This window comes from Microcaecilia unicolor, unplaced genomic scaffold (assembly GCF_901765095.1).
Source record: "Microcaecilia unicolor unplaced genomic scaffold, aMicUni1.1, whole genome shotgun sequence".
NCBI classification, from domain to species: domain Eukaryota; kingdom Metazoa; phylum Chordata; class Amphibia; order Gymnophiona; family Siphonopidae; genus Microcaecilia; species Microcaecilia unicolor.
Window position 1 is genome coordinate 172,142 of NW_021963013.1, and position 72,089 is coordinate 244,230.

The 72,089-nt window shown below is 44.0% G+C and overlaps 2 protein-coding genes across 3 annotated transcripts in view; one reads left to right on the top strand and one right to left on the bottom strand.

The window, feature by feature from the left end:
• Window positions 1–15,417: 15,417 nt before the first annotated feature.
• On the bottom strand, window positions 15,418–35,053 carry LOC115458733 (vimentin-like). The gene is made up of 9 exons (XM_030188557.1): window positions 34,413–35,053; window positions 33,590–33,650; window positions 26,479–26,574; window positions 25,987–26,148; window positions 25,608–25,733; window positions 22,492–22,712; window positions 19,371–19,414; window positions 17,174–17,256; window positions 15,418–15,762 (listed from the first exon to the last, which is right to left on the bottom strand). The coding sequence occupies exons 1-9, from the start codon at window positions 34,955–34,957 to the stop codon at window positions 15,715–15,717; spliced, it is 1,386 nt and encodes a 461-aa protein (XP_030044417.1). The 5' UTR covers window positions 34,958–35,053; the 3' UTR covers window positions 15,418–15,714.
• A 23,789-nt stretch (window positions 35,054–58,842) lies between these two features.
• LOC115458734 (tRNA (cytosine(38)-C(5))-methyltransferase-like) overlaps window positions 58,843–72,089 on the top strand; it is a 144,393-nt gene continuing 131,146 nt past the window's right edge. The window contains exon 1 of one of the 2 annotated variants that reach the window (XM_030188558.1): window positions 58,843–58,960. In XM_030188558.1, the coding sequence (XP_030044418.1) occupies window positions 58,894–58,960 (67 nt within the window). In that variant the 5' untranslated portion in view covers window positions 58,843–58,893. The remainder of the gene's footprint in view (window positions 58,961–72,089) is intronic. The other variant, XM_030188560.1, reaches the window with a different exon arrangement.

Consider the following 72,089-nt stretch of genomic DNA (forward strand, 5'->3'; position numbering starts at 1 on the left):
GTACCCTGCACTTTTCCCCACTCATGGCAGGCTCAATGCAGCTTACATGGGGCAATGGAGCTGCCTGTGCCTGAAGTGGGAATTGAACTCAGTTCCTCAGGACCAAAGTCCACCACCCTAGCCACTCCTCCACCCTTCCCTACCAAAGCACCCAAAAGAGAGATAGTCACCAAAGTGTAATCAGGGGCACTTTTTGCTTCAGTGATACTTTTTTTTATTGGATTAATGTAATACATTCCTTGACTAGGTTTTTAGTGAGCTAACACCCCTTTCCCTTTTTATTTGTGTGTGTGTGTGTGGGGGGGGGGGGGGGGGGTGCATTTAGCTCACACCTTTTTCAGTAGTAGCTCAAGGAGAGTTGCATTCAGGGACACTAGATATTTCCTGTCTCCAGAGGGATTACAATTTACTTTTGTACCTGAGGCAGTGGAGGGTTATGATTTTCTGAACACCATCTCCTGAGTTGGTTTTATCTGTGGTCAGCCTTTACTCCCTTTGTACTGGGTGAATTTACCTTAGAGGCTTTTCTTGTTTGGTACTTTTGATCCTGGTTAAGTGACTTGCTCAAGATCACAAAGAGCAGCAGTGGAATTTAAACCAGGGTCCCCTTGTTGTCAGCCCAGTGCTCTAACTACTTGGGTGATTCCCAAACCTGTTCTAGGGAAAACTCCAGCCACCCAACAGCCAGTCAGGTTTTCAGAATATTTTATTTATTTATTTATTTGGATTTTGCTCACACCTTTTTCAGTAGTAGCTCAAGGTGAGTTACATTCAGGTACATTGGATATTTCTCTGTCCCAGGAGGGCTCACAATCTAAGTTTGTACCTGAGGCAATGGAGGGTTAAGTGACTTGCCCAAGATCACAAGGAGCAGCAGTGGGATTTGAGCTGGCCACCTCTGGATTGCAAGACCGGTGCTCTAACCAGTAGGCCACTCCTCCTAATGTCCACAATGAATATTCATTAAAATAAATCTGCATACACTGCTTGTTTTGTATTCAAATCTAATTCATGCATATTCATTGTGACTGGCAGGGGTTCCCCCAGGACAAGTTTGGGAACCTCCAACATAGGGCTACTCCTGCACTAGAAAATATAAGTGAATTATACATTTTTAAAATCTTTTCCCTCTATCCAGTTCATCCATCCTCCCAGATTTTTTTTCTTTATTTTCTTCCTGCTGTCTCCACCCCTTTTCATGGACTGTTCCCTAATATCTTCATGCTCAGATTAGGGAATTCTACAGCTGAAGAACTCCATTAATCTGATGCTGCCATCAAAAGCTGAGGTATGGAAGAGAAGCTTAGTAAACTCTGGGATATTAGTGCCTCTCACCTTTCCACATTCTCAACTATGGAAACACAACCGCCCTGTAATTGAGATTGTTCACAGGCACTATTCCCTCTAAGCTGAAAAGGAGTGTCCTCCAATTGCATTACTGATGGGGCGGGGGGGGGGGGGGGCAGGCCTACTTCAATACTGTGTTTTCAATTACAAAGAGTCCTGCAGAGCTTGCCTGTCCCTCACTATTGAGAATGTGATAGTGAAACAGCAGCACTCCCCCCCCCCCCCCCCCCCCCCACACTGCCTGGGCTGATGTAGCAGTGTTTTCCATTGCCCAGATTGGGCAGATCAGAGCAAGATAATATGAGAAAACCACAGGACTTATCTCTGTAAAATCTGTGGAACCGATATTCAGTCTGTGGTGATATAAGAAACATAGAAACATGACGGCAGATAAAGGCCATATGACCCATCCAGTCTGCCCATCCTCTGTAACCCCTAATTCTTCCTGTTCCTAAGCGATCCCACATGCTTATCCCATGCCTTTTTAAATTCTCCAACAGAAAACGAGTTCACAATATCAATGTCTCTGGTAACATTCAACTGCTAATAAACACAAACCAGGACTCAAAAGCCACCTACTGCGAGTAAGTGTAGTAACAAACAGTTATTTCACCCGTATGTGATCAATAATTTTTATGTGTAGAGTACCCTCAGATATAAACCACCGTGACTGCAGTCAATAATGCTGCTACAACGTGGCATAGCACTTCTTTCATTGGGTAACTCCTACTGTATTTTTTTGGGTAAAGAGCAACCTCTGCTCATATTTTTTTGCATCCCAATCACCACAGTGCTATAAAATCACTTATTCATTTGTTTAAAAGATTACATATACTAGGTGAAAAAAACTCTGGAACAGTCCTCGACTCCACCACCTCCACCGGGAGGCTATTCCACGCCTCCACCACCCTTTCTGTGAAATAATACTTCCTTAGGTTACTCCAAAGCCTATTCCCTCTTAACTTTGTCATATGCCCCCTTATTCCAGAGCTCTCCTTCATTTGAAAAAGGCTCTCTTCCTGTACATAAATGCCCTTGAGATATTTAAACATTTCTATCATGTCTCCTCTCTCCCTCCTCTCTTCCAGCGTATACATGTTGAGGTTTATAAGCTTGTCCCTATAATTTTTGCATTCAAGACCGCTTACTAATTTCGTAGCCGCCCTCTGGACCGACTCCATCCTGTTTATATCTTTCCTTAGGTGCGGTCTCCAGAACTGCACGCAGTACTCCAAATGAGGCCTCACCAGAGACTTATACAGTGGCATTATCACCTCCTTTTTCCTGCTGGTCATGCCTCTCTTTATGCACCCAAGCATCCTTCTGGCTTTTGCCATCGCTTTTTCTACCTGTTTGGAAGCTTTAAGGTCATCAGATACAATCACCCCCAAGTCCTGCTCTTCCTTTGCACACTGAAGCACTACACCCCCCTATACTGTACCATTCCCTCGGATTTTTGCAACCCAAGTGCATGACCCTGCATAAGAAGAGCAGGAAACACATCTAATATGATAAAAGTATCTTATAAACCGTTCACAGCTGCAGGCTGTGTTAACCACAGAAATTCAATACTGGGGTATGTCCAACTTTTGACACTGAATATCCGGGTATGTGCGGCACCAGCCAATATTCAGATTGGTGCCCGGTAAACTTGATACAAAAGATCAGGACAGCCTTTCAGCTGTCCTAACTTTATTTGCTCACGTTAAGTGGACTGAAAATCACAGCCAACCAGTTAAGTGTTGGTTCTGCTTCCGATACACCCCTAACTTAGCCAGTCAGTGTTTTTGCTGTCAGAGGGGATATCCAGTGGCACTTTGGTTAAGTGCTGCTGAAGATCTGGGCATAGCCATCTTAGCAGGGTTTAACTGGGCAGGAGCCTGCATAAGCATCTCACCATCCCATTAACCTGTAGTTCCCCAACCTTCACCATTCATAAGGTCATCATTCTCACACTCTGTTGGGATCTCTTTGATACATATTTATTTTATTTATTTAGATTTTGCTCACACCTTTTTCAGGAACAGCAGCGGGATTTGAACCAGCCACCTCTGGATAGCAAGACCAGTGCTCTAACCACTAGGCCACTCCTCCACTCACATTTGTACTCCTGAACCCATACCCATCATTTATGCACATACACAGGCAAACCTGAGAGAAACACAAGGCACACCAAAGGGCATGTTTCTTAAGCATTTTCCCCACAAACGCAAAATGAGAGGGGAGAGGAACACTATGTACATCTGGGTCCAAATTTTAACCAAGGAGAAGAAAATTGGTTTACTACAAAAAACACATTTTGCGATTTTGAATTATCTGAATTGCTTGCAATATGCGTGAGCACTTTTTACCAAATAGATGACAGCCAGTTTTCAAAGGCAAGCAAAGGTTTGATTCTCCTTCAAAAACTACAAACAAAGTACATATGCTGAAAACATCCCTATACTTTGCACCCACAATGGGTCAGACTTTTAAAAATGGTGCCCAAAGTTAGGTGTCGGGATGATCCTTGCTAATCTTAGTATTCCCTAAAAGGCACTCTGCAGACAGCATCTTTTACAGAATACTAGCCTAGCTTAGCATTTTGGGTTAGATTCTATTTATCATGCCCAAAAAAATCACCCCCCCCCCCCCCAAAGAAAAATATGCCTAGGTGTATTCTATAAACAATGCCTAAAGTTAGGTGCTTATAGAATATGCCCAATGCCCATTTTCTGCAACTATATTTAGTCACAGCCATTTACACCAATGAAAACCTGGTCTAAATGCCAAAGCCAGTTACACGAGGAATGGGCGTATTCTATAACACTGTGTGTAAATGCTAGAATGCCCATGACCTGCCAATGGCCATGCCCCCTTTTCAGATCTGCGAGTTAGAATTTACGTGCATCACTTTATAGAATACGCTTAGACTGTTGTGCATGTAAATTCTAATTAAAGCCAGTGTCAATAATTGCTTGTTAAGTGGCAATTATTGGCACTGATTGGCTTGTTAAGCCAATTAAGTTGCATGCGCAAATCCAGAATACTACCTGGCAAGTTCCCAAAAGAGTAAAAGCAGATTTTATGTTGCTTATTCCAGGAACAAGCAGTGGATTTTCCCAAGTCCATCTTAATAATAGCTTATAGACTTTTCTTTTAGGAACTTGTCTAAACCTTTTTAAAACCCTGCTAAGCTAATTGCTTTTGCCGCATTCTCTGGCAACAAATTTAATTACACCTTGAGCGAAGAAATTTGTTTTAAATTTACTACTTAGTAGCTTCATTATGTAAATATAGAAAAAAAGAAGCCTTTACCTTGTCTCCCCCCACCTTTTTTTCCTGGGAGGGGGGCATCCTGCAGAGGACAGGGAGGTACAGAGGTCTCAGGGCAGCACAGCACTGACACCTTTTAGTTAAAATGTTTAGTGTTTAAAATGCTCCAGCACTGTTGTACAAAGGAATCAGATGTCCATGGCTGCTAGATGTGTGTGTGTTTTTAAAGTTTCACGAGTTTGAATCTGTGTGGAAGGGACACAGGGTTGCCATATAAAAAAAAATTCCCACCCAAAACAGCCCAAAACCCGCCCAAAAACCGCACACACCCCACCCCCGATGTCATCACCCCGCCCCTTCCGTCATCACCCCCACCCCCGCCGTCATCAACCCCTCCCCTTCCGTCATCACCCCCGCCGTCATCAGCCCCACCCCCACTGTCATCGCCCTGCCCAATACGTCATCAAACCCCACCCAAAATGTCACAAACCCCGCCTCTGTCACCATTAGCCCCACCCCCGCCGGCCGAAAAACCGCCCCAAAACCCGCCCAAAAAATCCAAAACCAGCCCAAAAAAACGCAACCCGCCGCGGGCAAAAGTTTCCCACGGCGGGTTGCGGAAAACCGCCCAATTGGGCGGGAAAACTGCCCATCTGGCAACCTTGATTAGGGACAGGGAAACTTGTTACAAGCCTTCCGATTGGCTGTCTGCAAGCCCAGGGTAAGCTGAGGGCTAGAGGAGGGACAGTGTGGAAGACAGCCAATAGGAGCCAGGATCTGCTAAAGGGCACGAATTTGGACCAATGGGATAGCAGGAGGCAGTCTGATCCTTAGATTGGCGAGAATTTCAAGCCAATCCAGGGGACAGGCAAGGTGGGACAAAGAAAAGTTTAGTAGCCTAGAGGCACACTGGGAAGAAGAAGTCCGAGTAGACTAGAGACGATGGAAGCTGCAAGCATGGCCTGAGAGAAGAAATCGGACTCAGGCAGCGGGGCATGCTCGGGCAGGCTAGATGAGGATAAGATCCAATCAAGACAAGGAGAGGCAGCCGCAGGCTGTTAGAGGACCCACTGATGAGCCCCAGATGAAGAGAGAGCGAGCTGGTGAGTCCTGAAAGAAATACGGGCACCCAGGCAGAGGGAGAAGCAGAGGGGAAGGAGAAAGGGGGGTCTGAGTGAGCTGTGGGCAGAAGAGGAGCTGTAACCGTAGTCACAAGAGGCCGTTCTTTGGGCAGAGAGGAGCAGAGGAAGAAGAGGGGAAGCTGAAACGTGTTGGGAGCAGTGCAGTGCTGAAGAGAGAGAGAGACTTGGTGAGGTCCCTGAATCCCAGCATCCCTCCGTATGTGTGCTTGCCTGTCCAGAGCAGAGGAGAAAGCCAGCCTTGTGAGTGTCTGTCTTGGAGAGAGAAGAAGCCCCACAAAGGAAGAGAAACATCCCTCCCTTTTTTTGCATTGAGTGCCCAGATTAAAAAGGAACTTTCTCTTTGAATGCCTGCCTCAGGAAAATATCAGAAGCCTGTCCTGGGGAGAAAACTGTCCAGCCTAAGCCTGCCCTTGAGCCCTGGGAGCATCTGCATTTAAGAGTCTGCCTGTCTTTGTGAGGTTTAGTTTAGCAGCCCATCAGTGTGATTAGGGGTGGTTGTATAGCAGAACAAAACAAAAAGGGGTCATGTTTTAGGCGGTTGAGATAGGAATTTTCCCTGCTTATCTTTTTATTTGAATCTAGTTAGTCTACAAGTTCCACAGAAAGTCAGGGTTTTCCTTTTTTGAGTTTTTTTGAGTCAGAGCAGTAGGTACCCTGCAGTTCCTGAACCAGTGAGCTGACCTTGCCAGCCGAGGAGACATGGATGTGGAGAAGACCAAGGTACCCAACGCAAGAAAGCAGCGATGCTAGCGAAGATTCTGATATACCGGTAACATTATTGTGTGCACACAAACGGGGGAATATATATATATTAAAGGTTTTATTAAAGGGTAAAGTAAATAGAAACATTGGGATATGTTTCTTAAAGTTGGTACCAATTGTTAAGCTTTGATGGTATTAAATAAAGCTAGTGCAAGATGTTAAATACTTTGTGGTAATTTACAAAGAGAATAAAAATACGAACATGTTCAAAATTACAATCACAGTTACCAAGACCCCAACCCCACTGCTGCTGCAACAACATAAAACATCCCAAACATATATATATATATATATATATATATATATATATATATATATATATATATATATATAAATGTTTGGGATGTTTTATGTTGTTGCAGCAGTGGGGTTGGGATCTTGGTAACTGTGACTGTAATTTTGAACATGTTTGTATTTTTATTCTCTTTGTAAATTACCACAAAGTATTTAACATCTTGCACTAGCTTTATTTAATACCATCAAAGCTTAACAATTGGTACCAACTTTAAGAAACATATCCCAATGTTTCTATTTACTTTACCCTTTAATAAAACCTTTAATATTTCTTTTCTTGCTAAATCCCTTGGTTGTGTGGAGTTTATTTGGGAACCCTATTTCAAACTGTGACATTCATATATTTATTTCTTTAATTATTGTTGTAATTCACCTGCTCCACGACTAGGGGGTTTACAATTATATGCCCCCTATTCCTTGTATTTTTGGAAAGAGTAAACAAGTGATTCATCTCTACCCATTCCATTGCATTCATTATTTTACATACCTCTATCATATCTCCCCTCAGCTTTCTCTTCTCAAAGCTGAAGAGCCCTAGCTGCTTTAATCTTTCCTCATAGGGAAGTTGTCCCATCCCCTTTATCATTTTTGTAGCCCTTCTCTGTGCCTTTTCTAATTCCACAATATCTTTTTTGCAGGGGCGTAGCCACGGGTGGGCCTGGACGGGCCCAGGCCCACCCATTTTCCCTCCAGGCCCGCCCATCCACATCTTTCGCGCGCTGTGTCTATCCCTTTTGTCCCATGGAGGCAGCGCATCCTTCCTGCCCTGTCTTCTCCCCAAGCTCCGCTGCATCGGTCCCTCCCTGTAAGTGGAATCCTCCTTCGCCGGTCGCGCTGCGCTGCCATGCACACGCGCTGCCTCCGTGGGACAAAAGGGATAGAGACAGCGCGCGAAGGATGCGGATGGGCGGACCTGGAGGAAAAATGGCTGAGCTGCTGGGACATGGGAGGGAGAGGAGGAAGGGGCTGGAGGGAAGGGAGAGAGCTACTGGACATGGGAGGGAGAGGAAGAAGGGACTGGAAGGAAGGGAGAGAGCTACTGGATGTGGGAGGGAGAGGAAGAAGGGACTGGAGGGAAGGGAGAGAGCTGCTGGGACATGGGAGGGAGAGGAAGAAGGGACTGGAGGGAAGGGAGAGCTGCTGGACATGGGAGGATAGGGAGAGAAAGAGGGGAGATGGATGGAAGGATGCAGAGAGAAGGGAGAGACTGGAAGGATGTGGAGAGAGAGAGAGAGGAGGCTGAACAGAAAAGGGTAGAGAGATAGAAACACTAGATGGAAGGATCAGGAGAGAGGGTAGATGGGTGGAAGGATGAGGAGAGAAAGAGGGAAGACACTGGATGGAAGGGTAGGGAAAAAAAGGAGACGCTGGATGCAAAAGAAAGAGGGGAGCTGCTGGATGGAAAGAGGGAGAGGACAGAGTAGGGAAAGACTGGAGAATAAGAGGAAGGGGCATGTGGAGAACAAGGGTGAGGAAAAGATGAAAAGCCATAGGTGGTGAATGGACAGGAAACCCTGGCAAGAGAAAGACGAAGGAAAGCAGAATCTAGAGACTGGGAGCAACACAATGAGAAAAAGTAAATGGCCATACAACAAAGGTAAAGAAAATAATTTTATTTTAATTTAGGATAAAGTAATATGGTACCTGTGTTAATAAAGTTTCAGAGACCAATACTTCCTTCCTTAGGTCAGGAGAGGATACCATAACAGCCTTATGCTGACCTGAGGCAGGAGGTTTTGGCCTCTGAAAGCTCATTGAAAAGGGTGTTAGGTTTTAAATAAATTTTCTGAAACCTGATGCACTGAAAAGCAGCACTTTACCCCTATGTGACAAATGCATCTGATTAGTGTGACTAAATTTTGTTGGGGAAGGGGGATAGAGAGAAAATTTTGTGCCCACCCACTTTAGGTTCAGGCCCATCCAAAATTGGCAGTCTGGCTACGCCACTGCTTTTTTGAGATGCGGAGACCAGAATTGAACACAATATTCGAGGTCCAGTCGCACCATGGAGCGATACAAAGGCATTATAATATTGTTTTTGTTTTCCATTCCTTTCTTAATAATACCTAACATTCTACTTGCTTTCTCATCCGCCACCACACACTGAGCAGAAGGTTTCAACATATCATCAACGATGCACACAATATTTGAGGTGCAGTTGCACCTTGGAGCAATACAAAGACATTCTAGTATTCTCAGTTTTGTTCTCCATTGCTTTCCTAATAATTCCTAATATTCTATTTGCTTTCTTAGCTGCTGCTGCACACTGAGCAGAGGGTTTCAATGAATCATTGATGATGGCACCTAAATCCTTATCCAGGACGGTGACTCCTATTGTGGAACCATGCATCACGTAACTATAGTTTGGGTTCAATAGCCTAATGGTTAAAGCAGCCAGCTGATAGGCAATATAGTTTGGGCTCCTCTTTCCTACTTGCATCACTTTGCTGTTGTTCACATTATTGGGCTCATTTTCAAAAGAGAAGGACTCCCATTTTTCGACACAAATCGGAAGATGGATGTCCTTCTCACAGAAACGTCCAAATCGGTATAATTGAAAGCCGATTTTGGACGTCCCCAACTGTACTCCATCGCAGGGATGGCCAAAGTTCATGGGGTCGGAGGCATAGCGAAGGCGGGACTTGGGTGTGCCTAACACTTGGACTTCCTTGACCCATAATCGAAACAAAAAGGACGCCCCTGACAAGCACTTGGACATTTTCACCTGGACCTGTTTTTCTTACAACTAAGACACATAAAGGTGCCCGAACTTACCAGACGACCACCAGAGAGAATCGGGGATGACCTCCCGTTACTCCCCCAGTGGTCACTAACCCCCTCCCACCCTCAAAAAACATCTTTCAACATATTTTGTGCCAGCCTCTATGCCAGCCTCAGATGTCATACTCAGGTCCGTGACAGCAGTATGCAGGTCCCTGGAGCAGTTTCAGTGGGAGCAGTGCACTTCAGACAGGCGAACCCAGCCCCATCCCCCCCTACCTGTTATGTTTGTGGAGGAAACAGCAAGCCCTCCAAAACCCACCACAAACCCACTGTACTCACATCTAGGTGCCCCCTTCACCCGTAAGGGCTATGGTAGTGGTGTACAATTGTGGGTAATGGGTTTTGGGGGGCTCAGCACACAAGGTAAGGGAGCTATGTACCTGGGAGCAATTTAGGAAGTCCACTGCTGTGCCCCCTAGGGTACCCGGTTGTTGTCCTGGCATGTCAGGGGGACCAGTGCACTAGAAATGCTGGCTCCTCCCATGACCAAATGGCTTGCATTTGGTTGTTTCTGAGATGGACGTCCTTGGTTTCAATTATCGCTGAAAATCAGAAACATCCACATCTAGGGATGACCAAATCTAGGGACCACCAAATTTAAGGATTTGGACGTCCCTGACTGTATTTTCAAAACAAAAGATGGACATCCATCTTGTTTCAAAAATATGGGTTTCCCCGCCCCTGGATCGGGACGTTTTGCGAGGACGTCCAAATCAAAACTTGGACATCCCTTTCTAAAATGCCCCTCCACATGCCATCTGCCATTTGGATGCCCAGGCTCCCAGTCTCATAAGATCCTCTTGCGATTTAACATCTCATCAGCAATCTTGTTCACCTTATTTGTTATTCCCATTTCCAGATCATCTCTATATATAAAAGGCACCACCAATGTTCTAAATGAAGCCTCCAGCCGGAAGTGTGAAGGGGGAGAGATATCCGGTTTCCCCGTGAGTGTCTGCCCTGCCCTCGCTCTCTCTGTAACACAAACAGTGAAGGAAAACACAGCAAAGCACGAAATCAAATCGCTCTCTCTGTAACAGTGAAGGACTCAGAGGGGGGAGGGAAGAGAGGGCAGAAGCCCTCACTATCTCTGTAACACAAACACAGCACAGCAGGAAACTTAACACTGAAGGACTCGACTCCGAGGGGGGAGGGGACAGAGAGCAGAGGGGACAGACAGCACAGGGGAAGGGAGAGAGGGCAGAGGGCAGGGACACACACACTCCCACATGCACAGAGAAGAAAACCTTACTAGCCCCCGTTTCATTTGCATCAGAAACGGGGCTTTTTTACTAGTTTATAAATATGTTAAAGCAGGTCCCTGGGGAACCCTGCTATTTACCCTTCTCCATTGAGAATATTAATCATTCAACCCTTTTAACCAGTTCTTAATTTACAATAGGACACTACGTCTTATCCCATGACTTTCTAATTTCCTCAGCAGTCATTCATGAGGTACTTTGTCAAAAGTCTTTTGAAAATCTAGATATACAATATCAAACAGCTCATCTTTTATCCACATGTTTATCCCCCCTTCAAAGAAATGTAGCAGATTGGTGTGGCAAGATTGCTCTTGGCTAAATCCATGATGGCTTTGTCCTATTAATCCATGTCTATATATATGCTCAGTAATTTTGTTTTTTATAATAGTCTCTACCATTTTGCCTGGCACCAACATCAGGCTTACCAGTTTATAATTTCCCGGGTCACCTCTGGAACCCATTATAAGAACCTTCAGGAACCATACCCATTTGCACAAGCTCAAAGCCTGCTGGCTTGCACACACCTGACATAGGAAGTTTGGAGGAGGTGAAAGTCAGCAAGCCAAGAGCCTGCATAGATGCTTAAGCTCCCATGTTGGCTGGCCATGATGTTTCGGTAATGCCACCACACCATTGTAGGGAGGTAACTTAACAGCTGGTGGGGGGCAGGGGGAGGAAGAAGACAGATGCTGGAGACAATGGGGGGAGGAGAGGGATGAAGGAGAGAAACACTGGACACCATGAGGCAATAAGGAAGGAAAAAAATGCTGGACACCATGGGGGTGGGGGGGGGGGGGTTGAGATGCTGAAGAGGCAGGGAGGGGAAGAAAGGAAGGAGAGAAGGAATGGACATTACATGGGGAGGGGGGGCTGAGAGATAGGGAAGAAAAGAAATGTTGGATACCAGGTGGGGGGGGGGGGGGGGTTGTGAGGTTTAACAGGGAAGAAATGTTGGACACTGTGGGGGTGGGGTTGAGCAGTAGAGAAAGAGAAAGATGTTGGACATCATGATTGGGGGGAGTTAGGGAAGGAAAGAAATGTTGGAAGCTACAGGTGGGTTGAGAAGTGGAAGGAGAGAAAAGATGGACATCTGGGGGGGGGGGGGGAGGAAGGAAGGAGATAAATGTTGGACACTCTGGGAGAGAAGAGGTGCCAAAGAGTTAGGGGAAGGGAACGAAGGACAGAAATGGACACCACAAGGAAAGGGTTAGGAGGTACAGAAGTAGATTGATGCTGGATGCCAAGCGGGTGGGGCTATGGGGTGGTAGATAAGGAAAAAGGGGGATGCTAGGAGTAAATGGATTTGGGATTGAGGGTTTCTGGTGGTGTGTTTTGCATGTTTAGGAGTAAGTCTGTGTGCAGAGTTGAAGGCTTGGATGACATCTGTATGGTAGTTTGTTGCCCTGAGAAATATCTTCTTTTCTTTCTAGATGTCATGTTATTGTCTTCTTTATGAGAGTTATTGTTCAGCAAAACCAGATGGCCTGCTTTTGTCCTCCAGGGGTGAAAAAGGAAGTGAGCCCAAAGTGAACAAAGCAACGTGAAATCTGATCCTTGACATTTTCCATCATTCAGTCCTCTTATGAAAAAGGTTAGGACTCTGAACAAGTGGATTTTGAGAAGTAGAGCGCCATCCCTTCCACCTTGCCTGATTTCTCCAGAAATTATCCCCCACCATTTACAAAGCTGCACTAGCAGCTGGCAGTGCTCTAATGCTGACACAGCCCATTCATTTTGATTGGGCTGTGTCGGCCTTGCCGCACAGCTTAGTAAACAGGGGGATATGCTTGCTCAAATACAGAAAATGAGTTTTGCTCCAAATTAATGGGATCAAATAGGACAGCAATTTCTATTCACAGCAATGAAATGACAGGGATTAGAAGCATGAATCTTTAAGTGTAATAGAAGAAAAAATTCAGAGCTGTTACTTCCTGTATCATTCAAAGAAGAAAACAGAATTATGGAATTACTGAAATGAATTAATGCAATAAATAGTGGAAACATAAAAATCTGGTGCACTTATGTCCTTTAATAAATTTCTTCAAAACAATCCGACTCGACACAGGCCATGTTTCAGCTAAAAAGCCTGCCTCAGGAGTCTCAAAGAAGGGCCATGATAACTGTGTGTACACTGAGACTCCTGAAGTAGCCGGACCGTGTAGAGTCGTTTGATTGTTTTGAAGAAATTTATTAATGGACATAAGTGCACCAGATTCCTTTGTCGTCTTCAGTGTTTCTTGGATTGCTTTGTGAAGTGTGGAGGTTTATTCTTTTGTTGATTTTTGGTCCATTGCTGAAACTAAGGGGGTCTTTTACTAAAGATTAGCTTGAGTTATCTGCAGCAGGGCACATAGAAATAAAATGGACCTGCTGCACATAACTCAAGCTAACCTTCAGTAAAAGACCCCCTAAGTCTCAGCAAAAAAAAAAAAAGGTTTGCTCTCCAATGGTCTCTTTTACTAAAGGGTGTTAGAATCTGGGTCTCTTGTGCACTAACCCCACATTTAACACAGCAGTAATTAGGAATGTACTTTTTTTAATTTTACTTTGCAGGCCCCGTGCCAATTTTTCCATTAGCGTGTGGGACTTGCAAAAAATTAATGTGGGAGCCCTAGTTACAGGTGGTCTACAAATTTTTTAAATAAATAGTGAGCAGAAATTCAAACGCACTAATTGGTTAATGCTTCCGTGCCCAATCCCTACCCATGAAACGTCCCCTCCAAAAAAAGTTTTTTAAAAAAAGGTGTGGTTAGCATATGGGAAAGGGGATATTAATAACACATTTTGCAGTAACCTGTTTATCACGTACTTAACACCCTTTAGAAAAAAGGTTCTTAAATTTGGAAAATCATAATTCATGGCATAAAACATGCACATTTTATATTCAGAGTCCTTTCTAGCAAGCAAAAATAAGTGAAGCAAGAGCACTTTCTAGGTTTGCAATGAAAAATGTTTCTAGCCAGAGTTTCTAATTATTCTGAGCCAGCTTGATACAGTTAGTGTAACTGGGTTTAAAAAAAAGGTTTGGGAGGAAAAATCTTAGGGGTATGTTTACTAAGGTGCGTTAGCATTTCTAACACACCTTTACAGTTAAGGCGCGTTAAACAATAATGCGCCTATACATTTCTATGGTACCAAATACTGGGAGGCAGTTTTATTTAAAAACAAAAACTAATTGTAACTCCAGTAATGTAGTTTATGGCATCTGTTGCCCATGTCAGCTGTGGTATATCGGAGAAACCACACAAAAAATAAAACTGCGAATAGCACAGCACTTTAGTAACATAAGATTACAGAGAAGAGATACCCCCCTTAGTTAATCATTGGCTGACGTATAATCATTCGGTTTTAGAGTTGCAGTTTGTTGTACTGTTTTCAAATCGAAAGCGGGCGGGGCAATATAGAAAGACAACTGGTACGAAAGGAACAAAACCTGATATATAATTGGAATACTGTGGAGCCCTGTGGACTAAATAAAGAAGTTGATTGGTCATTATTAATGACCATATAAAAGAACCAGGTAATCAGTCACCCAATCATGCGCAATCAGGAACTGAGGTAGAAGCATTGGAGGCTGGGGAGCTCCTTATGATATGCCTGACGGAATTTAGAGGTCGGATACGGTATGAGAATCAATTTTATTGTATTAGATTTATTGTGAGAGTTGAGATAAGATTGTAATGTTGTGTATTATATAAGGTCTCCTGATGAAATGATAAAAAGAAACACGGCCAGTGTTGGGACCAGAAAAAGTTATGGGACCGGAAGATATGTAATATAAGTGGATGGAATAGATGCCAAGCATTCCACAGTTTTTCTTTCTTCTTTGGACTAATGAGTTCTTCTCAGAAACCAACGAGGCCTTAAAAGCAAGCAGAAGGAAGTGTTCTGCTCATTACTGTGTGATGTCTACGATTTAGGAGCAGAAAGACAGTGTGTGGTGAAATGGGTCATCACGTTGGAATATCTGAAACACTGTGAGATGAGCCTCAGCTGGTTTTGTTGAGTAGTACTTGGGATGAGCGATTTGGGAAATGTATAGTATGGAGAGACTACTGTGAGAGTGTGGGGTAGAAAATGTTTTATTGTTAGATAGTGAGGTTTTCATAATAAAGATTGTAAAATTTAATGCACACAACGATGTGTTTGTAGTATATTTAAACGTAAAGAAGTATTGTATTAGTCAAGTGGTAGTGGCATTATACATTTCTATGGGCGCATTAGCGATTAATGCGCGTAAACCATTTACGTGCGTTAAAAATGCTAACGCACACATAGTACACCTTAGTAAACATAGGCGTAAGTCTGTTATTGAGATAGACATGGGGAAGCAACTGCTGTCCCCGGGATTGGTAGCATGGAATTTTGCTACTAATTGGGTTTCTGCCAGGTACTTGTGACCTGGATTGGCCACTTCCAGAAACAGGATACTGGGCTAGATGGACCATTGGTCTGAGCCAGTATGGCTATTCTTATGACCATGAAATAACTTCAAAAACACTGAACAAGAAAGCTACAGCAGAAACTAGTTTCCAAAGATTTATTGAAGCAATGACAGGTTGCTCTTAACGCTGATTGGCAAGTTAAGCAGTTTTATTGGAATTCAAATATTTCAAAACAGTATTGTAGCGCAAGATATTGCTATCAGGAAGTCTGGAAACTCAGGACTCTACTGTAAACTCATGTTCTAACCTCCTCTCGAGTCCTTAGTTTGCAAGACCTAAACTCTACAATCTAGCATAACCCTATCTTGCGCTCTTTTATTAACTGCGAAAGGCACTTGAAAGCTGTTCGATGACAGTCTCATCCTGCTGGTAAACATCCTGGGATCAGTTCCGATGAAAATACACACGAGGCTGCCATGCGCTTCACTCCAGATCATCGTGGTCATGGTGCTGAGAACTTTCATTGATGACCTGATGAAAATTATATTAGAAGTATTAGGAGAGAGATCTGAGCAGTTCTTAAACTAAACTAAGTAGCACTGTTCTTTGATTTTAAGTATACACATGCAATTAATGATAAAACGTGGAAAAGGAAAGGTTTTTGTGACGATGATTGGCAATTAAGAACCAAGGGATATATATTTAGCCAGCGGACATGAGCATTTTTTTTTACCTGCCGCTGGCGTTATTCCTGGATGTTCAATGCCATGCTATGCCAATAATCAGCACTAACCGGATAACTTTAGTGGTCAAAGATAGGCCTGCTATTTAAACGGCCTATTTTGACCACTCAACATAGCCGGTTTGGCACTGAATATCCATGCCTAACCAGCTATATCATGGGATATAGCTGCTAACTGGAATATTCAATGGAAGATAACTGGTTATCTCCTGCTGAATATCCGCTGTTAGGCGCTTAAATGCTAGTTAACCAGCCAAGAGCCATTCCTGGCCAGTTAAATAGTTTTGAATATCGAGGATGTTACTATGTTTTGCCTGTAGCTAAAATGAAACAAGGTTAGGCTGGGGTGGGAAGAGAACATCCGAAGATTGCATTTTTAAATCACTTCCTCCCCACTCCCCTGAATATTTAAAGTATATATATTTAAGCAGTAAACACATGGGCTAAAGTGCCCCATTCCCCCCATTCTAATTTCTCAGACAGAACCTCCATGGAGAGTTTTCTTTTGAAAATGAGCTGCCAAGTCTCATGAATATTGTGAAAACTGACCCAATAATGAGATCTGGTTGTGAAAGGTGTGCAGATTTCTACAGCTGATTCTATCCACTTATATTTCCAGGTTTACTGCTGTTATTGTATCAAACTGTCAAATTTATCTTTCCACTGTTAGGAAAATTGTAAGATATCTGGCAGTGTTGTGAATTTCCAGGGGGGCCATTTCAACTGGTACTAAAGATGATTTTTGTATCTATGACAGAAAAACATAGTACAGAAAATAGCATCACCTCCCCCCCCCCAAAAACAAATGGGAATGGGGGGCTAGTGTCACTTCCATAACTGCAAATGGGTAACTGCTTTTAAGCAAGTAGTGCCCAAATCTCCAGAGGAATGTCACTGAGGCTACTTTCAAGAGACTATTTTTTCCAGTTACCCTTCTAGAAGTTACTGGACAAGTAGATGAGAAAACCTGCTTGCCAGCAAGTCTCCACTAGCTATTAAATAGTTAGGGGTCCTTTTACAAAGGCACGCTAGCGTTTTTAGAGTGCGCTAAATGCTAGAGACGCCCATATATTCCTATGGTCATCTCTAGTATTTGGTGCATGCTAAAAACACTACTATGCCTTTGTAAAAGGAGCCCTTATACAGTAAGGCCACTGCAACATTAACTCATTCTTTTTGCTACCCCAATGTGACACCAACCTGTCCATCTCTGGTCTCGACAGTCTTAATCAAGAGAGTTCTCTTTGAGTGAGTGTCCATTGGGAATGACTCCAGGTTGGTTTCTGTACAAGTGAAAAAAAATTTAAAATTAGTTGCTTGGTTGAAGTAATGGGGAAAGCATATATGGCACCAAATTGTATGGCTTCTCCACTGCAAATATGGCAGTACAATTTGGCATAGAAATGGCACAGCATACAACATAACACTTACTCTCTTTTTACCAAGTATGTTACTTTGTTTTCTCTTTTGATGATTGTAGACCTCTTAGATGTATTTTTTGATGAGTGGTATATCAAGTATTAAATAAATGATACAAATTTGGTACCCAATAAATATTATTCACAGAACATGCTTCCATCTGCCATAATCTAGAACTAATCTAAAAAGACTGAGACATATAAAACATTGGAAATGCTGTCATACATTCAAATCTGAATTTCAATATGAAAACAATAATGCCCTCTGGATATACAGGTACCATTTGTGATTATATATTACATCTCTAAGCCAAAATGGCCTCCCAGCAAGACTATGACAAACCAATTAGTTCTAATAAACCAATATCTAGTCACTCAATATCTTGCACCTATCAAATTTTAATAAAGCAAGCCCTCTTCAGAACAAATGAACTGACTCCTAACTAACTTGTTATACAGAGGCAAGGGGAGAGGGGAGGTTGTTTTAAATAGAAACAGACTTCACATCTGTGTTCATTGACCTCTCAGGATATCCACAATGAATATTCATGAGCGAGATTTGCATGCACCACAGAGGTCAATGCAGTACCCGAAACAATTATTTAAAGGCTAAAACCCCCTAAAGCAGCAGGATTTAGCACCATGAAATGGTGGCTAGCATCGGAGAGACCTAATATGAACACAAAGGTTAAGTGAAATGTATATTTTTTATGAAAATGCAAAAAACATACAAGATAAAAATATACAAAAGAGAAGATACTTGAATTAAAACGATGGAGGTTTTTTTAACAGCCAATGATTGAAAAGGTAAGGCGTAAAGATATATAATGCCTTTGTACTTCTGAGGCTTTTTTTTCCTCCTTGTTTATAGACACTGTTATGGGACAAAAAAAACCCTCATATTGCATTAGTGAAGGAATATTGTTTGTTATATTTTCAGTTCTACATTCAGTATTTTCCTTGCAAAATCTACCTGTGCAATACAGTGGGAGCAAAGGTCCATAGGTATAAAGTAGCCCCAGACTCTGCCTACTTTTCTACAAAATACCCCGGACTGTATCCCAAAGCAGACAGTCTGAAAATTAATTCACCTGATTCCAGGAGCCCAAAACAGCTCATGCTAACATTAACGGTTCCATAATATTAGTGACAAGGTAATGACATACAAATCAGAATGTTTTTTTTAATAAGCTGTATCAGGAGCTCAGCATTTAGAAATATTGTTCTGTTTTTTTTTTTTTGGAACAATCTCCCATTAAGGTGAGGTTTGAATCTATTTGAAGTTCTGCAAAAAGCCTGGTTGTCTGCAATAATTTTGGGTGAGGTTCATTTATTGGTATGATGATTTTGACTTTATTTCATGCATTTGGACTTGTAGAAATATAAGGTCTGTTGCGGATCAAATGTGCAATTGGTGTGCAGCATGGGGCAGGTGTTCTATATAAAATGTTTTACGGTCTGCACTTTAGAGAGAGGGAATTGAACTTCAGAGTGGTTTCTTTTAGAGGAGGAGTGTATGGGAGGCGACTAAAGATGATTAGGATTTGAGTGTATTATAAATGGCTTCATTGTTTACATGGATCTTATGAACTGCTTTGTGAATTTCAGACAAGGCAATATGTTAAAATGTAATATATAGTGGTTTCTTATCCAGACCTGAGAAGCGAACAAAAGAATGAGAAAAGAATCATAACTGAACAATTCAAAAGCCAGCTGTGAATCTGATGTGACATGGCTAGCCAAAAGGGCTCCCAAATGAATTCAAATTTAGCCCAACATCCCTGCTTTATGGTGTTCCAGGATCATGAGGGCGGGGGTGGGGGGTGGGAGGAAGTAATATCGGGAGAAAACAAAAAATGTTACTTGATCTTAGTTATGTGGCTATTGTTGTTGCTTTGTGGATTCAATAAAGATAAATTTAAAAAAATGTAATATATAAATATTTTTACAAGCATGAGGGAAGACACGGTTTATCTTACCTCTTAGGTTCAGAGAAGCAAAACTATGAGCTGGAATGGTAATTCTGAAAGACAAGAAAGCAACAGAATCCTTTTTAGTGACCTTCAGCAATCCCTTTTCTATCTAAAATGGTTGCTTATCTCTCAACAACAAACATAGGGGATCTTTTACTAAAGCTTAGCTCGAGTTATCTGCAGCAGGGCACATTTTATTCCTATGGGACCTGCTGCAGATAACCCCCATATTTAATAGCACATCCAGAAATTATGCGTCAACAGTTATTTGAACTCTTCCAGTCAATATAGACGTGGCATGCAATAGCATAAGATGGTTGAAATATGTATTTGATGTACACATTCCCTTTCAAGTGCCTGAAAAAAAAAAGATGAGACTAGTTCAAGAACCCCATAAAAAAGGAAATGTTATGGAAAATTTGACAGGCTACAGCATATAAATTGGTTTGAATGTACTTGACTAACCCTACAAATGAAAGGACTCAGATGTCACTACATTGTCCACAGCGTAATATATTAATACCGTCCTTGAAATTATAGTTTATTAAAACTTGCTATACAGCTGAAACCGACATAGCAGAGCAAAGTGGTGTACAGACTAAATTGGAAAAAGAAATGGAAAGGACCTGCATAAACTACAGGACAGCAAGACTGTAAAACAGCAGGTAGGATAAAAGGAAAGTATTAGAACAGCAGCACACCAAAAATAAAATATCGAACAAAAACTTTTTCAATAAAAATAGACCAAATAAAAAGAAAATGTATAGAATTAGAGAAGGAGGAAGAGGGGAACAAGCGAAATGACATGGGAATTTAAGAACAGTCTCGGTTGGGTAATTCTGGTTAGCCTGCATCTCTATAAACTTGGGTAAATAACCAGGGGGCCCTTTTACTAAGCCGCTTAGGCGCCTATGCGCACCAAATTGGAGTTACCACCCAGTTACCGCGTGGCCCTTTCAGTAATTTCAATTTTGGCACGCGTCCGCTACGTGCGTCTAAAAAATATTTTTTATTTTCTGATGTGCGCCAGCTATGCGCATAGACCATTACCACCCGGTTACTGCATGAGACCTGACCGCTAGGTCAATGGCTTGCTCAGACCCAAAATGGATGTGCGGCAATTTTCATTTTGCCGCACGTCCATTTTCGGCAAACATTTTAAAAAGGCATGTTTTGTAGGTGCGCTGAAAAATAATTCTGCACGTGCCCAAAACACGCGTCTACACTTCTGCAGACCATTTTTTCATCGCACCTTAGTAAAAGGACCCCTAGGCCTTTAAATCCATTTAAAAACTCTTAATTAAGGGTTACTTCGAGTAGGATTGGGGAGATTATTCCAGGTGTATGGTGAAACAAAATAATAGCTTTTGTGCCCTGTAGATTCTAATTGAGTAGCTTTCGGACCAGGGAGAACGAGGCAGTTATCGTTCAATGTTCGGAAAATCCGATTGGGAGAATATGGGATTGTTAGATTGGAAAGATAGTCTGGTGTAAGTCCTAGGTAAAGCCACAGAACCAACTGAAATCCTTCTCTTGACTCTGGATACAGAAACAGGCATGTGTCTTACACAACACATAATTGACATAAGAGTTGCCTTATTGGGTCAGATCAAAGATTCATCTAGCCCAATATCCTGCTTCCAAAAGTGGCCAATCCAGGTTACTACTACTACTACTACTACTTAACATTTCTAGAGCGCTACTAGGGTTACGCAGCGCTGTACAATTTAACAAAGAGAGACAGTCCCTGCTCAAAGAGCTTACAATCTAATAGACAAGTGAACGGTCGGTCCGATAGGGGCAGTCAAATTGGGGCAGTCTGGATTCACTGAACGGTAAGGGTTAGGTGCCGAACGCAGCATTGAAGAGGTGGGCTTTAAGCAAAGACTTGAAGATGGGCAGGGAGGGGGCTTGGCGTAAGGGTTCAGGAAGGTTGTTCCAAGCATAGGGTGAGGCGAGGCAGAATGAGCGGAGCCTGGAGTTGGCGGTGGTGGAGAAGGTACTGAGAGGAGGGATTTATCCTGTGAACGGAGGTTACGGGCGGGAACGTAAGGGGAGATGAGGGTAGAGAGGTAGTGAGGGGCAGCAGACTGAGTGCATTTGTAGGTAAGAAGGAGAAGCTTGAATTGAATGCGGTATCTGATCGGAAGCCAGTGAAGTGACCTGAGGAGAGGGGTGATATGAGTATATCGGTTCTGGCGGAATATGAGACGTGCAGCAGAGTTCTGAACAGACTGAAGGTTACAAGTATCTGGCAAAATCCTAAACAGTAGCACGATTTTATGCTAATGGTCGAAAGATAAGTAGAGGCTCTTCTCAGGTCTACCTTAATATCAGTTTATGGATTTTTCCTCAAGGAATCTGCCCAAGCCTTTTTTAAATCCAGCACACTAAGGCAGTCATTTTAGAAGGGCTATTTGAGTTTGAGACATGCAGAAACTGACATCTAAATATTTATCTTGCATAAACGTCTAAGTCCCCATTTAACAAAGCCAGGATATCCACGTCTCAAGCCAGAGTGCATGCAAATGGCTGGTCCAGGGCTTGTTTTGGGTGGGACTAGGGCATGGCAAGTTCACAGACATTTAGTCCCATTTCAGAAGATCAATGTTGGGAGTTACACCTGCTACCAAACATGTTTACATTTCATCAATCTGCTCCTATAAACCAATGTTCCACTGGAGGGAATAGGGGTGGTTGCCCCCTTAATTCCCCAGTGGTTTTTGTCCCGTTCCACCCCCCACCCCGTTACCACAAGCCAAACTGGCAAGGGATATGTCCAGTCTCTGTGACAGTGCTAGGAAAATACATATTTCTATCTCTAAAATGCCAAAGATAAATGGGTATGTGCTGGCACAAAAAGGTTTATGTGTTGATTTTCAACCCATGGAAAACGGATGTTTTTGCTGCCCACACTCAATGCATAAATACATATTTCTCCTGTATTTTAGAACAGCTTCTATGCCAGCAGGTTCTGTTCTAAAATACTAATGAAACTTGGGACGTCCTGACCTTGACGTCTCAATTCCAACTTCTATATCCGGTCTAAAATGAGCCTGTAAATGTTTTTACCATAGGCTCCAGCAATGAGTTCCCAAGCTTGCACTGAGTGAAAAATTTTCCATACCTGTTTTCCTCTCCCTCCAGCAGTTTCCTGTATGTAGCAATCTCAATATCGAGAGCCATCTTCACGTTCAGCAGATCCTGATATTCACGCAAGTGGCGGGCCATTTCCTCCTTCATGTTCTGGATTTCGTCTTGCATACGGGCAATACTGTCCTGGTAATTAGCAGCTTCTATGGCAAAATTCTCCTCCAACTCACGCATCTGGCGCTCCAGGGATTCATTCTGAAAAGAATGAAATGTTTATGCAACTGGGTAAACATGGGGGTCAGCAAAAACTGTACTCTGCTATAAATGTTTCCTGAGCCTGTCTAGTGAATCAAAGCTGTACTATGCCTGGGTAAGTTGACAGACCGAGGATTCATGATTGTTCACCCTTCTTCTAAATACCTGACAGCTCTGTATATATGTTGGCTCAGGGAATCTGCATCCGAAGTCAGCACTACTGCCATGAAAATTCCGTTCCATTTCCAACCTCAAATATGTTGAATGGCTCAGAATCACTACTTTAGCACTCTTGCATAAATTGTAGCTGCACCACCATACCTACTGATATCTATCTTCCCTGAAAATTTGTCCACTCTATTTTTGAATGAATTTAATATTGTAGTCATTAACAACTTCTACTGGCATACAGTGAATATGACGGATAGAAATCCATATATGTCTACTACCCTTTTCTCCCTATTTCCTGGGGGGAAACAAAATTCAAAATTCAGCACACGTTGTAATTGTTTTGAACAGAATTCCCTCACTATAAAGGCTGGCATTTCCCCCAGGTGCACACATTCCCCAACCACTTTTTTCTAGCCCTCCACCCCATGAAACACATACACACTATCTACCTATCTCCGCCCCCCCCCCCCCCCCCCCCCATGTTACACTCCACCCCATCGATCTTGCTCCAACCCTTTCCCCTGTCATGGTACACACTACTCCATCCACCTTGCTTCAACTCCATCCCCCCATGGCATACACAACCCCAAGCACCTTGCATCAGCCCTCCTTCCCCCACCCATGGCACACATACACACCCCCAGCCACTTTTTTCCAGCCTCCCCCCCTACACACACCCCATGCACCGTTTTTTCAGGCAACCCTTCCCTCTCTGTCTACCTGCAGATACACCACTACAGCGTGGCATGAGAGAAAAGCTGCACAGCCTCATATCGAGCTGTCATCCTGGGCCCGACTGTTCCTTTGAGCCATGCAGCCTAAAGGAACCACTGGGGACCAAGGTAGGAGAAACAGAGGAAGCAGCCCAATCTGCGGCTGTGCAGCTCCTCTCTTGCTGTGCTATAGTGTATGTGGAGGTAGGTAGAGAGGGAGGGAGGGAAGCAGCCAGCCAGAAACAGAGCACATTTCAGCAGACTGTGCAGAATTCTACACAGGAAATTCTGCAGTCTGTGGAGGAAGGAAATTCTGTGGAAATTCTGCATTGTGCAGTAGCACAGAATTTCCCCAGGAGTACGTATTGTGAGGTCTGACCCAGTATGGCTACTTTTATGTTCTTAGGTACAAATTAGGGGTGGGCTGTCATTTGCAATGATATCGGAAAAGCCAACATATCCTATGTCACTGCATGCTTTTAACAAACGAAAACTAGCAAAAACAAACATTTTGTGCTTTTTTGGTTGTTGATTTAGTGCACATTATCCCCCGGGTTCTATATAGGTTGTTCAAATTTGGGCACGAAGGGCAAATGTGCATGCAAATTAGTTAACAAACCATTAACAATTATTGATACAAATTGGCACTAATTTGGACTTGCGCTCATCTGCCTTTGCGGTATTCTATAAAGCCGTGGATCCAAATTTGGGGCATCGTCAAGGGAGGGGCATTGGCAGGTCAGAGGCGTTCCAAAAATGTACTCTGTTATAGAATTCTTGGGGTTTGGTCAAGGGAGGGGCATGGGCAGGTCAGGGGTTGTTCCAAAAATTTTGACTCTGTGTTATAGAATTCCTGGGGTATAGTCAAGGAAGGGGTATAGTATGGTCAAGGAAGGGGCATAGGCAGGTAAGGGGCCTAATTTAGACTCTGTGTTATAGAATTCCTAGGGTGTAGCCAAGGGAGGGATATAGGCAGGTCAGGGGTGTTCCAAAAATTTAGACTCAGTATTGAATTCCTAGGTTATACATCCAACTTGCGTGCCAGGATTTACACTAAGGTTTCAGCAGGCATAAATCCTCACACCCAAAGTTGGGCGTGGGAGTTGGCACTAAAGAGCTATTCTATGAAAGGACATTTGGCGTGGAGCACCCATTATAGAATATGAGTTTAACACGGACCTTTCCTTCACCTAATTTTGGGCACCATTTACACAATCTGGCCCTATATGGAAAGAGGGCACGCTCTTAATGACATTGCCCCCAAAACGAATATGAAGACCAACCAAAAACAAACAATGCTGAGAATGACATGGAAAATGAAAAATGAAAATTTGTGGGCGGCCCACCTCTAGTATAAATGTGCCCTTTGCACATGATCCCCTGGATTCTATGTGTGGCACCTAAAACTGAGATGCACATGCAAATTAATTAAATAAGCTCAGAACCATCAATAATTGAGTGCCAACAGCCAATTATTGATGTTAATTGACGCCCATTAAAATCTGTACATGCATCTGGCTGCACACTATTCTACAAGGCAGGATGCATAACCTCCATACCATGTATCTCAAAAGGAGGCGTGGCCATAGGAAGGCATGGGTGTGTCAGGGGCATTCCAAAAAGTTACATGCATAATTATAGAATACTGGGTCAGCACAGCCAACTTTGGCGCTATCATTTACTCTAGGTTTCAACAGGTGTAAATCTAGCACCCAAAGTTAGGGAGCGGGAATTGACACTAAGTGCTATTCTATAAAAAGTGTGCGCCAGAATAGTGCTTACTGCGCCCATTTTGGATGCATCACTTATAGAATCTGGTCCTATGTACACTGGTTCGCAAAAAATGCCACCCTAGCCACTGCCAAAATATGGGTCTGGACAGGGGCACAACCTTAGAAACCTGAGGCAAATATATCCCAGGGCGTTTTTCCCTATGTATTTTAGCCACGGTCTTACTGTTATCACACGCTATTTCTATTTGTAAATTTCTCTTTTCGATGCCAGTACTCACGGTTCCTTTCAGGGCATCCACCTCGCAGGTGAGGGTCTGGATCTGCCTGCGGTACTCATTGGCTTCCTGTTTGGCTTGGCGCAGGGCTTCATTGTTGCGGTTAGCAGCTTCAGAAAGATCTGCAAACTGGTGGAAAGCCAGAATTACTATTTGTGTCAACGAACTAAAAAAAGCATTATTAAAGCCCGAACACGTGCCGGGTTAATATTAGCAAACTTAGCCATCTGTGAAACTCTTGAACGTGAAAAAGTTGCCAAAAGAAGGAACACAGACAGCATAGAAGACTAGATGAAATGCTGAATGTAGGAGTTAAGCTAAGTTTTCACATACATAAACCACCAGCAATATATTGCTGTTGTATCAATGCATACTTGATTACCTTGGACTTGTACCATTCTTCCGCCTCATGCAGGTTCTTAGCAGCAACATTTTCATACTGTTGGCGAACATCCCGCAGAGCAGCAGTAAGGTCTGGCTTAGCCACATCCATGTCAATCTGGATATGATGATCCTGGAGCTGTGCCTGTAGTTCACGAATTTCCTGGAAAAAAACCCAGACTCAAATTAAGGGAAGCAGCGGCCTAGCAGGAAGCGCATTGGACTAAGACTTTGAGATAAGACTCTCATCATTATTGCATGGGTAGCCTCAAGCAAATCACTCTGTCCCCTTGGGCCTCTGAGACCTAACCTCTCCTCCAGTCAACAAATTTTAAAAAACCCTCCAAAGTGCAAGTTATTAGCACAGTTACCAAATAACACTAGAATGAGTGCAGGCAAATTACTCTAAAGAATGTTACCAGAACACTTCCGCAGTCAAGAAGCTCCAGAAGCCGAGCAAATAAAATCAGAACCACAGAATATGATAACCTACTTCATCGTGAAGTTTCTTCAGAAAAATGATTTCTTCCTGCAGCGATTCTACTTTGCGCTCAAGATCCAAGCGTGCCAGAGATGCACTGTCGACATCCTGAGCAAAGTAAAGCATATGATTAACAGAGTTGCTTGCACCAACATCCACTTATTAACTGCAACACGAACAATGTATTGATTAGAAACAAGGTAAAAGAAATTTTAAAAAAATTAAAGGGAGTTTGTGAAAGCTCAACCCCCACTGAAGTAATCTGCAGTGTTACTGTCTGTTTTGCAGATGTGGGGCCCAGGATCTGAACATTTCAGTCTTCTGGCTCCACTGACTGAGGGGTATGAGAGCATAAGAGGGGTATGGTTGTTCATATCCCCCTACCCTGTCAACTTATTCTGTATCAGTACCTCTAAAATAATGATTTATGTCACATGAAGTATACAATTCCCCTCCCCTCAGCACCATTCACAGCCACGTATTTATGTTAATAATACAAATATTTAATAAATTATTACCAGAGAAAAATATGTACTGGCCTGATGGCTCAGTGGTAGTGCTAGAAATAATTTTAAATAAGTAGACTGTCGTGTGGAGCATCCCTGGTTCAGTCTTCGAGTTGGGTCTTTCCCTGGGTCAGGAAGGGAAAGGGATGCTGTGAAGGCAACTTTCACAGCCTCCAGGAAGAGGAGTGAGTTGTGGCCATTGCTTACAGGTGACAATCAGTGGCCTGATTCTGAAAGGAGGCCTGATGTATGACCCTTGGCCATATTCACTAGAAATGTGTTAAAGTAAACATCTACCATACTGTGCTTCATCCAGGGGCTCGCTCTCTTGGTTATATCCTCCCAATAAGAATCTGATTGCAACACACTTCTTTAGAGCTGACTGGACACAAAGAACTTGGGGCTCCTTTTACAAAGCTGCGCTAATGATTAGAAGCGAGCTAAATACGAAAAAGTCCATTCTGTTCCCATGGGCTTCTTTGCTAATGGTAGTGCAGCTTTGTAAAAGGAACCCTTGTTTCTTAAGGAGTGGAGGTGGGCTATTCCAAAAGACTTTCACTGGTCTTATGCTTGCACATAAAAAGCTGCCATACTGTCAGCCAAAGATCACATGATGTCAAATTGGAGCAGCACCACTGCAATGAATGCATTCCAGCCATCTGCATGCATGTGGAATGCAGCCCTGTTCAAGGGAAATAGCAGTATATGCATTGTACATCTCCCTTCATAGCCACTGAATTAGGAAACAGCACCACTTATGCCATGAAAAAAAAAAACCAGGATTCAAAAATTAATAAGTGTATTTTCTTTGCACAATCAAAAGAATACAACTAGTATGCAAAGATTTTAGGAATCTACTGCTACTTAAGACAGCTTTCTCCATTATCGAAACATTTAAAAATAGCTTCTTTGTGCATCATTTTACCCATTTTAAAATCCTACAGTTATAAAATACTTCTGCTTCACAAAAAGGATCTTTGTAAGACTCAAAATATGTATTGCATAACCTCGATTGGCATTTCCTCTTCCCCATCTAATTCAGCTGACCCAGAAGCAATAAAAAAATACTGAAGAGCAGCCAATCCTTCTAACTAGTGAGTGCATCAATTCGTTTGCTACAATTTTAACCAAAATCTTCATGAGGTACATGAGAACAGCTATTACCTATTAGTTTAAAGAAAAACAATGGGTTAAAATGCGCACAAACCCATAAAAGCAAAACTATTTATTTATTTGGATTTAGCTCACACCTTTCAGTAGCAGCTCATGTCTCTTGATTGGGCATGAGAGAGGTTTAGTTATGCTCTTTCAATAATATCTGTTAACTTGCAAGGCAATGATAGTAAATGAACACAAAACTCATTTTCATGTCATTAACACGGGCCGTTAATGTGAGGTACCTGATACATTAATGGCTGGTAACACACTTTAATGCATTAGCCTTTATGAGGCTCTTCAAAACTGTGCACATACCCTGGGATTCTATATATCATGTCTTAAATTTCCATGCGGAAATCAAAGTGCGTAACTTGTTTAACTAGCTAATCAGTGCTGTTAATTGGAAATTAACAAGCAATTATCAGCACTAATTGGCATTAGAAGTTATGTGCACAACTTGCTAAGCGTATTCTGTAACATGGCGCGTATAAATTCTAAGTCACATAGTTGAAAAGGGGGTGCAGCCATGGGCATTTCTAAAATCTATGCATATCGTTAAAGAATACACCCGCTCTGCGCCTAATTTAAGCGTCGGGATTTACGCCAAGTAAAACGTGGCATAAATGGCCGGGACTACATTTGTTCATGTGGAGAGGTGCTTGGCATAATTCTTTATACGCGTGGAAATTTAAGCCTATTCTATAAAATTTTGGCGTCCTTTTTTTCTGTGCAGAATTGTCAGGCGCCATATGTAGAATCTAGCCCATAATGGGCTAAATGGTGTAAAAGATGCCCAAAGATAGGTGCCAAAATGTGCACCGAGCTAGTATTCTGTAAAGGGCACTCTGCACGAAACAACCTTTACAGAATGTCAGCTTAGCATACCTTTCATTCCTAAATTTGCCTGCCAAAGGCTGGTGTAAATGCTGGCACCCAACTGATAGCAGTTAAGCGCAAATGCATGTTTTCTATAACATCATGCCTAATTTCTGGGAACGCCCCTGCCCCACCCATGCCCCTCACATGGCCACAGCCTCTTTGGCGTTGCACGCTATGAAAGTTAGGTACACATGTTACAGAATAGGGCGCAGGGAAGATTTATATTTAACTCCTAATTACTGCCAATTAAGGGCTTCTTTTACAAAACTGCACTAGCTATTCCCGTGCGGCAAATGAGATGAAACCTATAGGAATCGAATGGGTTTCCTCTCATCTGCCGCACCAAGAATTGGCAGCGTGGCTTTGTAAAAGAGGTCCTAAATGCTTGCTAACGCCAATAACCGATTGTTAGCATCTAATTAGCTAATGAGTTTACATGTAGATCTGTGATCCATACCCAAAATTTTCGCACCTGACTTTGGGTGACCTATACAGAATCCAGCACAACGGCGGTAATTTTATATGCAACTTGAACATGCAGAACAAGCTGTGGTAAAAGAGGCCCTGAGGTAGCGTCAACGCATGGATTTGCCATACACTGAGGCCCCCTTTAAAAAAAAAAAAAGGAAATGGCCATGCCAGGTAAGCCCCCGGCGCTAAAAATCGAAAAATATTTTTTAAGTGCCGTAAATGGCACGCAGTGGGTGCAGGAAGTACCGCCTGGGTCCTATGGTAGCCCGGCAGTAGTGCCGAATTGCCACATGGCAAGTCCGCGATATGGCTTGCCGCACCTTTCTACAAGGGCTCCTTAGGTTGGAGCTTATGAAACTGCCCCCGTCTATACACACACACACACACATAATTAGGCAATTAGGCACTTGGACAACACAATGCCTACCTCCAGGATGAGGTCTGGACAGGGCTGGGATTTCCACACATACTCTACAGCAGGGGTTCTCAACCCAGTCCTCGGGACTCACCCAGCCAGTCAGGATTTCAGGATACCCACAGTGGAGGTAGCACATGAAAATTCGTCTCATATACATTCATTGTGGATATCCTGAAAACCTGACTGGCTAGTTGTGTCCCATGGAATGGGTGAAGAACCCCCCCCCCCCCACACACACACACACACTCAAGAGGGGAAGAAGGGAAGGCACAGCAGAGGCTACTTTATAAAGGTGAATGGGCACAAAATCCAGAATTAAGTTGTGTTATTGCCAAACAAGCACTGTTACTATAATGCAGTTTGGTAAACGGAGGCCTATAGGCACTTCACTTCCTGCCCTATCTCCATCCGCAGGAATGCCTCCGTGCAGCGCAGGCAAAAGTATACATTCTCTAGAACAATCCTTGCACTTTACCTGTGGTGTGCCTGGTAAAATTTTCAAAAGGCTAAAATAGGAATCCTACCAATGCGGTAAGCACCAATGCCTGCTTACTGCAGGTTAAAATACAATACTGCGGGGTGAGGTCAGGCGTCCCATGGTAGTTGTGGGATCAGCACATGCTTCCCATGTGCTAAAAGATAGATTTCAGCACTAGGGCGTGTCTGTGGGGTGGAGAGTTGGTGTGTTCTGTGCTCATTGGTTAATGCAGCCACATCGCTGTCCGCCAACTGATTAGCGTGTGGTTAGTGCATGAGCCCTTACCTAGAAAATAAGTGTCCATATGAGCTCATATGCTAATGGGGAAATTAGTGCATGCCCATTAACGGGAATTATGGAAATCAGCCATTTTACTGCTGCACCAAAAGTGGCCTCAGCACGTGGAAAAGACCTGCACTGGGGATAGCACTGGCCACTTTTCTGTGCAGCTTAGTAAAAGGGCTCCTTAAGCCTCTTCTCCCACTGTGTCTCTATGGAAGAAAACATTTCTAAATAATTAACACATCTTTCTCCAAACATACACCAGCCACCATAACCCACCGCTTCAAAGACTACATTAGTATGGTGTACATGGAGTGGAGGAGTAGCCTAACAGTGCAGTGGGCCAAGGACCTGGAGAACTGGGTTCAGTTTTCACTGCAGCTCCATGTGAGCCTGAACAAGTCATTTAACCCTTCACTGCACCAGATACAAACTAAGCACTTGTAAATAATAAACCACTTTGTTTCTTAACCACAGAAAGGGTGGTATATCAAATACAATTCCCATAGTGGCAAAACTCTGAATACCACTAGATGCAAAGGTGAAAGTAATACATGTATAGCTCACATACTACAAGGTATCTAAAGACCCTGTGTCCTTCTATGAAATTTATTTTAATCTCTTATATATTGCCTGCAAGTCTGAAAGCTATCGAAGTAGTGTACAATCAGGTACAGTAGATATTTTTCTGTCCTTATATAAATTTCCAAAAACAATTTTCTGAAAAGAAAAATTAACTTTTTAACCTGGCTTACTTTAAAAAATGCACAAACTTATTTCACATCTACTCAATACATAAATTCCCTTAACAAAATGGAGTCCAAAAAGTAACTTGAATATTGAAAACCTTTTTCAAAAGAAATCATGCTGACTTCACTCAGTAGGAATGCAGCGGGTTCCTGGTACCCCGCAGCAGAAAAAAACAGCTATTATCCATAACAATTGCCCTAACGCCACTACCTACATTCCACTGGGAATCCCAGAGAAACCATTAGTGTCCTTCCACTAAGCGAACAGATGGCTGGCTGCCTTTTGTACATCCCCCATACTGGAACATACAAGGATTAATCAAAGTAACAGTTGTCTCCGCTTTGAAAGGAACCCAGCCTATTCCTCCATTCTGTTTCACTCCTTTTCACCACAGTACTGGCATTAAGAAAGACCAAGAACTTAAAAAAAAACGGGACAAAACGTGTTGTGACGTAATCAATGTGAAATTTCACATCAGAAAATTAGCTTCATTTGCTTCCATGCTAATACTAGCATAAAATCAAGATTGCTACACTTTTTTCTAGAACAGAAAGCACATTTTACTGCAATTTCTTCACTAGCATTTCAGGGGCCATTTTACTAAGCCGCGTAAGCGCCTATGCGTGCCCAACATGCGCCAATTCTGAGTAACCGCCCCGGCTACCGCGTGGCCCTTGCGGTATTTTCATTTTTGGCATGCATCTGCTACGCGCGTCCAAAAAATATTTTTTTTATTTTCTGGCGTGCGTCAAGTGGCATTTGACACGTGCAGGTCATTACCGCCCGGTTACCACACGAGACTTTACCGCTAGGTTAATGGCTGGTGGTAAGGTCTCAGACCCAAAATGGACGCGCTGCAATTTTGATTTTGCTGCACATCCATTTTCGGCAAAAATTCAAAAAAGGCATTTTTTACAGGTGCGCTAAAAAATTATTCTGTGCACGCCCAAAACATGTTGCCTACACTACCACAGGCCATTTTTCAGCACACCTTAGTAAAAGGACCCATCAGTGTGTTACTGTCTAAAAATGGAGAAAAACATTTTCATAAGAAAAGACTTTGGGGCCCTTTTCCTAAGCCACACCAAAAAGTGGCCAGCGCTGTTGTTGGCATGTGGATTTCCTGCGTGCTGTGGTCACTTTTAGCATGGCGATAAATGCTAATTTCCCAATTAGCCCATGGCCATTACCGCAGGAGCCCGTACTGCCACCTATTTTATAGGTGCTAAGGAATCCCCGCACTAACCCTGCTCTTATCGGGCGGCACGCAGCAATGTGCATGCACTATCTGATTAGCGCAGGACATGCCTACTTTGACCCGCCTTCCCTGCTAAAAAAGAAAAATGATATTATAGCACGGGATTATTTATATAATTTATATCCCGCCTGAACCTAAATGGGTAACAATATAACATTCACAGTTTCTTATACAATACAATACAAACAATAAGAATACCCACTGTGTCTCAAGCAACCAGAAACTTTAAAAAGTCTCACCACAAGATATTAAAAGGCCTGAACAAAAAAAAAAAAGCGTCTTCAGAAACTGTCTAAAAAGTCCTCCATTAGTACAGTAACGTAGATAGCTAGGCGGGGCATTCCCCAATCTAGGACCTGCAACCGAAAAGGCTGCTACCCATGTACCAGCATAGTGCGTGCTTATCAATGAGTCAGCTGACAGTTTTCTTGTGAAGTTAGATCTCAACCCCCTTGCAGCTACAAACAAACCGAAAATACCATGTAATCTTGCCATACACACGATCTAATGGAGAAAATACAAGATCTTAAAATGAATTCTATATTGCTCAGGCAGTCACACTACCTGAATGGCACACTACCATAGGACGCCTCAGAGAATCTCAAGGCAGTGCTTATTGGCATGGGGTTGGCACGCACTAGTGCCTACCGTGGCTTAGTAAAAGGGTCCTTGGTAATCTTTCAAGTTTTAGACAGTATTCATTTGGTTTTACTGCAATAGTCCACCCTCTCAATTTTGTATCCATTACTGTAAAATGTGGAGAAACTGGCAGATAAAAAAAAACAGGAAACAATTGTGCCACTAGATGGCTTTGGTTAGTCTGATGTTAGAAACTTCTGTGAAGACAAAGTCAAAGGAAAGAACATTTCGTCAAAGTTTACATTTAGCCACTACCAAAGTATATTAAAAAAAAAAATACAGACCTGTCTAAAAGACTGCAGATTATTTTCAGCTTCTTCACGCTGAATCATTTCATCTTGCAATCTGCAAACAGATCATATGAAACTTTATTAAAAAAAAAAAAAAAAAGGAAGTAGCTGTTGCTCTGCACCAGATCGGGGTTCCTCTACCACACCCTTCCATTCATCCACCCACCCATCAGTCAGATAATGTCATTTCCTCATGTCTTTCTTTCCCCCCTCTTCCCAGTTCTATGCTCTGATATTACTATCCAAACTGCACTTGATGCTTTCTGCTGCTGCAGGAGTCTGGTGGAAATAGATAGTATTAACATAAACTATGCACAGAGCCAGAAATATGTAGACCCAACTAAAAAGCAGCAAGAGGGACACTTGTTTTGCAGGATGTGGAGAGAATTCCATCTGAAGCCCTGGAAAGCAGAACGAGTGACTTAAATCTTTCAACCCATTCTGTTTCAGTAATAAACTACAAAGAAGGCTCATTAAACCCATATATCGTGTCGTTCTAAGGATTATACTGAACAAAAGAATGATACCCATGGATTCAATACGAAAAGTCAATGCCCACCCCCACCCCACAAAAAAAGCTTACACCCCAATTCTAAACATTTATTACTACACTATAACTACATCTTTTTATCCGCACAAGAGAAATCGTGTCACGTCAGGCCACCATGTGGACCGAATCCCAACTTCCAAGAAAATCTAACAAAAGAAAGTCGAGAGAGCCAAAGACTTCGGCAGACCCCGCCTACCCGCAGCAGAATACCGTTATCTAACTGTAGTGCAGCAAAATCAAGGACAAAAAAAAGAGAAAGGTGCTTACTTTTCCCTAAGTCTCTGGAGGTCGTCTGCCAAGTTGTCCCTGTCCACCTCTATCCTAGCTTTCTCGTTGTTGAGCTGGTCCACCTGCCTGCGGAGGTCCCTCATCTCCTCCTCGTACAGGTCCCCGATCCTGGACGTGCCTTTGCCCTTCAGCTGCTCCAGCTCGGCCAGCAGGATCTTGTTCTGCTGCTCCAAGAAGCGCACTTTGTCGATGAAGTTGGCGAACCTGTCGTTCAGCTCCTGCATCTCGGCTTTCTCGTTGGTCCGGTTGGCTTTGAACTCCAGGTTGATGGCATCGGCCAGGGAGAAGTCCACCGAGTCGTGCATCCTGGCCGGGGGCATGCTGTTTCGCAGCCTCATGGCCGAAGACTTGGTGGCATAGAGGCCCGGGGACGAGGAGCTGGAGAAGACCACCCTACTGCTGCTGGGGCGGGCGCTGCCCAGCGAGTACCTGGTGGAAGAGGTGACGTAGCTCCTGCTGGAGGAGCTGGGTCTGCCGCCCCCGAAGATCCTTTGGTAGGACGAGGTCTTCGACTTGGTGGTCATTTTTTTTTGTAATCCTTGCACAAAGGGGGAAAGAAAGAAGAGAGTTTGCCTTCTGCAGCTCCCTCTACACACCCCGAGAGACTCCGGCAGGACCGAGGAACAGCGCCCAGGGTGGTATTTATAGCGGCGAACGGGACTGAGGGGAGAGCGGCGCCTCCCGCCACCAATCGGCGCTCGGACCTGTCATCCAGTAGCCAATGGACGACAAGCAAGGGGAGGGCACTGGGGACTTCCCAGACGGAGCCCCCGAAGTACAGTCGTGCAGGGCTGGGCTGTGCTGGGCTGGCACAATAGCTGAGCAGAGCAGGAAGGGTGGGGACGGGACATGTGCTTGTGCGAGAAGAACTTGACCGGAAAACTTCACTCAGAAGTGCTCAGTCTTTCAAAACCGCTAGAAAGCAGCAGCTTCTTGCTGTCCAGGGAAACTAAAAGCACGCATTCGTTGGTTTCTTTTCCTCCCTCGGAAAAATGGACTATTTTGCTAGTGTGGTGACAGTCCACGCTCAAAAGCGACTTAAACTGATCCGATGCATGTCCTCCTAGGGAGCGCGATCCACAGGAGCCAGTTCTTTGGGTGCCGAGCAGCATCCCCACGCTTGAACTGGCTCTTCACTGAGGGCTCATTTGTACGGTGTTTTGACATGTTGGCACATTCCCTCCCCATACTTAATGCATCGATGCCCCGCTATTACTGTGGACGGAGTGCGTCAGCTCACCCTCTCCTTAGCTCCTTCTGGCCGTGTGGAAGCGCAAGAGCCTAATAACACGTCTGGCTTTAAATACTGTTTTCCAGTAGATACAGCTTCCTTTAATTAGCTGTGAAACGGCAGCGTAGATTTGGAGAACAATTCACGAGCTGGGCTAAACACAGTCATAACCTAAGAGTCTCAAAATCGATGGCTAAAATTCCAAACTGGGAAAAATACCAGAATGTTATTAAAACCAACAGACGAGCAGAGTATGAGAAAGCGGACTAGGCACGGATTAAAATAAAATACTGTTCTGTGCAATTTGCTCAGAATGAGCGTCGATGAGAAGAAAGAAGGTTTTGCCCGTGGGTTTGATGGCGGCAACGCCTTGGCCAGTGGATGGCGCTCCAGATGTTTGGGCGCCTAAAGCTTTAGCGCGGGAAACAGTGGGACGGGGTCCAGGGCTGGAAAGGATTCAGAGGGAGTGGACTTTCTGGCCTCATTCCTGCACTCATGGAAAGAAAAATCGTTTCCTTATGTCTCAGGGGGGTTTTCTTCTCATGTCTGCCCCCTCCCCCTTCCTTTTTAACCTCAAGAACAGAAAAAGACTGAAAGAGCTCAAGCTAGTGAACTAGTGAACGTCAGCCGTAACTAATGGTGTTATAATTTTTGCGTGCATAAGAAAGAAATGATGTGCTGCAGCACATACCGGGCGATCAAAGCGCGTGCAAAGAAAGATGTTTAATCTGTATTTAATAAGTAAACACTTAGAAACAAAGTTCCAACACTTTAGCAAGGAATACGCGCGGATCGAATTAAATAAGTAGGATTTGGATAAGGTTAGGACGACTTAATGGGTTGGCTTTCTGCAGATCAGCTGAGGGCAACCAAATGCAGCAGCCGCAGCACCCTCCCCCCTACCCACCACCAACTTCGTGCTAACGAATCTACTACTCATTTCCTTCCATCAACGGATGAAGGGAGGGTTGCGGTTATGCATACTGCACACACACTCATCAGAGTTTTCAGCAGCCTTCTAGTAGCACAGTACCATCCTCTACCCTCCCTTCCACACTCGTCACTGCCAGGGCAGTTTCCCCTGGTCTCTTTTTCCGGTTTATACAATTCAGAGTAACAGTATGTCTAGCCACTTCACAGTACTCCTAAGAAACTGCAACAATCATCAAGATGAAGGGAAAAGAATGAAGGGTAGCGCGATGCAACTGATTGATCAGTACATTAGCTATCTTTATGGTCAGGATAAAGCAAACATTGCTGCAGAAGAAAACAGAAGGCAGAAAGAAAAGCCTAGCCTTCAACTGGGATTTGAAAATGGAATAAAAGGGTCCAAAGAGGGAGAATCTGCTTTCTGATCAGGAGAGATCTTTCAACGGGTGGCACACTTGGGTAAAGAGGAAATTAGGAGGGGTAGCTCCTATGGGCCCCTTTCAACAACAGCTAGAAAAATTAGCTTTATTGGCAACTGCAAATATTCTACCACAATACTTCTACAATTCTTACGTCTTTGAATAGGACTTGAATTAATGGAGGACACAACCAGTCGAAAAACCGTGATGGTGTTTCAAGCTTTTATGATCATTCTACATGAACAAGTGTGGTCCTGCTATTTTGTCATGCTTTCATGTCCTTGATGGGGTTGAGTAGCAGAGTACTAAACTCCCCCCCCCCCCCCACTCCATTATAAAGGGTTTCACTCTCTGCACCCAGTTAAAGAAAGGACTATCCTCTGTCACACCCAGCACAAGCCAATCTTAGCCATAAAGGGGGAGATTCTATATATGGTGCCTAAAAACAGCACGGAAATCAGTGCCGACTAAGCATATTCTATAAGCGTTGTCTAGATTTAGTCATGGTGGTATATAGAATATGCTTAGTTGTATCTCAGCACCTAAAACTACATGCCTTCATTTACATCAATGAAAATGTGGCTTAAATCCCGGCGCATAGATTTAGGCACCTTGGGCCATGTTCTATAACTACATGCATAACTTTCAGAATGCCCACAAAACGACCAATTCCACCACCCATCACAATGCCCCTTTTTGTCTGTGTGCATTAGAAGTTAAGCGCACTGTATTACAGAGTGTGCTTAGTAAGTAGTGTGCGTAAATTCTAATTATTGCCAATTAGTGCTCATTATTGCTTATTAAGAGCTGTTATCAATGCTGGTTAGCTTGTTAAGCCAATTAAATTATGCTCATTGTTATAGAATATGTTTGGATTTTGGTGCAGATCTCTAGGCATGCTATATAGAATTCGGGGGAAAGGGGGTAATTTTAAACATTTTTTCCTAAAGGCAGTGTCTCTAAACATAACAGTAGTTGCCTCTGGGCATGCCAAACATAATACAGCATCCCTCCCTGGACACAGTGAAGGAGCTCACTCAGTATTCGGGGTGCTCAGCAACCATAAAGCTGACTCCTGGCTCCAAATGGGTTAGTTTTGCTCATACCTTGACAGTAATGAACCTGAGTCCTAAGTCAGGGTATGTGGAGTAAGATCTCAGTCTCTCAAATTTACTGCTAATGCTTGCTGTACTACTTGCACTGTTTCATCTGGAGTTCAAAAGATGTAAGATGCACAGGCAAGGTATCCAAGTGTGCTTGGAAATTCCTTTTAATCAAGTCCATGACACTCAAAATGATGTGAAATATTTCTGTATCTTTCTGCTACGGTATCTGATGGCATTTCTTGGTACTTGAGGATCTTATCTGTCTCCACACAATTCACAGAGTAATCGCTTGGGGCCGACACCTCTTTCATCAGTACTGTTCTGATGTTTTTCTTTTATTTTGTAAAATACATGGGTTTATATTGTAGAACACACACACAAACTTACACTATTTTGGAGCAAGTGCAAATTTGTGCATTGCTACTGGGGCTGGGGGTCTTTATTATAAAGTCAAATAGGCACTTAGACTTCCTTTATAAACAAAGGTTTATAATAAGTATCTCTTTGGACTTCTCAACTAGGCATTCTGTTATAAAATCAATCCCAAAGGGGACATGAAACATATACACTCAAGGTTGTTAAAACACATGCGGACTGTGAAATATTGCAGGAAGACATTAGGAAACTGGAAGATTGGGTGTCCAAATGGCAGATGAAATTTAATGTGGACAAATGCAGGGTGATGCACATTGGAAAGCATAATTCGAATCATAGTTACCTGATGCTTGGGTCCACCTTGGAGGTCAGCGCTCAAAAAAAAAAAGAACTGGGTGTCATTGTAGATAATACACTGAAATCTGCTCAACTGTGCAGCAGTGGCCAAAAAAGCAAGCAGAATGCTAGGATTTATTAGGAAAGGGATGGTGAATAAGACCACAAATACTGTAATGCTTTTGTATCACTCCATGGTGCATCAGTGCCTTGAGTACTGCGTTCAGTTCTGGTCGCTGTATCTCAAAAAAGATATAGCGGAATCAGAAAAGATTCAAAGAAGAGTGACTAAAATGATAAAGGGGATGGAACTCCTCTCATATGAGGCTAAAGAGGCTAGGAGGGGCATAATCGACCAGAAACGCCTATCTCCATGGGCGTTTATCTCCGAGAACGGGTCCGTGAAGGGGCGGAGTGAACCGTATTTTTAAAAAAAATAGACGCCCATGTGTTATTCGCCAAGGTGTGAGCTGGGCGTTTTTGCTTTTCAGCGATAATGGAAAATGAAATCGCCCAGCTCAAAAACGAATAAATCCAAGGCATTTGTTCGTGGGAGGGGCCAGGATTCATAGTGCACTGGTCCCCCTCACATGCCAGGACACCAACCGGGCACCCTAGGGGGCACTTTTACAAAAACAAAAAAAAGGTAAAAGAGCTCCCAGGTGCATAGCACCCTTCCCTTGGGTGTTGAGCCCCCCAAATCCCCCTCAAAACCTACTGCCCACAAGTCTACACCATTACTATAGCCCTAAGAGGTGAAGGGGGGCACCTACATGTGGGTACAGTGAGTTTGGGGGGGTTGGACGACTAAGCATTAAGCAGCACAATTGTAACAGGTAGGGGGGGGATGGGCCTGGGTCCACCTGCCTGACGTCCACTGCACCCCCTAACAACTGCTCCAGGGACCTGCATACTGCTGCTTGGGAGGAGGGTATGACATTTGAGGGTGAAAGTAAAAAGTTGTGAAACATCATTTTTTTGTGGTGGGAGGGGGTTAGTGACCACTGGGGGAGTCAGGGGAGGTCATCCCCGACTCCCTCTGGGGGTCATCTGGTCATTTAGGGCACTTTTTGGGGCCTTATTCGTGAAAAAACAGGGTCCAGGAAAAGTGCCCTAAATTCTAGCTACAAACGTATCCATTATCGGCGAAAGGCGCCCATCTCTGTTCGGGTGATAACCACGCCCCAGTTCCGCCTTCACCACGCCTCCGACACGCCCCCGTCAACTTTGTCCGCATCCGCGACGGAGTGCAGTTGAAAGCGTCCAAAGTTCGGCTTTCGATTATACCGCTTTATTTGTTTTTGTGAGAAAAACACCCATCTCCCGATTTAGGTCGGAACTTGGGCGTTTTTCTCGTTCGATTATAAGCAGGTAGGGCACTTCAGCTTGGAAAAGAGATGGGTGAGGGGAGATATAATTGAGGTCTACAAAATCCTGAGTGGTGTAGAACGAGTAGAAGTAAATCAATTTTTTACTCGTTCCAAAAGTACAAAGATTAGGGGACACTCAAGGAAGTTACATGGGAATACTTTTAAAACAAATAGGAAGAAATATTTTTTCACTCAACATATAAAATGCTCTGGAACTCTTTGCCGGAGAAGGTGGTAACAGTGGTTAGCGTATCTAGATTTAAAAAAGGTTTGGACAAATTCCTGGTGGAAAAGTCCATCGTCTGCTATTGAGACAGATATGGGAAGCAACTGCTTGCCCTGGGATTTGTAGTATGGAGTGTTGCCATGATTTGGGTTTCTGCCAGGTACTTGTGACCTGGCTTGGCCACTGTTTGGAAAGCAGAATACTGGGCTAGATGGACCATTGGTCTGACCCCTTATGTTCTTATGGTGCTCCTTTAGTTTGTTAACACAAAATATTACTATGCCAGTAATAAGCTTTTCACTACTACAGCCATCACCAAGGAATATCCTCAATATGATATCTCACTGCTTTATCAAAATGCTCTAAATGATTGATGAGGAGCAAAAGGACCTCAGAAATTAAGCCTTCTCAAATACAATAGTAGGTTAATTGTTTCCCCCCCATCCCCCCCCCATTCATTGGTCCAAAAATCTTCTCTTGGTTATACACTTTCCTCCGGATTCTATATATGGTGCCCAAATTTGGGCATGCTCCAGAGATGCACACACAACTTAATTGGCTAATGAGCTCTTAACCATCAATAACTGGATGCTAACAACCAATTACTGACATTAATAGGCATCAATTGGGATTAGTGTGCACATCTGGCTGAATGTTGTTCTATAACACTGGGTGCCTAAATCCCATAGGGACCCATATTCAAAGTGATTTAAGCAAGCAGGAACTTCTCCTGCCTGCTTAAACCACGTCTCGCCACCTAAGTGCAGATATTCAGCAGAACTTAACTGAAGAGGGCCACTGAATATCCCCACAGATCACCCAACTAAAAAGTGGGCAAAGCAGGTCAGGGGCAGCACTGGGGAGGAGCCTGAGGTTATAAGTACATAAGTACATAAGCACTGCCACGCTGGGAAAAGACCAAAGGTCCATCAAGCCCAGCACTCTGTCTCCGACAGCGGCCAATCCAGGCCCCAAGAACCTGGCAAAAACCCAAAATTTAATAACGATCAATGGACTTTTCCTTCAGGAATCTGTCCAGACCCCCTTTAAACTCAGCAAGGCCAGCTGCCATCACTACCTTCTCCGGCAATTAGTTCCAGAGTCTAACCACACGCTGAGTAAAGAAAAACTTTCTCCAATTTGTTTTAAACCTACCACATTCTAATTTCATCTTGTGTCCCCTAGTTCTATTATTGTTAGAAAGCGTAAACAAACGCTTCACATCTGTCCGCTCTACCCCACTCATTTTGTAGACCTCTATCATATCACCCCTCAGCCGCCTTTTCTCCAGGCTAAAGAGTCCTAGCCGTCTTAACCTCTCCTCATAAGGTAGTCGTCCCATCCCTTTTATCATTTTTGTCGCCCTTCGCTGCACCTTCTCCAATTCCTTTATATTTTTTTTGAGATGAGGCGACCAGAACTGAACACAATACTCCAGGTGCGGTCGCACCATGGAGCGATATAACGGCATCATAACATCCTCATGCTTGTTTTCCATCCCTTTTCTAATAATACTCAACATTCTGTTCGCCTTCTTAGCCGCCGCAGCATATGGGTGTTGGTGATATTCAGTGCCGGCACCCGCTTAGTTAAGCGGCCCTAATTTTGCACAGCTCAAAAGCTGCTTAGCTATGTAGGTGCTGGCACTGAATATCGGGCCAGCACCCACATAACGTTTGTTTTGTTTTTTTAAAGAGCCCCTAAGCCCCTCCCATCCCCCAACAATGCCCCTCTTTCCCTTCCCTCTCCCCCTAGCCCACAGCATGAACCATCCCCCCAGAAGACCCCCCCAGCCATCCAGGTAGGTCCTCCCCCCTCCCAGGCTACCTCTATCCCTGGTGGTCCAGCAGGGTCATTGGGAACAGAAGTGCAGCCCCCTTGTGGCACCCATCCAAAATGGCTGCCATGACCTCTTGTGGCAGCTTGCGGTAGTATAGGTGTTGCATGGGGTAGGAGCAAGGGGGTTCCTCTCCTGCCCGCAGTGACCCCATTGGACCACCATGGGCACAAGTAGGCTCAAGGGTGGGGGTTCTTCTGGGGGCAGGAGAGGAAAAGAGGGGGCATTGTCATGGGGTGGGAGGGGGCTCTTTTTAGAAAGCAAAATGCAAAGTTATGTGGGCTCTGGCCCGATATTCAGCCAGGGCCGCATAATTCTCATGCGGGCACTGGCTGAATATCGTCCGGGCTCGCATAAGCTCCAGCGCTCAACCCACCTGAAATTAGTTCCCAACAATCAGTGCTGGTGCCCAGACATGTCCCCAAACTGAATATCAGGGGATAATTTAGCCATCGACAATCAGTGTTAAAAAAAAACGCTGACCGCCACCAGCTGAATACCGGGGGGATAGTGTGTAGCCCAAAAGGGGGCATGGCTATGGGAGGGGCATTTTGAATATTTGTGTGCAGTGTTCTAGAATTATGGGTCAGCACACCCAACTTGGGTGCCAGGATTTACACCAGGTTTCAGCAGGTATAAGTCTGGTGCCCAGAGTTAGACACGGGAATCAGTGCTAAGCCCTATTCTATAAAGGGTGTGTGTCCTATATAGAATATCACTTAGAACTGATCTTTTCTGGCACTGATTTTTGAGCATCATTTATAGAATTCCCCCTTTTATCAAAATATTTCTAATATATAAGCATCCCCACTGGATATACCTCCTGAGGTCTTTCAGGTACTCGAGTGCTGCATGTGGCCTAGGTCACCATTTTTGTCGAGGGGGGGAACGCAGTAACAATGGAAGTCAATCCCCAGACTCTCTGCCACAAACTCAACCCAACACCTTTTCTCCAACCAGCCCAAGCTCAGACACCCGCCTAAGAAGAGTTTGCCTCCATGAACTATCACAATTTTGGAAACATTATGGCCCAAAAAATGGTGCTCTGTCTACCTGGCCCTTTTCCCCCAAGTAACAGGCTTTCCTTCCCCCTCTTTAGCCCAAGCTTCTTCCCCTTTTACCAAGCAGCAGACTCCGGACTACATTACTCCATTTATTGAATGCTCCAAACTTCCCCCTTTCCACTCAGGAGGATAATTACAGCACACAAGGGTTTTACTTTTATTTCTCCAACAATGAACATGCGAACCCTGGCACTTTACCCATAATTTCTATGCCCCTCCCCATCCTTCATTCCCCTGGGGTCTTAGCAATGCAAAAACAGAGCAAACCTTGCTAAGGAGCAATCACTAAAATGCACCTTCCTATGGCTTCCTTTTACTTCAGCTAATACCTTCTAGAAGGTAGCTGCCATCCCTTTCCATCTTCCTTCAACCTCACCGTGCCCCCTATGCAACTCCCCAGAGTTACCTTCACCTTAAGCACTCTTCCCACTGCACAAACAGAGCAGCACGAAACCTTCTACTTCTTCCTAGCCCTTTAAGGCTGTACTTTATCTCTCCCCCTGTCTTTATCCTGTGCCTCTGAGCAGCCTCCCTGGCAAACAGTACACCTTTTAAAGAATAGCTTAATTCCCCTAGCCCTTGCCTGGCTCTCCAGGCCTAGTTTCTCTCCTGTCAATGGGACTTTGCTTTACATCTCCTGGACCCTCTCCTCTTCTGTGCCTGCCTGTTAATATGCTACTTGCCTGCTGCAACCAGAAGCAGCCTCGCGAGACTTCAACTCTTGGCGGCCATTTTGAAACGCCGAGAGCCCAACTCACACAGGATGCAGGCTGCAGCAGGGCAGCTAGCAGCAGCGCTCCGGGCAGGAAAGAGGGGGCTCTTTCTTTCCTGCCCCGAAGAGCGAAGAGGTACCTCTAAACCACCAGGGATAGTAGCGTAAGGGGAGGGGAAGGGAGTCCCGCGCCCACCTCCGCTCCTGCCAGCCCGTTTGTCCAGAAATCCGGACAAACGGGCAGGCTGGCCAAATCCGTCCGGACATGTCCTCAAAAAGAGGACATGTCCGGGTAAATCTGGATGTATGGAAACCCTTCTGTTCCCCAAGCTTTGCTTCCTGCATGTTCCTCCTCCCTGGACCTCTGTCTGTTCCAATATCTGGGTTTTCCAGGAACCCGCCAGCCTATTTGCTCAGGTAAAGACAGTTTTTTCCCTTTCCTTTCTTTATTGGAGAATAGGGAAAACTGCAATATATTTCCTGCTTACCAACCTTTTCCTTCCTTGTATCCTCAGACTGTCACAGGGGACATGCACAGTCAAAAAAAAGATTTGATTTGTTTTCAGAAAATGTGGCTTTCCCCCCATTCTTGTGTTCACTGATTTATTGGTTTTTTTTCACATATTCATTTCAATAAGAATTTTTAAATGCATGTTAGAATATTTTAACATGAGAAAATCAATTATGCATGTATTAATTTGTAGATTAATGTGTGCTAAATCAGTTTTGCACATATTAACTTTTTAAGGTGTGCTAATGAATGCACATTCTCAACCACACGTCTCAACACCAGACAGGCAAAACAAATTCCTACAGAAGCAAATCAGCAGCAACCAGAGTAGGGAGGGGAAGTCAGTAAATCTAAAAGCTTTTAGATTTACTGACTCCTGAAGCAGGCATCTTGTTGCCGAAACACTATTCCATGTTGAGTCTATGTGCTTCAATATCTATTTAATAAAATTACTGTTATGTACCTCTGGACAACATTTCTGGTTTGGTTGGCCAACATCCCCTCTCTACTCCTCTGGTTGTTGCACATTCTTAACCCCAAGCAATACAACCCCAGATAAGGCACCCATTGCTTGAGTAACACTATGGTGTACAATACAGAACCAGGGTAGTCTTGTTCAGGTGCTTGATTATTGTATTTTCACAGATTTTATTTACCTCTTTGACACTAATATCAGTACATAACGAGCATACTCTGTGATTACACGCACAACTTAAGTCACCCTATATAGAATCCAGGGGATCCTATCTAACATGTATGATGGAGCTCTCCCATAAATTATTTTGAATACCATCAACCACAATTTAAAATGGATTTGGGCTTCAATGGGCAACCAGTGAAGATATATGAACATTGGTGTAATTACATGAGCTGGCACAGTGAGAACAGTCTATAACAGCATAAGGAGATGAATTGCCAATATGAAAAAGGACAATGTAAACCAGATGGAGTCGGTCCAGACAGCATATACTCTGGAGGAAAGGCAGGATGGGGACACTTGACAGACATCTAAATATCTCCAAAGTTGGCTTCTTTAGTAGAAATAAAAAGCATGGGATGGGGGTGAAAGGAGACAGACTCAGGAGGAGGTGAAGGAAATATTTATGTTAGAAAAGATGGTGGATGCATGAAACAGTTACCCAGTGTAGGTGGTAAAGAAAAAGCATAGAGGATTTCAGAAGAAGATGAATTAATTGTAGAACTGATGGATTGGCAGACTAGATGGGCCATATGGTCTTTTTCTGCCATCATGTTCTATGTTTCTAAAGAAAGGACTGCCTATATGGGGTTGGCATGATGGTGAATCGCCAGCTGGCCTGTTTTGGATGCTCGTGTTTAATCATGAAGAATTGTAACCTGCATGGAGTGCCAAAAACAACTCTTTCTGCCTTGTAGGGATTCTTGGGAAGACTGGATGGATTATGTATTTCTTGATCTTCCATCATTTACTATGTTACATAACTGTCCTATGCCTGTACTCTTTATTCTCTCCACCCCCTTCTTGTCTCCAAGCCATTCTACAACTCTCTCTCTTCATCCAGTGCTTTAAGAGCATAAGAATAGCCATACTGGGTCAGACCAATGGCCTAGTATCCTACTTCCAGCAGTGGCCAATTCAGGTCACAAGTACCTGACAGAATCCCAAATAGTAGCAAGATTTATGCTCCTTATCCCAGAGACAAGCAGTGGCCTTCCCCATGTCTATCTGAATAGCAGAATATAGATTTTTCCTCCAGGAACTTGTCCAAACTTTATTTAAACCCAGATATAGTTATCATGTCCTCTGGCAATAAGTTCCGTAACTTAACTACTATTTGAGTGCTGACTTTTTCCAGCACTCTTTAATATCTCCCCTTACTGTCCCCAGCCACCTTGCAGATTAGCAGCTAAACATCAGATGAGCCAATTAGTACACAGAAAAATCAGCAGGCAAGCTTCACCAGGCATAAAATAAGCATGCTCCAACACTTTTGGGTATCTGGTCTGAAAATGAAATATTGCTCTTTTTATTTTATCATTTTGAACATGTACATTTCCTGTTTATAATTTATGAAATATTACCATATTCAATGAATTAATATGCTTTTATTATCATTTTTGTAGTCAATTATAACCCTACTAACTCATTAAAAATAATCACTCGTGGCTTTCCATTGCCTTTTTTTTTCTCTCGTATTACTTTATTCACACCTTAATCCTACCTTGACTTCCTGCTAGTTGCAAAACTACTTGCCTATTATATATTTGCCACCTGTTTTCATAAGGAGAACTTTTTTTTATCCTTAAAGCACAGGTTATTTTTACCATTTTTAAAACTCTGTCTATCATGTCCCTCTCACATTTCAGTCGAGCATGGCTCAGATTGTAAGCCCTCATTGGCAGGGAAATAATTACAGTATCTGCATTATAACTCTCCTTGAGCCTGGATTTTTTGTTTTATTAGCAATTACTATCAACCTTTTAAGCATGTATAGTTGAATGAAGTTTGGTGAATCACTGTTTACCATTCTTATGTAGTGCATTCATGGGTCAAAATCTAGCACTTTTCTTAATTCATTTTGTATTATCTTTTTTGAGCTTGAACCAGAACAGAACAATCTATAAACACAATTGATTGCATGTGAGTCCCAACCATATCACACCCCCTTCAGTATTTCCCAAACTTTGGGCTCATCCACCTGCGATATTACACTGGTATCCTAAATAATTTCACAAGTAATTTCTGCTGGAATTCTCTCCAGTGTGGTTATGCCTATGAGTGACTTTTCACAAACATTTCAAACCATTCTTTATTTGTGATGCTAATAGTAAGTGCTCGATTCCACTTATCCTTAACATGCAAGAGAGCTCATTTTAGAAAGGTTAAGCAGCATGTACGCTTGTAAAATAAATAAAAATAAACCCTTTACAGATGTAAATAGGCATAAAGGCATCAGTGATATTGGAAGCAATATTATTTGTGCATATCCATAGCATGTATTTTATTTATTTATTGCATTTGTATCCCACATTTTCCCACCTCTTTGCGGGCTCAGTGTGGCTTACAATAAGATATGAATAATGGAAATACATTTGTTACAACTTGGTTATGGGTTACATTGTACAAGTTATGCGAGACCATCGAAGTATCATTAGGAATATAACAATGGGACATCAACATTGAAACATTGGAAAGAGACAATGGGAAGCTTAAAGGGCAGTATTAAGACACAAAGACATATGGTGTACATATTTCTGTGAGTAAATGTATGAGTGATGTGGAATTACGGGGATGAGGGTCAGAAGTGGATGTATGATGCATTGATGATCAGTGAGTGTGGACTCTATGTGTTTTGGCTCTTTCCATAAATTGTTTCAAACAGATGGGTCTTCAATAATTTGCGGAAGGAAGCTTGTTTGTAAATCGTTCTTAAGTTGTGCGGCAGTGTATTCCAAAGCTGTGTGCTCGTGTGAGAAAAGGTTGACGCGTGTAGCGTCTTGTATTTCACGCCCTTGCAATTAGGGAAGTGGAGGTTGAGGTATGTTCTGGATGATCTTTTAGCATTTCTGGGTGGTAGGTCTATCAACTCGGACATGTAGGCTGGGGCTTCACCGTGAATGATCTTGTGGACTAATGTGCATACCTTAAAAGTGACACGTTCCTTAAGTGGAAGCCAGTGTAGTTTCTTTAGTAGTGGTGTTGCCCTTTCATATTTTGGTTTTCCGAAGATGAGTCTGGCTGCTGTGTTCTGGGCAGTTTGAAGTTTCCTCAGTATTTGCTCTTTGCAGCCTGCGTACAGTGAGTTGCAGTAATCCAGATGGCTGAGGACGAGGGATTGCACTAGTTTGCGAAAGACGAATCTTGGGAAGAATGATCTTATCCTTTTCAATTTCCACATGCAGTAGAACATCTTCTTAGTTGTGTTGTTTGCGTGAGTTTCGAGTGTTAGGTGGCGGTCGATAGTGACTCCAAAGGTGTATGTTCTGGATGCGGTGTCAGCAGACTTGTAAATATACCCGTATTTCCCAGGCAGATGCCTACTAGTCATTATTTATTTTATTTGTTACATTTGTACCCCACAATTTTCCACCTATTTGCAGGCTCAATGTGGCTTACATAGTACCATAAAGGCGTTCGCCAAGTCCGGTAGAGAACAAATACAAGGTTGTATTGTGGTCGCATAAGGTCGATGTGTTTCTGGCACCATGAGGGTCGAAAGAGAAGGCACCATTTATAAAATGGTGCCTATATAAACACCTTTGTAGGCACCACCTTATCATAAAATTACCCTCCCCATGTACAGGCAACATACCAAGGTGTGCTTGGAAGCTTTTTATTCGGGTTGGTGGCAACCATTTGAACTTTTTCCTGTATCCACCCACATTTTCTTGGTCTCTGCATTTCTGGGTACTTGAGGATCTTCTTTCTCCATATGTTGTGCAGAGTTTTCGCTTGGTACTGACAATTTTATTAGCAATGAAGCTCTTTTGTTTTTCTCCTTTAATACAAGGTCTATTTTTTTCTTTTTTGCTTCAACCTTCTTTTTTCTGCAATTCTGTCGGTTATCAGATCATTGTGTTTTTCTCATGCTGTGACTATTTACACAATTTCTAGTAGCTAAACAGGCTTATTTTCAAAAGAGAAAGACGCCCATATTTCAACCCAAATCGGGAGATGGGCGCCTTTCTCCTATGGGCGCCCAAATCGGTATAATCGAAAGCCGATTTTGGGCGTCTCCAACTGCAATCTGTCGCGGGAACGAACAAAGTTGACGGGGGCGTGTCGGAGGCGTGGTGAAGGCAGGACTGGGGCGTGTTTATCGGCCGAGGAGAGATGGGCGCCCTCGGCAGATAATGGAAAAAAGAAGGGCGCCAGAAGCGAGAATTTGGGTCACTTTTTCTGGACCCTTTTTTCTCACGAACAAGTCCCCAAAAAGTGCCCCAACTGCCCAGATGACCACCGGAGGGAATCGGGGATGATCTCCCCTGACTCCACCAGTGGTCACTAACCCCCTCCCACCCAAAAAAAAAAAAGAACTTTAAAAACTTTTTTTTTGCCAGCCTCAAATGTCATACCCAGCCCCATACAGCACTATGCAGGTCCCTGGAACAGTTGTTAGTGGGTGCAGTGGACTTCAGCCAGGTGGACCCAGGCCCATCCCCCCTACCTGTTACACTTGTGCTGGTAAATGGGAGCACTCCAGACCGCCCCCCAAACCCACTGTACCCACATGTAGGTGCCCCCCCTTCAGCCATAAGTGCTATGGTAATGGTGTAGAGTTCTGGGCAGTGGGGTTTGGGGGGATTTGGGGGGCTCAGCACCCAAGGGAAGGGAGCTATGGACTTGGGAGGTATTTAAAATTTTTTTTGTAATTGTTACAAGTGCCCCCTAGGTTGCCCGGTTGGTGTCCTGCCATGTGAGGGGGACCAGTGCACTACGAATCCTGGCCCCTCCCACAACCAAATGCCTTGGATTTGTTCGTTTTTGAGCTGGGCACCTTCGGTTTCCATTATTGCTGGAAAACGATAACGCCCAGCTCAAATCTGCCCAAATCCAATGCATTTGCCTGGCACAATCCGTATTATCGAAAAAAAAGATGGACACCCATCTTTTTCAAAAATACGGTCTGGCCCGCCCCTTTGCGGACCCGTCCACAGAGATAGACGCCCATGGAGATGGGCATTCGCGTTCGATTATGCCCCTCAAAGCATGCCACCTTATTGTGATTCTTTTTTATACAGCTCTTCTACTTTCAGCACATCACATACACAGAGGAGATGGGTAACCGTTTCCAGTTCTGTTTTACAGAATCTATATTTGTCTGTTTTACTGTTTTTTTTTTTTCTGTACTGGCTATGAGCCACCTTTCCAGTGCTGCAATTATAGTCTGCTTTCTTTAGGCTTAAATGTACTTCTTCTTAAGAATTCCTGTGTCAGATTTTGGTCTACATCTGGTTTCTGAAGTAACTGTATGCCCAAATGCATTTTTGCTTGAGTCAACTGTTTGGCAAATTCAGTTGCTTCTTTCTCCAAGTGTGCTGAGGCAAACACACATTTCAGGGCCACCATTCAAGTTTTACTGGCACACAGAAATTGCCATTTAGGACTAGATTCTACATATCATGCATAAAAAATTGGCACTGAAAAAAATACATCTAGATGTATTCTATAAAGTACGCCTAAATTTAGGCATACTTAATAGAATATGGTTAAATTTCCATGTGGTCTACAGAATACACCGAGCGCCCATCTGCACGACTAAATGTAGTCAAAGGCAGTTACGCATTGGTTTTAGAAATGCCCACAACCTACCCAGGCCACGCCCCCTTTAAACTATGCAACTTAGAATTTACATGACAGAATACTCTTAGACAGTTGTGCTCATAAATTCTAATTCATGCCAATTAGTGTCAAACTAATTCTGGGTGTGAAAGCAACAGCAGCAGCTTGTGAGTAAGCGCAGGAACTGAGCAACCACATGTGCACAGGCTCTGCCTCCAGAAAAGAAACCAAAAACATGAGGGGATACTAAGGGGAAAATTCTATAAATGGCACCCAAAGTTAGGCACCAGGATGATCTATTCTAAGGGGCCCTTTTATTAAGCAGCAGCAAAAAGTGGCCTGCGGCAGTGTGAGCGCATCTTTTGGGCATACGCTGGGCCAGTTTTTGCCGCATCCTGGAAAAAGGGCCCTTTTTTTAAGGGGTCAGAAATGGACATGCAGCAAAATAATAACCAGCACGCTTCCATTTTCGGCCTGAGAACTTACTGCAATTCAAATAAACACCAATTATTGCACTTTATTAAAAGTAAAATCAGTAAAATCGCTAGCTCAAAGCAGCATGTTTTAACAGAATAAGCAAATCCTTTATACCAGTGTTTCCCAAGTCCAGTCCTGGAGTGCCCCTTGTCAGTCAGCTTATCCACAAAGAATATGAATGCACTTGATGTGCATACACTGCCTCCATTATATGCAAATCTCTTTCATGCATATTCATTGGATATCCTGAAAACCTGACTGGCAAGGGGTACTCCAGGACTGGACTTGGAAAACATTGCTTTACATTATCTCTCGGATTTGGTATAGGTCACCTAAAGTTGTGCACACATTGTGGGTATGGATTGTAGATCTGTGTACAAACTAATTAGCTACTTAGGTGATAATTATTGGCATTACAAGCTTGGCAATAATTCAGTGTTATACATGGATTTACCCTATGCCCTGTTTTATAACATGTGTCCTTTGACGTGGGTTGCTTGCATTTGTGGCCATTTGAGATCGCATAAACCGAGAAATTCCTTACATTCTCGTGCACTGATAGAGTTCGGGTCTTCTAAGTGAAGGTTGATGTCTCCTAGTACTAGTGTATTGCAGTTGGTTACACATGTGTTTGAAATGAAGCCCATGAAGTTAGTCTGGCCTTCGTTCCAATTACCTGGAGGTCTGTAAAACAAGACACAATTCACATGATCATGTAGGATTTTGTTGTGCATTCTGATTGAGGCAATTTCAAGTTGAGGTGTTATGGACTTGGCAGACCGATAGATTAGTGCTATGCCTCCGCCTCACTTTTCTTTTCTGGTCCAGTGTGTGATTTTGTATCCTGGAAGGCACAGGTCTAGGATTATAGGGTCCTTTTGGTCATGGATCCAAGTTTCAGTGAGGAAGAGTAGGTTGAGGTTTTCTGACATGATCCAATCTGTTAGTATTGCTGTTTTATTTACAGCGGATCTGGCGTTGACGTAGCCCACTTGAATTGTTTGGAATGGGTCTTCTGTATTTGGTGTTAAGTGGACTTTTGTTAGTTGTCATTTCTTTGTTGAGGTGAGTCTGTTTGGGCCCTTCTTTCCCTTCTGCTGTGGTTGTTCGCATGTAAGTGTTCTTCCTTTGTTTAGTTTGGTGAGGTGTGGTGTGGTGTATTTGATCAATCTATGATGATTATGTAGTATGGGTATGATGTTGTTTTCTGCAAGTGGGGTAGTTAGTGTTAAGTGGATCAGTGTTAGGGAGTAGATTATTAGGAGTAGTTTGAGGGTATTCATTATGGTATATATTTCCTGTGGTTACTATTAAGACTGTGTTGCCCCAATCTGCTCTCCTCATAAGCCTGCCTTCTCCGGTTAATCAAATGCAGTGCAAAAGGCTCCTTCTCAGGCACACCCATCCTGCTGAAGGTGTCTTCAGTTCACTAGCAATTATTCAGTTTTTACTTTGGTTTTTACTGGCAGGCCTTTCAAGCCTTTCAGTTGTAAAGTCTCAATATCTTGAAATATAATAGGCACTTTAGTCACGGTCTGGTGATCGGATGTGTTACCCAAGGCACAGAGACTCCGCAACCCTGGGAGCTGTGTCTATGTTGGAGGTAGACACCAGAGGGGGGCAGCAGTCTCAGGCTGCCGCTACTGCTGTGCTCTGAGCCTCTCAGAGCCTGGCTCCGGGGCCTCCGCTGCTGCACTCTGGTCTCGGTGCTGTTGACTGAGCCCTCAGTGGCCTTGGCGGTTCCCTCACGCCTCCATAACGCCCATGCTCCTGGGGCAGCTCCACCAGACAGTGCTCCCCTTTCCTGCTGCCGTCTGAGGAGCCAGCGGGTGAGTGGGTGAGGAGGCAGAGCCGGGCACACAACCACTTCCACACGGCCCGTGCAGTCCCCCATGGGAGAGGCTCGATCGTCTCTCCCTGCTGTGGGTGGGCGGGTGGGTGAGAAGGCAGAGTCGGGCGCGCGGTCGCTGTCCCGCGAGCCTTGTACTGTAAGGTTTGGATGCCTCTCCCTGCTCCGAGGGCGACAGTGGTGCCGTTCGCTGGACCCGCACAGGCTCCCAGAGTGCCGTCTGCTGCCTGGTGCGGTCCCCCATGGGGGGCAATTCAGACTGGTGCCTGATTAACTCAGCACAAGTTAGGGTAGCTGTTTTGCTTAACTTTATACAATTGCTTAGATGGTAAGTGCAGGCTTGGAATTACTGCAGGCAGTGGAGAGGGGAAGAGGAGATTATCTGAGAGGTTCAGGAATTTGTAAGACAAAGAGGTGTCATTAACCATAACCATACTTTGGAATGTAGCCAGGGGAAATGCTTGGTAATTTGGTTTTTAAAGTCCAGTATCTAATATTTAACAGGCACTTCTGTTCATCAAAGACATGCAGTAGATGGATGTGTTTCACTCCTGTGAAATTATTTGGAAGTTTTAATGCTGAGGAAGCTTCAGCAAGATAACAGAGCTTTAGAGGTAGTATAAGTTATAGATATGAACATTATCTCAAAACAAGTTGTAGTGGGGGTTTAGTTAGCAGTTTCTGATCCTGGTGTCCTTTGTTCCAAATGATGCAGATTTCTGGAGGTTTTTCAGTTGTAAATCCAGCTTGTCAAAGATCAAAGGCTTCCAACAATAGAAAACAAATGGTTGTACTTAGCACTTCTATGGGAATTTCTTTGGAAACTTAATGCAGGGGCTGATGGTTGACTTTAGTTTTAAGAAATCTAACAGATGAGTTTTAGAAATATGTGGTTAAAATAAAACTTTAACTCACAGTATTGTACCTTGTATGTATGAACTTTATAGTTTCTGGTTCTGATATCCTTGGATGGTCCAATAGAAGCAGGTTGCTGTAGGCTTTTCCTTTGTTGTCCAGGAGGAGGGTTAGATGTAAATATAGATCCAGTACCGGTCACAGGGCATGATGAGGAGAGTTATTTGCAATATGGAGGGAAGATAAAAGTTCTTTTCTCCAGCCAAAATAAAAGAAAGAAGTTCAAAGTAAAATTGAGGATTGGTGCCTCAATACAGACTGCGCAGAAGTCACTAAAAATTTGGGTTGTGAATAAGGAAAAATAAGCAAAATGTGTATTATTTGCAGATCCTCATGTGAACCCAGCCACCCAGTCAGGCAGCTTCCAGTTAGCCTGTAATAATTTTCATGGCACAATATTTTATCTACTTATTTCTGTGATATCAGAGGCTAGTCCTTTTATGCAGGTTATGGCCTTGTTGTTCTTATTTATCATGCTAGATGTTAAGTTTAGCTGAGGTACTCTTTCCCTCTCCTGGACCCCGGTATGTGTATTGCTCTAGTCATTCCAGTACTGTTGTTTGGGTGCTCCTTATTTATGTATATAAAAAAAGTAATATACAATAAATCTCACAGTTCTATGTGGTTTCTAACATAACACAGACAACAAATGCACTCAGTCTGCTGCCCCTCGCTATCTCTCTACCCTAATCTCCCCTTACGTTCCCGCCCGAAACCTCCGTTCACAGGACAAATCCCTCCTCTCAGTACCCTTCTCCACCACCGCCAACTCCAGGCTCCGCTCATTCTGCCTCGCCTCACCCTATGCTTGGAACAACCTTCCTGAGCCCTTACGTCAAGCCCCCTCCCTGCCCATCTTCAAGTCTTTGCTTAAAGCCCACCTCTTCAATGCTGCGTTCGGCACCTAACTCTTACCGTTCAGGAAATCCAGACTGCCCCGATTTGACTGCCCCTATCGGACTGACTGTTCACTTGTCTTTTAGATTGTAAGCTCTTTGAGCAGGGACTGTCCCTCTATGTTAAATTGTACAGCGCTGCGTAACCCTAGTAGCGCTTTAGAAATGTTAAGTAGTAGTAATAACACAGACAACATACACATTTAAAACACCCCATCTACTTTTCAACAATCTAGAGTACCATAATACATGACCTGTCATATAGAAAAGGAATCTACAAAACCTTTCTTCAGGTACTTCTCACCACATCTCCATTTTCATTCTTTTTTTCTCTTTCATGTTTCTGAACTATAATCTGCTTTCATTTAAGTATTTCTGTTTTATAATTTCTCCACTTAAAGATCTTGAATTTCTTTTCTGCAGCTTTTCCTTTGGTATTTTGTGCTTTCTTCTAGTTTTTAGTGGGCTCTCTTTGTAGCTTCTCCAGATTTAAATACAGAGCTTTGACATAGAGGGTTTTGTCTGATTATTTATTTTCTACCAGGCAACTTCTGAGTACAACTGAGTGTTACTCCCCTTCCCCCCTGGTCATTCTGTAATTGATTCATACACTCATCAATTCTCCCACAACTGTGAAGGAGTCCACCACACAATGTAAAGCATACCATACCATAAAACATTCTCTGCTGATGTCATGTCCCCTACCTCAATGCAAGCGGCGTCCTCGGGCTGCGCGGGGTCCTGTCAACACGCATACTTGACTGGCACAGCCCTGAGCCATGTGTGTGTAGTTTTTCTCTGGCTGCAGGCTCCTTGATTGCTTTGCTTCCACGCATCTGAGTCTGCTCTCTCTCTCTGCCTGGCTTCCCTTGCTTCTCTCCTATTGGTCTTCCGGTTCCTCCTTCCCCTGCTCTTGTCCTATGGCTGTGCTCCTTCTCCCTGCTGATGTCAGATGCCAGCACTTTATCAGCTGAGCTCTTCCTGGACTCCATGCTTCGGCTTCTACTTTGGTCGGTGTTACTTGCTCAGTAGTGCGCTTCTTCTCTACTTTGTCCCTCGTTGCTGACTTTGCCTGTACCTGGATTACTCTCTTGTCTGCTGCCTGCCTACTGACTTTGCCCGTACCTGGATTACTCTCTTGACCTGCTGCCTGCCTACTGACTTTGCCTGTACCTGGATTACTCTCTTGACCTGCTGCCTGCCTACTGACTTTGCCCGTACCTGGATTACTCTCTTGACCTGCTGCCTGCCTATTGACTTTGTCTGTGCCTGGATTACTCTCTTGCCTGTTGTTTGCCTATTGACTTTGCCTATACCTGGATCACTATCTTGCCTGCTGCCAGTCTGGCCGTTACGTTCACCACCCCGCTTCCTGCTCCGTCTCGAAAGTTCTGCCGGCCGCCGCACCTAGGGGCTCAACCTCTGGGGAACGGCGGTCAGCGCAGGTGAAACCCGGGGTTGTCTGGCCGCCAAGCGGCCTATGCCTTCCCAGGCAGCAACACAATTCCATTCCCTGTAACACCAAGGCCTTCTACAGAACACAACAAGCATCTTATATAAGGGCTGGCTTAAACTCTATTCCCCAGAACCTATAAATATCACCTAGATTTGTATGCTAACATTTGTGGCTCCCAAGATGCGTGTACAAATTAATTGGCTAATGAGCCAATTAACGTAATGGGTGCTAACAACCAATTATTGATGTGAATTGGCACCAATTAAGATCTGTTCGCACATCTGGCTGCACACTATTCTATAAGGCATGATGCCTAACTCAAAAGACGGCATGGCCATGGGAGGGGCACGGGCGTGTTGGTGCATTCCAAAAGTTATGTGCATTCTTACAGAATATTTCCTCAGCATGTCTAATTTGGGTGCCAGCATTTAGATCAGTTTTCATCTTTAGAAAGATGAGAAACATAGAGAAGACATAGGTCCTTTAAGATAAATTAGTGTATCCAGTTGCATGGGGTGAGCCATATTGAGAATGTCTCTTGGGAAACATCTTGTAAATATAAAAAGGAAGGCAATACACAGATATCTCCAACTAAGTAGTGGCTTTTGGTTTATCTAGGCCAGGGGTAGGCAATTCTGGTCCTTGAGAGCCGCAGGCAGGTCAGGTTTTCAGGATATCCACAATGAATATGCATGAGATAGATTTGCATACCATGGAGGCAGTGCTTGCAAATCTATCTCCTGCATATTCATTGTGGATATCCTGAAAACCTGACCTGCCTGTGGCTCTCGAGGACCGGAGTTGCCTACCCCTGATCTAGGCTCTATTCAGCTGAGCCACTGGTTCCCCTTGCAATCTCATGGAGGTCTGTGTTTCTCTTGCAGTGCAGAAAACTACATTCTGATGAGCCATATCTGGATCCTCAGATCTAGTCTTTCTGAGACAAAATTACCCAGAAGCCTCTTCCTTAAAACAGTATCATAACTTTGTCAAACTATGATTCCCAATCCCAACTGCTTTGCCTTTAAAGCATTTTACTTATTTTATAAAATATTATTTTCTCTTTTCCCTCTGGATACTTTTCTCTCTTTGATGGGCTAACTGCTCCACAGCACTGGACTGCCCTTGAACTGTAAAGTCCTCATTTCTTCATGTGCATATAACAAACATTTAACCATGTTTTACTGGCTTTGAGCTGTTATTACTGGTTTGCAGTAGTGCTAGTTTTACCCCACATTTACGTAATCAATTTTGTAATACTTACTGTTTTTGATGAACTCTGTTTTGTTACTCATATCCACTCTGATGCTATGTTTCTTCTCATGATTCGTCCTTGGTCTTTGTTCTACTGTGAGATTTCCCCATGCTGCTGTCATCTTCTGCCCTTTCTCTGTGATGGGATAGCCCATACACTCATTTGTTAATCATTTTTTATAGCCACTGTTTGGTTTTCTAGAATGCTTGTACTTAAAATCGGTGAGCTTCTGCAGAGCTTTTATAAATTCTCAAACCTCTAACAAACCTTTGAACCTTATTCTACCACATTACTATATTTGTTCATACTGGAATTGGCGAATGCCTTTACGGTACTATGTAAGCCACATTGAGCCTGCAAATAGGTGGGAAAATGTGGGATAGAAATGTAACAAATAAATAAACAATTTTTTTACATCACTTCTTGTAACAGTTGCTGAACAAATGGTCATTTCATATCATATACTTTCTTGTGTGGAATGCCTGAAATTTGGATTTTATTTATTTGCAGTCTATTTTCCCTTGCTCATTTGTAGGTAGCCTAGTAAAAAGTACTTCCAAATTAACAAAGTGAAAAGAAACAACTAATGGGTAGATTGGTCCATTTGTCTATCTATATCCCTGTTTCAAGGAGTAAACTAGAAGGCATACTTTGAATTTCCTCTGTTTTGAGACTGGCTGCAGCTCCCATTGGCTGCACAGCAGAACACAGGCAGTTGATGCAATAACCTTGCATTAGACCAAGGGTTCTCAACCCAGTCCTCGACACACCCAGCCAATCAGGTTTTCAGGATACCAACAACGAATATATGTGTAAGAGAGTTTCGGGTCGGGATACCAGTAATGAATAGGCATAAGAGAGATTTGCGTGCACGCTCTCTATTGTTTACAGATATCATTCATGCCTATTCATTATAGATATCCTGAAAATTTGACTAGTTGGGTGTGTCTTGAGGACTAGGTTGAGAACCCTTGCTTTAGACCTATACACTACAGCTCACGCAAGTATAAAGGACACATTTTAAAGCAGGTTTACTGAATTACTAGCGTAGGTAGTAGACAAAACTAAAGGAAAGCACCCCGCCTCCTCCCTTGCGGGAGCTGCTGGGATCAGGTGGTAGCGACACTTTCGTAGCACGGGCGGAACTGATGTGCTCTGGACGGTGTTGTGGCCGTGCGGATGTGATATGTGCACAGCCCGCGAGCGACTTGAAGTAAGAGGGGCCCGTGTACAATGGAGCGCTGCTTGCGCGTGTTGGAGCTGTACAGCGGCATCGGGGGAATGCATCACGCGCTGAGAGGTGAGAGCCGCTGCCGCCGCGCGCGCTCTCTTCTGTTTTGGATTCTGACTGCACCCTCCCCGCAGTCAACACACCTTCACCTTGTAGTACTGCAGTAAGGCAACATTACGGCTACCTTCCCCAAAACTGGCCTTCATCCTTGCACTCCAATGTATACATGCTGTACGTTCCCTCACAAGTAGCGCTCCATTAATTTCTGGAAGACAATAGCTTAGCCTACTCCACGTCTCAGCCTCCCCCTCCACCCCCTCTAGCAATACAGCCACAAGCACATTCCTGCAACAACAGCCAAGGTTACCACCAGTTTCTTGGGGGTAGATGGGGAGAACAAGCAGGTTGAAAAAAGTTCCAAGTGACCTTATAGGGAATAACCACTGCATTTGAAATTGTTCAGTAACTCGGTAGTATATGTGCATAAAGCAGCACACATTTAAGATGACCTTTTATTATTCTCATCTTAAGTAATTTCCTTTATCCCTTATTTGACCTCTTTGCCTTGATTAGAAGATTGTAAGCACTGTTGAGGAGGAACTGTCTCGTTTATGGTCATTGTACAGCGCTACATACGGCTGCGCTATAGAAATGATGCCAGAACAATTATTTTTATAGATCTTGGAATTGTCAATCATTTATTTAAAAAAAAAAACATACAACCTTTTTGTGTGAACTTTAATTCTCTTTTACTAATTTCAGTTTTTCTGTTTAATTTCACTTTCAATTTTAGTTGTTCTCCTTATTTTCTTTCACACCTCACTGTTTTCTACCTGCCCATTCACTCCTAAAGATTTTTTTCTATTTCCTTCTAACGTTTTCACTCTCGCTTTTCATCCCACTGTATTCCTTTCCATACCACACCTCTGTTCTTCTTCCCTATGTGTGTCCAGTTTCTTGCTCCTTCAGTATACCCTTTGCGCTCTTCCCCACCCATCCTCCAGAGATGCCAAGGGTGGTCCCTCCCAAAAAGTGAGATTTATCTTCCTAATGAATGAGATTGAAGGCTAAAAGGGTGAGATCACACCCCAGCTGTATTGCCTGAAAAAAATTTGAGCTTAATGAGATGTAAGCTTTAAAGAGTTCTTTATGCTAACATGAGAGCTCCAGCCTCCTTCAAGATAAGTGCTTCTGCGGTAATTAAAAAAAAATGGCTGCATACTAATGGCAACGTTAGTTCTATTAGGGAATTGTGAACATTAGTACATGGCAATTAACAAAATAAATAGAAAATCCATTTTTTCTGTTTACAGCTGTGGTAAAAATAGCCTTGAGGTCCTTTTTAAGAGACGGTAAGGGCTCCTGTGCTTAACCAGGTAGCATGCGATAATGTGCCTGGCTGTGCTACCCAATTAGCGCAGGCATGCCTCCCACGCTGGAAAATAAAAAATACTTTCCAGTGCGGAAAACTACTGCAGGACACAGCACATCTCGCAGTAGTGCCTTTTTTAGCACGTGGTAGGCCCGCATTAGGCCTACTTCGCTTTCATAAAAGGGCCCCTTAGTGTGCAGAAATGACTCCCATTAGGTGCGCTAAGGCCATTTGCTACTGCAGCTTAATAAAAGGACCCCAAAATGCTGAGGCTTTGGTGTGATTTTAGGTTGCTGTGTTTATATCATAATGCTTTTACTGGTTCATAGCATATGAACCAAATGAAATCTAAAATGTTAAAGAAAAGTATGCTCGCCATTTTAGATTCAGATTTTGTTGTCCGATTTTGGAATTTTTTTTAACTTTCCATTTTTATTTAAAAAGTGTTCAGTATGAAACATAATAAAAGTAACACAATGTAGAGCAAGTGTAAAACCCCTCCCTCCCCCCCTCAAACCTGGAATATCCAACTGTTCACCAGCTGTAATGAAAAGAACTGAAAGAGAAATATTTGAAAAAATACAATCTAGCCTCTAAGCTTGTGCCATCAGTGCAGATAAATGTGTCCATTCCTCCTGAGTAGGATCACAACATCCATGACGATGATCCAGTAACTGTTGGTGGTCTGGGACTTGGAATAACTGTTCCAAATCCCAGACCACCTTTAATTGTAATCCTATATAATAATTCTCACCTCCAACGTTCTGTGCTTGGGACCGTGGCTTCCTGGAGGTGGTCTGCTATGCAGACATGCACTGACGTCATGACAGCTGATTCCAAGGCAAGGGGAGGAGTAGGCCCCTGCCTCGGAATAATCTGTCACCCCCGCGCTACGGCCCCCTTCGACCTCCCCCCTCCACGAACCTGTCGACCCCCCCCCCCCGGCCCGCCGAAAACCGCCCCCCGCCGCCGTTGTGGACTACCTGTGCTGATGGGGGACCCAAACCCCCGATAGCCGAAGTGCTGTTGTGCCCTTCGCGTTGCTTCCTCAATCATCCTCTCTGCAAGTTTCTCTGTGTGCGTCTGACGTCACCCTGTATTTGTTCACACCGGAGCCTTCAAAGGCCTCTCCAGTACTATGTAAGCCACATTGAGCCTACAAATAGGTGAGAAAATGTGGCATACAATTGTAACAATTAAAATAAATAAAGAAGAGGGAGAGATACTGGATCAAGTGGGGAGGAGTGAAGCGAGTGAGAGATACTATAACGTGAGGGGGAGGGGAGAGCTAAATGGTGGCGGGATCTGCAGGGGAAGAGGGAAATATACTAGAACTGGGGCAGGAAGGAGAAAGGAAATGATGCCAGGATCTGTGTGGGATGGAGGAAGAGGGAGAGATATGGATCTGCATAGGGGTGGGTGGGGGTGGAGAGAGAGGGACATTTGCTGAATTTTGGGGAGAAGGGCAGGAGGAAGGAAAGGGAGAGAGTGAGAGATGTTTGACATGGGGAAGGATAGGGACACAGAGGGGGGTGTCGGGGTATGGGGAATTGAGACAGAGAGAGGAGGGAAATACTGATGGAAGGGGCAGAAAGAAGGAGGAAACAAGAGGGCAGATGCTGTATGGAAGTAGGGTAGAGCAAGAGAATAGGTGCTGCATAGAAGGGAGGAGAGTCAGAAGGCTGATGCTGAATGAAAGGAGAGGAGGAGAAGGGGATACATGCTGGATAGAAGTGGGAGAGAGCAGGAGGGCAGATACTGGATGGAAGAAGGGGATAACCAGAGGGCAGATGCTGGATGGATTGGGGGAGGGGACAGCAAGAGGGCAGGTGAATAATGGAATAGGGGAAGAGGACGGAGTTAGTGAAAGACTGGGGAATATGAGGAAGTAGAATATGAGAGCTGGGGTGAAGTGAAAAGATGGAAAGCTGTAGGTAGACACAGTAATAGAGGAAAATTGAAGGCTGGCTAGTAAGAATGAACAGAAAGGCAGAAAATTAAATTGAAGAAAGCTGAAAGGAAAGGAGGAGAGAGAAAAATGACAAATGGTTGGAAAGTGTTGGTTAAAGAGTTAAGAGAAGATGGAGTAAAGCAGAAACCAGAGACTGGGATCAACTCAGAAAAGTAAATGGCCAGATAAAGGTAGGAAAATAATTTTATTTTTCGTTTAGGATAAAGTAATACGGTAGCCATGTTATTAAAGGTTAATAAATAAATAGAATATTGACTAAGATGATATCTTTATTGCACTAATTTTAATACATATTTGACTAACATTTAGGGAACAGAACCATAAGAGCAGTGTACTTGTATTAACTGTACCTAACGTTTGGCAACTGAACAGTAAACTAAAGATTAGCAGAGCTGAAGCCTACTGGCTATCTGACAACCTACCAAAAACATTAATATGGTTGCCAGTAACCTCATGATTTCTGTTACAGTGTTGCTGAACAATACTGTTCACAAGGCCAGTAGAAAGATGCTGGACTGGGGAACTAGGGCTGACTGGGAACCAAGGGTTCCTTTTACTAAGGTGTGCTGAAAAATGGCTTGCGGAAGTGTAGGCACGGGTTTTGGACACGTTCCAATCCATTTTTCAGCGCGCCTGTAAAAAAGGCCTTTTTAAACTTTTTGCTGAAAACGGACGTTTGGCAAAATGAAAATTGCCGCGCGTCCATTTTGGGTCTATGACCTTATCGCCAGCCATTGACCTAGTGGTGAAGTCTCATGCGGTAACCGGGTGGTAATGACCTGTGCGCGTCCGATAATAAAAATTATTTTTTGGTTGCGCGTAAAGGACACACTCCAAAAATGAAATTACCACAAGAGCCACGTGGTAGTCAGGCGGTAACTCCATTTTGGAGCGCGTTGGGCGTGCATAGATGTTTATGTGGCCCCGCACTGGTGGAGAGGGAAGAATTCAGCATTTTCACGCTATCCATTGTTATGAAGCACCCACCGCAAAGATAAGTGTGGTGTTTATTTAACATACAGATTATTATAAGTTGAACACAATTAATAAAATTAAGTAAAATTGATAATATTCAAATAGTGAAGCAGTAGCGGTTTTTTATGCCTATGATGAAAGCAGGGTCCTTTGACCCGATGTAGCTTCTTTAGGTCAATTCAAGACCTAGAAGCTTTTTGAGGCTTTTTCCGCTATTGTGTTGCAACCTTTGGCCATAAGTAGTCATTTTCTCTGACAGCAGATCTTATTGTTTTGTTTAGTAGTAAGTCGATCTGCAATCGGGCATATTTATATAGTAGATGATTTAAATACAGTCGATCATAAGCTGAGGTATAAGAGGATTTAGATGGAAAGGTGTTAGGTAAGGTCGTGTGAGAGGTGTTTTTTTTGGTGTACTTGGGTGGTTTAAGGAATGATTTGTTTCATTGAGGATGACTTTTGTAGGCTATGTTGATGTGTTTTCAAAGCTTTGCGAAAGCTGGTTAGGTTATTCATGGTTTTCAGGGCCATGGGTAATGCGTTCCAAAACTGTGTGCTTTTGTACGCAAACGTAGTAGCATAAGCCTGTTTGTATTTCATTCCTTTACAGCTGGGGAAGTTCAGATTGAGGAATTTGCGGGCCGATCTTTTGACGTTTCTGGGCGGTAAGTCCACTAGGTTTAACACATAGAGTGGGAGCCAGTGCAGTTTCTCTCTTAGGGGCTTCGCATTTTTGGAAAACCTAAATATGAGAGTCTGGCTGTGGTGTTCTGGGCTGTTTGGAGTTTTTTAATGGTCTGCTCTTTACAGCCTGTGTACAAAGCGTTACAGTTGTCCAAGTGGCTTATTACTAATGACTGTACTAGGGTGCGGAAGATGTTTCTTGTGAAAAAAGGTTTTATTCTTTTGAGTTTCCACATCGATTGGAACATTTTTTTGTTGTTGTATTCTTCACGTGGGTATCGAGTGTGAGGTTTCAATCAATGGTGACTCCAAGAATTTTCGGATTTTCTGAGATAGGAAGTGTGCAGTATGGTGTGGTTATAGTGGGGTAGTTGTTTGTGTTGTATTGAGAAGTGAGAACTAGACATTGAGTTTTTTCTGCGTTAAGGTTTAACTGGCATGAGTCCGCCCAAGAGTACATGATCTGGAAGCTTTGGTTAATCCCGTTGGTTATTTTGTTTAAGTCACTTTTGAACGGGATATAGATCGTAACGTCATCAGCATATATGTAGGGGTTAAGGTTTTGATTGGCTAGGAGTTTGGCTAATGGTATCATCATTAGGTTGAAAATAGTTGGTGAAAGGGGGGATCCTTGAGGAACTCCACATTCCGGTATCCAAGGTGGTGATCTGTCAGTATTCGTTGTTACTTGGTAGGATCTGGTGGTGAGGAATCCTTCAAACCATTTGAGAACTGGGCCTCCGATTCCGAAGTATTCTAATAGGTGTAATAATATTCCATGATCCACCATGTCGAAGGCACTAGACATGTCGAATTGTATTATGAGTATGTTCTTGCCGGTTGCGATTGTTTTTTTGAATGAGTTCATTGCAGACACTAGTACAGTTTCAGTGCTATGATTTGATCGAAATCCTGATTGAGACTCATGTAGAATTGAGTGTTTGAGTATTCCGTGGGTTGTTTCGTCACTATGCCTTCCATCAATTTTGTTGTGAGTGGGATAGAAGCGACTGGTCAGTAGTGGTTAGGTCCATTGTGCTTTTCTTAGCATCTTTTGGCAGCGGAGTGAGTAGGATGTTTCTATTTTCCGTGGGGAAGAGACCATTTAGGAGTTTATAGTTTACTTGGTTCGTGAGGTCTTTTTTGAATTGTTTGGGTGCGGCTCTTATTAGGCTGGTAGGGCAAATGTCAAGTTTGCATTGAGATTTGGCATATTTTCTTTTTGGTACATAATTGTCTGGATTGTATAAAGAGAGGTACTAGGAGAGGCAGCTGGTAGACAATGAAGGACTCCTTCTCTGCTGTGTTCAAAAATGCTCCTAATGTTCCCTCTAAGCTGCGCTAAACATCCAGTAACTGAGTAAAATTCAGAGTAACTCTAAAGATATAGTTAAACTACAGGTGAACAAGTCAGGAAAGCATGCAGAGCATGGCTCATGGAATTCTTTCCAACCACTCTGCAAGTGTTTATGTATGTGTGTGTGCATTCGCTCACACACTCGTGCATGCCCATAAGTAGATGTCTCTGTTTGTATCTGTAAGAAGTGCTCACAGGGTAATGTGATGGAAATTTTGGCTTGTGAAGAAAAGTTTTTACTCATATTAACTCAGTCCTTAGAAGGAACATTGGCCTCTGCAGTTTCTTTTACATTGATTACCTCATGGGGAACCTGCTCTTCTAGTTTTGCAATTACCAATATATATTTCACATTTTGTCTCCTGTACGTGTATGCCTAGGATAGCAGTGGTTAAATGACAAGGTGCAAAGACTGAAATTCAGCAAACAGGCATTTTTGTGGCATAGAATTTGTTTTGCAAACAAAGCATTTGAACTGCAAAATTATAGGTATTTAAAAACAAAGTCTCAAATACTGACCCAGTTCCAGATTAAAGAAGAAAAGTCTGAAGCTTATAATCAGCAGCTTATTAGTCACAGGATTTATAGCCCCTTCTCATCCATGGCTAATTTGAGCTTTTGGTTTTGATTATGTAAATGGGGCGGTTTTACATATGGGGAAAAGGGGTAGCTGCTATAGGGTGAATTTAGATCCCTTTTTTTTTTAGACTACTTGTGCCTGCAGATAGGCAAACATCGGTCCCTTCTATGTGTTGGAAAGAATTAAAAGGATGTCCAATTATATTTTTTCTAATAGGATTATTCTGGTAGAGGTGGTGGTGGGTTCATAATGATTGTTGATTTGTCAGAATTTCACAGATGGCCAATGGACTTGAATGTTAATTTGGGATATATAAGGCTGAAGGTTCACCTAGCCATTGGCGTATCCACGGGTGGACCTGGGTGGGTCAGGGCCCACCCAATTTGAGCTCAGGCCCACCCAAATTTTCATCTCCCTTAGAATGGCTGGCGAGGATCTCCAAGCTCAGCCAGCTGAAGACCTCCCCCGCCAAACAAACTTACATCTTGGGCCGCCAACATGGTCCCCAAGCCGCAGACCCCTCCATCGTGCACACGCTCAGTTTTCATGCATGCATGAAACTGAGCATATACGGAGGGCGGCGTCTGGCAGCAGCGGCTTAGGGACAGTGAGGGTGGCCACCTAAGAAGTAAACTTGTTTGGTGGGAAGGACGTTTTCGACTGATGGGGCTTGAAGTATTTTACTTGTTCAAGTTGTATGAATGTATTTTTTACTATTAGATCAGGATAAATATATATGTAGATATGTTGATGTTTCATCAGCCTGACCTATGCCTTTCATTTATCAGTTCATTTATTTGATAGTTATCACTTTTCATTGTTTGGTGTTTCTCTGTCCACAATATCTGCTCACATAATTATAATATATTAACATTTTTTTACATAATTTATCAGTATACATTTACAAATTTGCAATACCATTATGAATGTCCGTATATGTTTGGCTACATATTTTATTAAGGCGGATATATTTTATTTGAAATCTCTTAATATTATGTTTTTAATTTGTCCTGTTTTTTTGTAGAAAGTTGATTGTGACCCCTGAGGCAGGCGCTTTGGCACCGAAACACAGACCGTGTCGGGTCCTTGATATTGATATGAATATTCTGAATAAACTGTTTTTTGAGATTATCTCCCTATTGGTTTGCGCATTTGTCAGCCTCTACTTTTGCTGTTTTGCTTGGGGATCCCTGCCAGCACAGGTATTTCATTTACTTTGGGGGGGGGGGGGGGGGGGGGGAGGGGAGGCGGACTTTATTTGGGGGGCGCAGACATGACATTTTTGGTCCACCCAACTTTATTGTGGGCCCATTCTAAATTGGCTGTCTGGCTACGTTACTGCTAGAGTCAAATTCCCATATATATCCACTTGAAAAAAAAAATGTAACACCATCTTCTATATATATAAAAGGCAACCCCAACGTTCTATGAAGCCTCCAGCCGGAAGTGTGAAGCGCCAGAGATATCCGGTTTCCCCATGAGTGAAGGAAAACAGCACAGCACGAAATCCCTCTCTCTGTAACAGTGAAGGACTCAGAGGGGGGAGGGGAGAGAGACGCCCTCACTCTCTGGGTAATACAAACACAGCACAGCAGGAAACGTAACACTGAAGGACTGGACTCGGAGGGGGAGGGGGAGGGGGGAGGGAGACAGGGCAGAGGGCAGGGACACTCCCACATGCACACTGAAGAAAACCTTGCTAGCCCCCGTTTCATTTGCATCAGAAACGGGGCTTTTTTTTACTAGTTATCTAATAAATAGGGAAGGGAAAGGGAAATGGGACTTGATATACTGCCTTTCTGAGGTTTTTTTGCAACTACATTCAAAGCGGTTTACTTCTATTCAGGTACTTATTTTGTACCAGGGGCAGTGGGAGGGTTAAGTGACTTGCCCAGAGTCACAAGGAGCTGCAGTGGGAATCGAACTTAGTTCCCCAGGATCAAAGTCCACTGCACTAACCACTAGGCCACTCAGTGAATATTAAGTGAACTTGAACAGTCTATATAAGTACCTGTGCAGACTAATCTGTTGTTGGTCTTAAACAGACCTCCGTTATACAGGCTCACACTAAAACTTTCTTTGAAAAGTTTAAAATGAATACGGAGTGTCCCGTTGGTGGCCGTGCCACCCTTCAGACTTACCCTGTTTCTGGGAGTCAGTGTCTGTGCTGGCTTCTGCTTGTCTCTGTGTCTGTGTCTGTCTTAGGTTCTCTCTGGCTCTGTGTGCTGATTGCCCTACTGAACCTCACCTGTGTGGGCTATGCCTCTTCCAAGATGGCTGCCGCCTCTTCGTCTCTGCCAGTATCCAAGATGGCTGCCGCCTCTTCGTCTCTGCCAGTATCCAAGATGGCTGCCGCCTCTTCGTCTCTGCCAGTATCCAAGATGGCTCCCGCTGTTACTTTCTATGGGATGCCTGCTCTGAGTGTCAAGCCTCTGTTTGGTTGCAAGGTGATTGCTGCACCTGTGGCTCTGGTGTTGATGGGCTTTATTAGTCACCTGAAGACTAGAGCCTTTGTATCTAACCTCTACTCACCTCATCTAATCTCATGCAAAGGTCCTGGAGTATAGAGTGCTGTACCCGGTGTCAGTGTTTGCTCTGTGTGAGTGTTCTATGTTTGTTTGACTAGCTAGCTTAGGCACCGTGTAGCTTATAGCCTGTGTATAGCTTTGCTAGTGTTCTATGTTTGTTTGACTAGCTAGCTTAGGCACCGTGTAGCTTATAGCCTGTGTATAGCTTTGCTAGTGTTCTATGTTTGTTTGACTAGCTAGCTTAGGCACCGTGTAGCTTATAGCCTGTGTATAGCTTTGCTAGTGTTTTATGTTTGTTTGACTAGATAGCTTAGGCACCGTCTGGCTTGTTGCCTGTGCCTAGCTCTTCTAGTTCTCTGTGTTTGTTTCCAAGGTATGACTAGTTAGCTAAGGCACCGTCTGGCTTGTTGCCTGTGCATAGCTCTACTAGTTCTCTATGTTTGTTTCCAAGGTAGGACTAGTTAGCTTAGGCACCGTCTGGCTGGTTGCCTGTGCTTAGCTCCACTAGTTCTCTATGTTTGTTTCCAAGGTTTGACTAGTTAGCTTAGGCACCGTCTGGCTGGTTGCCTGTGCTTAGCTCCACTAGTTCTCTATGTTTGTTTCCAAGGTTTGACTAGTTAGCTTAGGCACCGTCTGGCTTGTTGCCTGTGCATAGCTCTGCTAGTTCCCCGTGATTGTTCCCCATGCCAGCTAGCTGTCCGGTTAGCTATTTCCAAGACTATGTTTGTTCCTCGTGTCAGCTAGCCGTCCTGCTAAGCTATTTCCAAGACCATGTTTGTTCCTCGTGTCAGCTAGCCGTCCTGCTAGCCCTTTCCAAGTCTGTGTTTGTTTCTAGTGTTAGACTAGCCGCCTTGCTAGCCACTATTCCAAGATTGTGTTTGTTCCTAGAGTGAGCCTAGCCGCCCTTGCTAGCCACGATTCCAAGACTGTGTTTGTTCTTAGTGTAGACTAGCCAGCTTAGGCCCCGCTGGCTTGTAGCCTGTGTCAAGCCTTGCTAGTCTTCTGCGTTTGGGTCCAGGGCATGACTTGTTAGCTGGGGCACAGCTTAGCTGTTAGCTGGTGTATAGCCTTCCAAGTCTCCTGAGTTTGCTCTGTGTATGTTCCTGTGTATGACTGGGTTGCCCGGGTACAGGGTCCCTATGAGCCTGGGTCCAGCTTACTAGTCATTGTGTTGATTCCTGCTGACTGCCAGAACCCGGATAGTTCCTGCTTGGCTGCCTTGCCTTCGCCTAGGTGCCCGGGGGCACCCCTGGATCTTCATTCCTGCTGCTCCTGTAAGTCCTACCGGCTGCCAGAACCTGAAGGCCCAACCCGAGGGGGTAGGCAGTCAAGTGTAGGTGAAGACTAGGTCCAGGGGGTTCCAGTTCTGTGTGTTCCGCTCCAGTGTGTGTTCCAGCCCAGCGGGTTTCACTCTTGTATGTTCCAGTCCAGTGGGGCCACTCCAGCGTGTCCAGGCCAGTGGGCCCCACTCCAGTGCGCACCCGTCCGGTGCGTTCCAGTTCCGAGGGTTCCGGTGTACAACTCCAGTCCGGAGTTCCGGTCCAGTCTTTTCTCTTTTCTACCTGGAAGGTGATTTTGCCTTAAGGACTCACAAACCCCGCGCTCCCGGGGAAGAAGCCTGAAGGTATGCCAAGGTCCTCGAGAGCGCGGCGAGCGCGTGAGGCGCGACAGAATACAAAGGCCATGAGTTCGGCGAGATCATCAGTCCAGGTGGGCTTCATGCCCATAAGTTCATGCCCCACGGACAACCCGGGGGGAACTTCTGAAAATTTCTTTGATTCCCAAGACAGTCCAGTTTCTACTTTGGATCCCGATTTAAGCCTGGAGGAATACCGAGAGGAACTTCTGTCGAATCCAGCCTTTACGGATACGCCTGAAGCAGCAGCGGAGAAAAGGCGTATCTACCGGAGTCTGGGCCACTATCACCCAGTTTTTGGCCACTATGACCCAGTTTCGGACATGAATTCTGCCATCACGCTCCGTGAGTACCGCCTCAGACTTCGGGAAGACCCTGCTCTGCGGAATACTCCGGAGTCGGAGATCGAGAGAAGCCGCCGGGAATGTTCTCCGCCCGGGTCCTTTCAACCACCGAGGCCGAGTAGCCGGTGGTACCCTGGTAGAGTAACTCCGGATTCTTACGATGACCTTGACAACCCAGTTTCTAGTTTGGATATGATGATGACTCTCCAGGAATACCGGGTAAAACTGTTGTCTGATCCAGCCCTGGAAGATACTCCTGAGGCAGCCCTGGAGAGAGAGCGTGTTTCAGAGCGACGGTCTGTTGAAGACCCCGTTTCGGCTATGGATCCCTCCACCAGGCTCTTCTTTTACCGCTCCCAACTTTGCGGGAGGCCAGCTCTGCGGTATACTCCTGAGGCTAGGGCCGAAAGAAGGCGCCGTGGGATGCCTCCGCCCGAGGCTCTGCAGCAGCCTCACAGGTCAGGCCAAGTGAGGCATCAGACTAAGTCTCTGACTCCAGTTCCAGTAGTGACGCCACCTAGGAGCCTGAGTCCAGTTCAGGGGATGCTTCATACTGAACCTCCCATTCCAGTCCAAGTAACGAGGAAGTTTAAGGCTCCGAGGCCAGTCCAAGGAAGGTATTCGATGGAGCCTCAGGTTCCTGTGCAAGTGGCGCTCCAGGTCGAGCCTCCAGTCCTCCTTCAGATGGCACGCCCTTTGAAGTCTCCGAGTCCAGTCCAAGGAAGGTTTTCGATGGAGCCTCAGGTCCCTGTACAAGTGGCGCTCCAGGTCGAGCCTCCAGTCCTTCTTCAAATGGCACGCCCTTTGAAGTCTCCGAGTCCAGTCCGAGGGAGGCCTTCGATGGAGCCTCAGATTTCTATGCAAATGGCGCTCCAGGTCGAGCCTCCAGTCTTCATTCAAGTGGCACGTCCTTGGAAGCTTCCGAGTCCAGTCCGAGGGAAGCCTTCGATGGAGCCTCAGATTCCTGTGCAAGTGGCGCTTCGGGTCAAGTCTCCGGTTCTTGTTCAAGTGACCCGTCCAGTCAGGCCACTGAGTCCAGTTCGAGGGGGGCTTCTAACCAAGTCTCTGGTGCCAGTCCTCAGGGTGGTACAGGTGGCACCTCCGCTTCCAGTCTTGAGGGCACCTCCAAGCAAGCTCCGAACCCCAGTTCAAGGGGCGCTTCAGATTGAGCCGCCGATCCCTGCCCTAAGGGTGTGTTCGGCCAAGCCTCAGTTAAAGTTCCGTCCCTGCCAGGAGGCAGAGGGCGTCTCGAGTTGCAAGTCCAGTCAAGATGCTGAGCCTGGACCGAGTTGCAAGTCCAGTCAAGATGCTGAGCCTGGATCGAGTTGCAAGTCCAGTCAAGATGCTGAGTCTGGATCGAGTTGCCAGTCCAGTCAAGATGCTGAGTCTGGATCAAGTTGTAGTTCCAGTCAAGATGCTGAATCTGCACCGAGTGCAGAGGTCAGCCACGATATTGAGTCTGCTATTGAGGAAGAGATGATGTTCCCAGAGGACTGTGATAGACCTTGTGTTGATTCAGCCTGGGAGAAGATCTCCGAGGCTATAGCTGAGAGAGGGTGTGTTCAACGGCTTGGAGCCCGGAGAAACACATTTTCAGCATTTCAGCCTGCTAGCATGCGCTGGGGATACCAGGGCCGTCTCCTCTTGAACCCTGCTCGGCAGAGGCCGCCCGAAGCTAAGGTTAGAGAGACGTCCCAGTCCGGCCAGAGAGGGGCGTCCAGCCCTGCAGCTGAATCTCTTCCAAGTTCCA

Excerpts from the sequence above, each read along its gene's own strand:
- LOC115458733 (XM_030188557.1), bottom strand. The coding sequence starts at position 34,957 with ATGACCACCAAGTCGAAGACCTCGTCCTACCAAAGGATCTTCGGGGGC. Across the intron at positions 26,575-33,589 it reads ATCTGCAGTCTTTTAGACAG|GATGTCGACAGTGCATCTCT; the intron begins GTCTGTATTTTT and ends TACTTTGCTCAG. Across the intron at positions 15,763-17,173 it reads TCGAGACCAGAGATGGACAG|GTCATCAATGAAAGTTCTCA; the intron begins GTTGGTGTCACA and ends AATTTTCATCAG.